This window comes from Rhinolophus hipposideros (assembly GCF_964194185.1).
Source record: "Rhinolophus hipposideros genome assembly, chromosome: 13".
In the NCBI taxonomy this organism is placed as follows: domain Eukaryota; kingdom Metazoa; phylum Chordata; class Mammalia; order Chiroptera; family Rhinolophidae; genus Rhinolophus; species Rhinolophus hipposideros.
In genome coordinates this window covers 72,389,555-72,461,643 of record NC_138059.1, presented here as the reverse complement: position 1 = coordinate 72,461,643, position 72,089 = coordinate 72,389,555, and positions in this window count along the sequence as shown.

Sequence of the window (72,089 nt, the reverse complement as noted above, 5' to 3'; positions counted from 1 at the left end):
ACGGGGCTAATTAGTTAATCCACACTATTTTATTTAATGTTAAAGCACATGTATCAAGTAAGAACTAGTATTATCCCCCTTTACACAAACAGGGGCACTGATTTTTCAAGATGATCACATGGGGTGAATACTGCTGAAAGTAGCATTCAAACCCAAGCACGTTGGACTTCCAACGTTTCAACCACTTTGCTTGTCTCACCAACTGGATGCAAATCCTTCACATTGTTGCACTAAAATTAGACCACCCAAATTTTTCAGACAGCATGTGAATAATGAGGGGTCGTGAATTCACAGAGATAGAAAATAGTCTGCCTGGGAGTCAGTCTTTGAATTGCAAACCAGCCAATTCTGGGTCCATCCCCCCACCTGCCTCCTTTATCAGGCTCCTGTGTAAGAGCAGTGAGCCCCTGCCCTGAGTCACCCCATTACTGTTTCTATTGCTGCACTTCAGTCACCCATCCTTGTCACATGGATTAATGTACCCTCTTCCTAACTGACCTTCCCACCACTGTAGACAGAAAAAATTTTAAGTTTACCCAGGATTTAAAAAATTGAGGAATAACCTCCACCATAATGTTTCATCTTCCCACATTAGTTTCTTATATGATAGGGGTTTATATTGGGTTTCATACGGGGAGAAAAAGGATTATGAATCCAAAGAGAAGAGGTTGATGGTGACTGTTTAACCTAACCCAGGCCTTTTGGCTTATGATTGCTTTTGGATGATGTTTTAGAATGTTCTTATCTGAAGAGAGTTGTGTACCACCATAGGTGAGTTTTAGGCACCAACAGGGGAAAATATTCAGTCCTAAAAAATTATGCATTTGAAGAACATTTGGTGAAACTAAAATAATAATAATGAAAAAACTGCAGTTGGAAGAGTAGGAAGGATAGGTATACAAATACATACATACATACATACACATATATATGTGTGTGTATGTGAGCATATGTGTGTGTTACATCAAATTTTAAAAGTCAGTAAAAGTATTGACTGAGCCTGAATATTATAGGTACAAAAATAATCATTTGTTCAAGAAAATGAATGGATAACTAAACCATATCAGGGCCATTCACCAGGAATTTATATAACTAACTTACACTGCGCACCTATGTTTAGAAACCTAACTGTACCAGTCAAGTATTTTTCACTAATCTCTACCCTGTCTCTGAGTAGAGAAAACTCACACATGGAGATAAAAAGCACAGACTGTCACTGACCGAGGGCCCCCTGTGCAGCAAGCATCACACGAATGCCCAGTCAGATCTAGGCTTGAATGCTTCTTCTTACACGTTCCAGAAGCAAGAATGGAACCATTCTACTTATTTCTGTTTAAATATCCAGATATATTTTGAGGATTTAACTATTACTGGAGTTAGGAAAATTCAAAAGAAATAACCACTATTTTTAACGACCTACTTCCTACCTAAGGGGCTTAGGAAAATCTAAGGGGTTCACATTTCAAACAAATATAAAATTTCATAAATTGTTGTTATTTGAATAATGGATCATTAATATTCATCACATTTTTATAAAGAATGCAATGACAATCATGAGTTTTACTTTATTTTAAAATTGATGGAAAGCAGAGAAGTATTTTTAATAAAATTAAAAATTGAAACAATTATGCACCTGTCACGTAATTGTTTAAACCATGTGTCTACTTCTATAATTGCTACATATCTGCATTTGGAAATAATCCTTTATAAAGGTTGAGAAAATTATTTTTTTTCCACAGCAGGAATGGAGTGTCACTTCCACTCTGAAGATTAAACAAACACATCGTACTCCTTGTCACATGAAGAGAAATAACTCAGATTCAGTGATTTCATCATCGCCAGTAGATTATTGTACAAAAACATTATGGGTCCAAACATGTCTTTCCTTGCATTGAAAGGATTTAGATAGAAAACTGTGACAATTATACCAGCGTTCAGCATTTCGTCCTTATGTTATTCGAACACTCAGTGTGAACAGGATCGAAAAATGACACTGGAGCTTTCCTCCAAAGCCATGAAAGATAGTGTAAAACAACCCTTATCCAATACTCTGTCACTGTAATTAATGAGGTCATCCCAATATCAATACATGCCGTTGAATAGCACATGAGAATCAGAATATTGCAATGAATTCTAGCAAAATCATGTTTGAAAAGTGCAATTGCTTTAGTTGTATTACATAGTTATGTGGATCTCTATCTCAGTGATGGAGAATAAGGTGTCTGTGTGCACTTAAATGTGTCGTAAGTGGAGTACTGAGTAATTTCTACAAGCTTATTATTACTGAGAGTTGGATAATCTAAAGGTCTTGCACTGTTATATAGGGGATTACAAGGTATTAATTAGATTGACCGATGAAGTCTTCGGCAGTGAAAATGTCTGCTCCCAGAGTAATAACAGTCATCCACTTCAGTGAAATAACATGTGTTTTATTACAGCCTAAAATTCTTTTAAAAATCAATGTGGAATCTTCCAGTCTTTCTGTTTCATGACAAGGGAGAAAATAATGTCTAACGAAAACGTAATAATTCCCATTTAGTCCCAAAGAAGTCTCCAAGTTATTTACTGTTTGATAATCTTCTACTAAAGAATATTGTGTCTCTAAATTTCTAGCTCTCTCTTTGACCCCTCATTAAAAGTCGCGATTCATTCCACAAAGCATAGTTTCAGAAGTTTGGATCAAAGAAATAATGACACACTTCTTTGCAGAAACGAAGTTTGAAAGAGTCCGAACATGATTTAGAATGTATTCAAAACTCTTTTGATTAAAAACTCCTATGAAAAAATTCAAACTTTCAAGTTATACATTGAATTTCCAAGTTTCTCCTATTGAATCTCAACAAAAAATGTTAAAATAGAAACGACTGTAAAGTTTTCTGTACTTCAACTTCTATTTAGTAGAGATATAGACCAATAATGGAGATTAGAATATTCAATTAAATTTTGGGAAGCCAAATGTAAGCTAAATTTGGGAAGCCAGACTTGAATTAAATAGCAGAAACAGCTTGAATATTTTTCTAAATAGCTTTCAGAATCAAGATGGTTATTCACTTTATTCTGTTTAAAAAAAAAAAAAAAAAGAAAGAAACAAAGAAAAAGAAAGAAAATACTTTATGCTGATCTTTAACCCAGCAATAAAAACAATGAATGTTCTTTAGATTTTTGTCACCATCAAGAAACCTATATTAAGTAACCGTTATGCAAGTAAAATGAGCATTTACAAATGAGGAGTCTTTGTGAGGAAAATATTAATATATATTAGTTTTTCAAAGTATCTTTAAAAACTATTTGAAATATCATTTAGCCAACAAGCAGTAACTATAATTTTATCTCAGAAAACAATAAAGCAAAATACAACTGATACATTTTAAAAAAATATATGGGATAAAATTATACCTGTAGAATTTTTTTAAAGCCTCCTCGTTATGAGATACTCACTTATTTTTAAAAGTATCTGTAAGTCAAATAAATGTAAATATTTTTGTAATTATTTTCACTTATATTTTTTAAACTTTAACATTTGTACACATGATATTTGAAAGAGAAAAGTATGGAATCAAATTTTTATGTTCGTTATACCGCACTACAATGCCCATTTCATTTCAAATTGATTTGAGTCAAATTATATTGTATCTGCATTTGGTCACTATATTTTCTTACTTTCTGAGTAATTGTGAGATCCCGTCATCCTGGATCATACAAATTCCAACACTTATCCCCAAACACATACCTGTACCAATATAAATTCCCTGTTTAGCTGCATTAGAATTATTGATAATTTATGAAATGAAATGATAGCTTCTTGCCAGAAAAAATGCATATATACACAACTGTGTGTATTTTATAGGGATTTACTGACACAAAGTTAATAGCCCTTGTCCAAGAAAATTGATATGAACTGTTATTGGTTTTTATATGAATGGCAAGGACCTATTAGGAGCTACGGAAAACAAAATATGCTTAAACCTAAGGAGACAGGGCTTTTGCAATCAATGTGTGGAAGGAGTTAGACACAAAATTTGTATTTGACCCTGAAAATGTTCTAAAATCTCCTGCTCCTTCAGACAAAAACCAATACAACCTTTGGTTAATACATCAGTCCTTTCCAGATGAGCTCCTAGAGCCAATCAATTATCAATTTTTATCTCAAAGATTTAAAAAAAGTATCATAAAAATGTTCATTATAGCTTTCAAGTTACATTTATTTAAGCAGGAACTAAATATATCTGTCCAACAAACAAAGACGTTAACACAAGTATTTAAAAGCTATCAAACATGTTCTTTTAATGACTGATTAGGACTACCCTTTTATTGTATTAAAATTTCTTATTTTGTCAATTGACTTACTGAAGCATTTGTTTTTGTTTTACTGAACTTTCACATCCCTGTGTGTAGTTCACTTCCTTTTTTTTTAACATTAGGGATTTATATTAAAAATGGATTTATGTGATTGCAGAAGTTAGAATCCTAAGTATCAAAGCCTTTCAAGAAACCCACCATGTTGAATCTTAAAAATATGAAGGAACTTCTAACATTTCAATAGAGACTGGAAGGCTACTTGATAGCTAAAGAATGAAATGGAAAATGAAGGTTGGCAATTATTACACTTGATCTTAGCCCAAAGGCCGAGAAGCAATGGCAATTGATTATTGATGGAATGCTTCATGGTATTCTTTACCAAGTCCATTCTCTCTTATTTTTACTATTTATTATTTATATTATGGGTGTGTGGTCAAAAGCCTTAACTACTGAGAAATATAAATCTCTTGTTTACACAAGAAAATCCATCTCTAGATTAACTTTTATCCATTCTTCCAATAAATTATTCACAATAAATATTTGTGTAACTAAATTTATTTTAGATTTAGAACTTGGCATCCTCTTCACCCATGCTGTTTTACTAATTCCTTCAAAAATAAAGAAACCTGTTTGTCAATAACCAGATCCCATTGTTACAAGTAAGTAATATTTGAGGCAAATTCAATCTAAAACAAGACAAATTATGCGGTTGTATTTGCTGTCTTAAGTTATAAAATACCATAATTTAATGGTGGTTTGATCACTGCATATATAAACTGTATCTAATAAGGGCTGGTGGGGTAATTATTATCAAAGAAGAGAAAAAATATAGCTTTGTATTTTCTTGTGAATTAGCAATATATCAATCAAAGAACAATTTCTGTCCTTCATTTAGGAAGAAAAAGGTATCGGACAGAATCCTTGTTTTCCGTGAACTTTGTTTGCACCCCACAACTAAATATCCCTAAGCAATTCGTAAAATTTTCTTTTCATACTATATAAACAAAGATTTATTCAGTTAAAAATATTTTTTTCTAGTAATTTTTAGTTTGATCAATCTTCTCAAATTTGATGGACTTTCTAAATACCTACTCTGTGTTTTTTTCATTTTTCTTAGCTGTGAGAAAGTGCTTTGTTATAAATAGGTTGATGCATTTATTTATTTTCTTCGTTTTTTGGCTACAAGTAACTCCTTGTATTTCCCAGACTGTGAGGTATCAAATTTTAGTTAGAAGGGCCAACATTTTATAAGCCACATCAAGAGAAGCCACCCTCTGTGTCTACTAACAATGAGCCAATGATGGGTTTTCATTTTTGTACAAGTGCAGATGCAGAGCAACACCCATTCTTCAACACTTCCTGGTGAAGAGAGAATTATCCACAATGCATCACTAAGTATAAACCTCCTGCAAACCACCTCTGATGTCACTGAGACTCAAGTACTATTTTACTGTCACAGTGTCAAGTGACATTTCACACACACAGCACAAATTGTCTGCAAATCTTTACAGATGTTAAGGGATACTAAATAGTGAAGTTAATTTAATCATAAGAAACAGTGCATATATCCTGTCAGCAGAGCATACACAACTTTAGACCAGGTTCTTTGACTATCAGTAATTATTTAACAAGAGAAGGTATAGTATAACTTGCTTATATTGAAACTGGCTTCACCAAAATTCAAAATATAATGAAATGATTACATTTGAGCTTGTGAACTCCCATCTGACCAACACATCGTTATTAAACGATCATCAATAAGATAAACTTTCAAATTCTGTAATGGCTTTTAACAGTGAACTGAGTAGGGGAAATGTTTCCAATATATGTGAGTGTTCCTATTCCTCCATTTTCTCCTGTTTCCCTAACTATGGCAAGCTCTCTGAATGTACTATTTTTATAAGCTAATAGTTGATTGAAATGTTCATGAGCAAGCACATGGAGTGAGGTGACATAAAAAGGGAATAGTACCTTTTCATTGAAATCTTTTCATTGCCCGTGCCTTGTCTCCACACTTTTCTGAGTTGTCCCTTGTAGTCCTCACTCTTACCAAGCCTTCCTGGAGTCGCTCAATACAAGCAGCCTTGCTTAGTGTGAAGCATTGCACAGCCACTGAGAAATGCTGAGCAGAAAGAAAAATCAATCTAAGGAAGTCAACTAGCTCTAATGAAGCCAAGAACATGGGTCATCAGTAGTGAAAAGAATTAAACGAGGTAAAAGCAAAATCCTTAAAAAAAGAACCTTAGCTACTCTGGTTTCTTTCTGTTTTATGCCACGGTGATGTGGACCACAGATTCTCTTCAGATCTTTAAACTAAATATATGTTATTTTTACATCGATGATTTCAACTTGTGCCTCTGTCACAAAAGTTTACCTGCACACCAGCAGAATGAGCTCGGGTGGCAGGAGGCCCTATATCATGTTTACTGGAAATAAATTATTAACAAGGTAACAATGAATAATGTTCGATTGTAAAATATCCAAAAATGGATTGCCAGATACTATCATACTAAAAGTAGATAATAAAATTGAAAATATAAATAATGTCAGAAAAAGGTTAGGCTGATCATTGCTAAAACTAGGAACCATCATGACAAATGTGTAAAAAATAATAGTAAAACAAAGTGTGCTACATTTTGTGTGCTAGTATCCCAATTTGTTCATAAAACCTCAATAGAGAAAATATATATGAAATTCATTTTTGTATTTTGTATTTTGCTAAATACATAGAAATAACACACAAGACAATAGATAAGAAAACAGGATATTTGAATAATAAAAAGCTCACGAAAAAGTGAAGTTAACAATTTTATTCTAAATCCCCTGGTGGTGAAAGTAATGGTAAAAAAAATGTGTGCATTTCAAAAATCATTGCCTTTAAAAGATTCAAAGTATCGCCTCAGTTCATGAGAATAATCCCCCCACTCCCATCCCTATAGCATTATTTTTTTTAAGACGCTATGTGATTTGGGAGATAGTATCTTTCAAAATTTTACTGCAACAAATGGAATCATAAATTTAAGTTTTATATTAATTCTGACGTGTGTGGCCTCAATGCAATCTCAGGGTTGTGAGAAATAATATACACGGAGCCACTTCAAAGTGGAGCTGGAACTGCCATCCCAGAGAACTGCCCTGCAGGAGGTCTTACTCCTCAAAACGTTGGAATGTGCAAACTGAGCAAAATAACCTTTGCATTGGGCCTAAAATTGGTGTTTATGACTACCTTCCCTGAAAAGTAAAGACATTCTTTAGAATCAGAATCTCTCTGTTACCTTATCTGCACCCACAGAAATTCCTTCCTCCTAGTCACACAATTATCCCCCTTCCCTTTCTTATGAATACCCCTTGACTTCACCTCTTAATCAGAATGCTATTTGAGTTTTGGCCTGAATCAGTGCTTCCCAAATAGCTATTCTTTGGGATCTTAAATCAAGGTGTGTTGCCTCTCACTTTGGCATCTTATTTTAAGTGTAGCAGGGTAAAATGACAAAACTTCAATTTAGTAGATGCAAATCCACGAAGGTCCATATAAATATTCACTTCTATACGTATACACTCATTCACATACTCATTTATATTATACATATAGATATATGCAGATATATACATTTGGGTGATATCCATCACTATCACTACAAGCAGAAAGTATACACTTCCTCCAAGGATATGCTCAAGACAAAGGTTTGCACAAATAAGACTGGGTGTGGATTGATGCTTAGATTATGGTAATATGAAATAAAGGCGTGTATAAATGGGTTAATACCTCGCCTACCTGCCCTCATTGCTTTTAGTACTTCCTCTGTCATATTGTACCCTTACTGTCCATTTTAATTCTTTACATAGTGAAATAAAGAACTTTGTTGAACTTTCATTTCAACCCTCAGAAATCAAAACATTTGCTGGCTCATAATGGACGCTCATAAAATATTTGTGGATCACTTAATTAATGTGTGCTTCGTGAGTATAAAACCAGATAAAACTTGCTGGAAAATGAAAATTCATAGACAAAAATCACATTAGCAATGAAATAAACAAAAATATTTCCTTTGTATCACCACATGAATCATACGATGAAGTTCTCAAAATATTTTAACGTACTTATAGAATATTAGCAAATGCTATCTTTAAATTTTAGAAGTTCAACACAAATCTGGTTTGTATTTACACAGATTTTTTTTTTTTTTTATAAGTGAAAATCTTTTAGGAGCAGATGCCAGGAGAAAAACAAAACTCAATAATATTTGGGAACCATTGTAAATGGTGACTTTGGTAAATATAAGCTTAGAATTAGGTCAACATGGGATCTCTGTATGATTGTCACAGGAGAGAATTCAAAATTAAACTTCCACATTTTCTAGCCTTGGGACTCACTTTATATCTTCATATTATTATAAGACAATGTTGCCTTAATGGCTTAATTATGAATTATTATCATTTATCATTTAGTTTCCTGAGTTGTGATGAGAAAAATCAAGAAGAGAATCATAAAAATGCAATGAACGCAAGCAATAAAAAATAACATGATAGATTACCTTGGTCCCACCCAGTCTTATCTTAGAACTATTAATGAGCTATGCTAGTAAATAGTCTTTTTCTCTGCATTTTTATCCAAGTAAAATGAAGTCAGGAATTCACATCATATTTTAGATGGATTCTGGCATATTGTTGGATGTTTGAATGAGATGACCTACCTACTGTTCATATTATTGCTCATTTCTATTTACATTTGCCACTTTGAACTTCTTAGTTCACTTGCAATACCCTTGAATACATTTGTATATACAGAGGCTTAGGACCTGAACACAAATCAATAGGCCACTTGAGAAATTAAAGTAGGCAGGGAGTATGTATGAATTTAATGCGAATAGAAAAATGAGTTTGGCTATGGATTTTCCCTGACAAGGAGTCTCCATGAGAACAGAAATGGTAGTCAGTTTTATCTCTGCATTCCCGGTGCCAACCACTGAATGTGGCACTTAACTCAGTAAATACGTATTGAATTAGTTTTGAGAGCTGTCAGCACAGTAGAAGGAGCTGGATTAGTCATGGGCTGGGAAAGCCATCTGTGAGCTATCTTCTGATACAAATCAAAGAGAATGTATTAGATACTTTCACAATATATGCGCTATAGAAATCTCTGGAATGTAGAGAAGAAGTGCATTCATTGTGTTATGGGAAAGGGAACACTTTCTTTTTAAATCAAAAGAAAATCAAAGGAATGTGACGTGAAAACAAGAATGTAGGGTGGAAGACCACACAGACCCACCTGGTCTTCCATTGCCTCCACTCCCCTTTTCCTATTCATTCATGAGCCTTGTCAAATTTTACTGGTCGGAAAATATCTTCCTTCTATTTCTATCAGGGACCAGGCTCTTGAGTGTCCATTTCTGGAGTATTGCATTTAATTCCCAACTTTCTCAAGTGTCTCTTGCCCTTCTCTAATTTATGTCACCACCAGGTTATTTTCATCAATCACTGTAGTCACCAGTTTCTGTCCCTAATGAAAACTCTTCAGAACTTTCCCACTGCCTTCTGTACAGCATTTTTCATTTGTAGTACCTATTAAATAATGATCTAATTTTGTTGTATTTAAATTTCCCATACTTAAATGGTTGTTACTACACCTTAATTTGAGCTCCTTAAAAACAGGAACTACTATTTGTTAGATGTTTTTATTGGCCCACTATACTGATTAATGTGCTCATCACTTATCATAAAACTGCTATTCCATGATTATTTTGCCCAAAGAATAACATGGGTAAATTATCCTAATGCATTTATTTATAATATTTGAAGATAAGCTAAATGGAAATTGTCTGAGATAGTCTGCATTGCATTTTTATTTCTCAGAGAGAAGGAAAAAAGTGAAACACATTTCTCTGGGCTATAACAATTGGAAAGGAACCCTTGTTAAACATACATACTTCAAAACTCACTTTCGAATTATCTACGTCTTCTCTAGCTCATCTATGTCTTAACCTAATCAATGTCTTGTTACCTATTATCTTCAAAAGTGACTCTAGTCCTTCACACAAAGCTCCTGGACTGTTACTGTTTTCGTCACTGGATGCCGAAATCATCCAATCTGTACTCATGTTATCCAAGACAAGCCACTTCTTTCTCCTTGGGACCCCCCACCCCACACGTAGGCCGTGGTTGTTCTCAATGCCGACCGTATCCTTCCTAGTCCCAGCACTGAGACCACTTGCTTGGACCAGGGACATATCCTTGCAACTGCACAGAGATCAGTCCTCCTGGCTCCTGACGCTACCCCTGTGATCTCTTAATCATGGCCTGTAACACTGGCTCTCCCTGGAACCTGCTCCCTCCGCCTTTCTCCAATGCCTCTATCTTTGGCCTCTGTTGACTCTAACTTGTTCTCCACAGAGCTGCTCAGGGCAGTTTTCCTAGATCTTTAATGAATTTGTCTAGGAAACTATCAAAAATGGAAAGTCCTGAAATCTACCAAGACAATTCTGATATAGGTACTTCACATAGCAAATCTAAAGAGAAAAAGCAGTAAGAGCTTAGCATGACTGGCCTGGTTAATTGACTTTATGACATAAATCACAGGTAAACACATCTTCAAGTAGCCCAATAGACACGGAATCACATTAGATTGTGTAGACCTCATCTCACTCTCGGTTAATGGAGCTGCATAATCTACTTATGTTCTAAGAAAACACAATTGTCTAACATGAATAACTGAAGAGCCAAGGCAAAACTATACTTTTCAAGGATCAGTGACATTAAAACTTTCGACACTATGAAAATTTCAAAAGAAATATGTAAATAAAAACTTTCATGAATTCTTACAGCACGGGCAACACAGAACACCGCTTTCTTCTAATGTCATAATAGCATTCCTCAGTGTCAACCGGTATAGTTTAAAAGTACTTTAACTGTGGTAGTTTAGGAGGGAAAGCATATGGTTTCTTATTTAACACTGACACAATTACTAACCAGAATATTTTTTTAGAAAAAAAAAATGCATCGATTACTTTACCAAGATGGAAGAAACTGCAGCTGCAAGAAATATAATTAAAATTTGATAAATAGAGTTATTGATAGCAGCTGAAATTTGTTATACTTTTCACTATGAATCATTAGAGTCTAATACTCACATTCCTCATATCACAATCCCAGTAGTTCCATTTTTCAAAAAGCCAATATTTAATTTTTTGTTGCTTAATAAGTCATTAGATAGAACTTAGTCTGTGTTAATTAACAACTACTAATTCTAAGCAACACTGTTCAAATATCTGAGAAGCATCCTTACTCTCAAATATATTTAAAATATTAATTGAGCATTCTACACATAGCAGAAAGCAACTGTTCTCCCCTCCAAAAAAAAACATGCATTTTAGAGGACATTTTAGATGGGCTCTTCTAGATATTTCTCTAGATTTAGCTCCTTCAGAGTACTACCCAACTTCAGTATTTTTTCTGTCGAGTACCTTTTCCTTCCCCCCCCCGCCCCTTTTTATATATAAAACCACATTATCTTGTTCATCTGTAGTTACGGACATTTTGAGTTAAAAATGGATATTTTAAATAACATAATGTGGAGACTCTGGAAAAATAATGCACCTCCCTGGCTTTGCTATTGTTGCTGCTTTTGTTGGCGCGGCTTGTTATTGGTTTGATGACAGTTAAAGCAGTTCTGTGAAATCAGTATTTATTGTATGAGGCCACAGAAGTCGAGGCAGTGAGCTTGGGGTCACTTAACAATTGGATACATGGTATTTCCTTAAATGCCTTGAAACAATGCCTGCCACCCTTTGCTGAGCGGTGTCCTGTGGCCCGGGCAGCTCATTGCTGTGGCTTAGCCTTCTGCTTGCACAGACCCGGTGTCAGCCAGGAGTCAGATCTCAGGGCCTGCAGGGGTCTTTCCTGGTCACGCACACAGCCCTGCACACATGCATGGTCTGCTCAATCTCCACAAGTATTCTGGAGCTTTTCCAAGCCTATGTGGACATTTTTCTCCTAGATTTTCCTCTTTAGTTTTGTGGCAATCCTCTTATTTGTTCCAAGTGGTAGCACTGCCACAGGCAGCATGTTAAACACAGAGCCTTGGAGAAAAATCTTTCCTCACTGAGTACGATTTCAGTCAAGCAAAATAAAGACGAGCCCTGGGAATGGGTTTTTCCTGAGACTCATCAGATAGGTCAGTCTGTGACGAGTCCCTGGGAAGGGGGCATTTTGTGTTGCCCCAAACCCATCTGACCCCTCCCGAGGCTGCCAGGTGCTGGTGATTGCATTGCAGAACTGTTGCCTGCCAAGAGTAAGGCGATTTAAACATCACAAGCTCACAGTGCTTACTGAGATTCAGCCATTTGTATTGCATAATCTCTCCTCCGACTTTTGCAAGCCATTGTTTAATTTCAAAACCAATTTTCAAAACTTTCTGGTGTCCGTTTTGACTTTATGGAAGAGACAGGATTTTAGGAGGTCATGCCAACTCCTTCCTAAAGTGCTTCTCCCTCTAATACTCTTCCTGACTTAGGAGATCCCTATTTACTGAAGAGTAAATGTAGTAGATTTTAATCCCTATTAGGAAATCCTGAACAATATAGAATTTCGTGGAGCTCGCTCGCAGGTTGTGAAAGGATTCACGAGGCACAGAGGAATAGAAGTTAGAAAGTTTATTTAAGAAGAGAAACACCAGCAGGAGAATTGCCAGGGGAAGAGTCTAAACAGCTGCTGAGGGTTTCTGTTTAGCTGGGTTTAACATTCTCTAACTAGGATGTAACGGCTTCAGCCTGCAGTGGAATCTTCTCTTGAAGATTAAGCTCTGTCCCTTGGCGTGGGGAAAGGTGTGGCTAAATTGGTTACACTTGTTATAAACCTTTGTATGTTATGCACATTTAAGTTTAAATTAAAATTTACTGGGTGACAATGGTTAGTAAAGTTACACAGATTTCAGGTGTACAATTCTGTAATACATCATCTATATATCACACTGTGTGTTCACCACCCAGAGTCAGTTCTCCTTCTGTCACCAAATATTTGACCCCGTTTATTCTCATCTTCCATCTTCTCCCTCCTTACCCTCTGGTAACCACTAAACTATTGTCTGTGTCTATGAGTTTTTGTTTCTTTATTTGTTTTGTTCTTTTTTTGCTTTCCATTTTATATCCCACATATTAGTGAAATCATATGGTTCTTGACTTTTTCTGTCTGACTTATTTCGCTTAGCCTAATAATCTCAAGATCCACCCATGTTGTCACAAATGGCACTATTTCATATTTTCTTATGCACAGTGTTCCATTGTGCATACGATGTATGTACCACAACTTCTTTATCCATTCATCTATCGAAGGACATTTTGGTTGTTTCCAAGTCTTGGCCACTGTAAACAAAGCTGCAGTGAACATCAGAGCACATATGTCTTTATGGATAAATGCTTTCAGATTTTTTTGGGTAGATACCCAGGAGAGGGATTACTGGGTCATCTGGTAATTCTATTCTTAATTTTTTGAGGAACCTCTACACTGCCTTCCATAGCGGCTGCACCAGTCTGCATTCCCACCAACAGTGTATGAGGGTTCTTTTTTCTCCACAGCCTCTCCAACACTTGTTGCTATTTGTCTTGTTGATGATAGCCATTCTGACTGGGGTGAGGTGATATCTCATTGTGGTTTTTATTTGCTTTTCTCTGATGATTAGTGATGTTGAGCATTTTTTCTTATGTCTATTGGCCATTTGTATGTCCTCTTTGGAGAAATGTCTCTTCAGGTCCTCTGCTCATTTGTAATTAGATTGTTCGTCTTTTTGTCATTGAGTTGTACAAGTTCCTTATATATTTTGGATATTATCCCCTTACTGGAGGCATTGTTTACAAATATCTTTTCCATTAGGTAGGTATTGATATTCACGTTTTTCTATATCTAGCTCCATTTGTTCAAAAAGTTTCTTTCTCCATTGAACTTCTTTGTAGTATGAGTATTAGCTAAAAATCATTTGAATATACCACATTTTGCCATATGTAATACACATTTTGCCCAAATTCTTGAGGGAAAAATAAGGACGCACATTACACAGGGGTAGTACTAATTCCATATCTGCATAAATGTTTTTAATTCTTTTATTTATGAGTTAAAAGTGTATCTCTAGAAATCAATAATGATATCCATATACAAAATAATACCCTGCAATAGGATACTCGGTTTTGTTGAACTTACTATGAAGTTGCAATAATGAAGAGTTCTTGGCCTTCCTTGATGTGTAAATAATGTAAATTTGTTACCGGTACATAACATTTCTTGTACCTTGTATTTGTTCTTGTGTTTTGTAATTATTTGTTACATAAAATTTCTTGTACTGCAATATGCTAAAAAAATAAATGCTAAAGTTCCTTTATAATACAAAAAACAAGTATCTAAACGTAAACAAATAAAATTTTGATTTAAAAAATTAAAACGAAAGATTTGTTTCCCCTGAAAGTTTGGGCCAAAAACGTGGGTGCATGTTATACACAGGAGCACAGTATACACAGCAAAATACAGTATATATTTGAGGTGTGTCAGCATTTTCTCCTCTGGTTAAGTGATCTATTGATAATCCCTAACCCTCAGATTCCTCCCTAAAGGTATTTTAGCTCTAAAGTTACTAAGCAGGAGAAAAGAAAAGTTATGCAAGAAATACAGTATTGAGACACCTCCTGTGCTATGTTTATAAAAACCCAAAACGTTGAAGTAATGGTTTCTCTCTAGATTTGTGTTCTATGTTCCACCAAGAAGATGTAACATCTGTTTTGCTTTTACTTCAGTTAGGTATTTGTTTGAAAATTTTCTAGATTTTCCTATAACAGACCCCTAATTCTTACTCAGTAGCATTCTGAAATATTCTTCTACAGATACTTTGTTTAATTAAATATACCACGTATCCACTGTGTTTCCTATATGCTTTAACATCTTCTATACACACATGGTTATGCGTTACACACTTGGATTGACAGTGGTATTGGGGCTTTTATAGTATTAACTGAATCTCAGGATAATATTCTCTGCCTATGCCTTTTTACCCATTGTACCATTATTGTTTTTATTTCACCCTCTCCCTTTCTTTCCTTTTCTTTCTTTTGTTTCTTTTTCTTTTTTTTTTTTTTTTTTTTTTTGAGACTAGCTTTTCTACCTAAATTACTAGTCCTCCCAGCACAAAATTACTTTGCAGCCTGATTACTGAGTCACTGGAGTAGAAATCTGAAGCCTAAGATTATTAAGGAGTATGAGACAGTACTTCCTCAGAAGTCAGGAGACCTAATGGACATCAGAATTGCAATAGGCTTTTGTTACATGATTTCTGAAAAATTAACTGGAACTTATTGAATCTCAGCTTCTTTCGGGTATAAAATGGGGCCAGTCTGGGAAATAAGTGCTCTACCTACTCAGTGATACATGGACCATCAGATGGTATGATATGAGTGAGAACAATTTGCTAAACTAAATATCACTTGAATTGCTTCTCTCTATGAAAGCACTTATCACAATGTCTGGTAATTATCTGTTAACTTGTCTGCCACTGCCCTCCCCGCAAAAAATTATTTCCTCCTGGAAGGAAAGATGAATGAATGGAAATGAAAATTACAAGTTCCAGAGCCAATTAGAATATTATTGCACTAGAAATTAGAAAAATTTTTACCACTTACTAGGCTTTTACAATCTTGGTGTTTCTTGCGGAAATTTAGAACCAATTTATATAAACTTGACTCCTACTGTGTTTTCCTTGTTTTCTTATTTTCTTAAATATAAAATGGGAAAGAGTTAATGAGAGAGTATGGGGTTATAAAAAACTTTGCTGTGTAGACTACGGCACCGTATCTAAGAGAACATGTTGTAGGTATTGAGGAATGGAAAGCAAAGTTTGCTTTTCATTTAATTACAACTATGATTTTTTATATTCAACGCATCTTATAAATATTAACTAATTTGCCCCTGTAGAATTTTGGAGGATATATGAATACAATAATTCTCATCATTACAATTAAAGACAATAGGGCAAAAAAAGGGCAATTCTGTGATTTACAATGGCAGAGACAGACTCATCTCTGTAATCTTGGTTAAAAATCTTATTTCTGTGGTCACGTTTTAAAAGTGTGTTGAAATCACTTATCACATAATGTATAGAATATACGTTATTTTTAACTGCTGATGCTAATGAACATGTCATTACCTAATTTATTTTTAGACTGAGTAGCGATTTATTCCAGAACCTGGTACGAAAATTCATTCACATTGTCATGAATAAAGTTAATAAAAATATAATTACTCTAATTCTTCCTTTTTGCTTCGGGCCAGGACGAAGAAGAAAGAACCCTGGAAGGAGGTGCTGTCATTGAAACTATTTCAGGTTTTTTGTGTGGCATAAACTAGATATCCTATTTCACTGAAAATTGTAACTTTAACAAAAGTGACTACTGTGTGTCCACAGAGACCTTAGTTGGCAGAAGTGAATAAACAAGGAAACAGATAATTACAGGGACACATAGCAAGTAAATCAGCTTCCTGGCCTTTCGTTCATCACATATGCTTTGAATATACCTACCGTGTTTCCCCGAAAACAAGACCATCAGCTCTAATGTGTCTTTTGGAGCAAAAATTAATATAGCAATTTTTATAGGAAATATATTACTAAAAAATATAGTAATATATTATAGCAACAATTAATATAGTAAAATAAGACTGGGTCTTATATAATGTAAGACCAGGTCTGGCTAAGTCTTATTTTGGGGGAAACACGTTATTTTGTACCAAACACTGTGTTAGAGTTCTAAGGTGAGCATGACTATTCTGAGGGCGTCTCACGGATGCTGAGAATTGAATGAAGTTGCAAGTCGGGGTGAGACAAACACGGCTGGATCCCGTGGAGAAGCAGTTTGCAGCTTGCACACCAGAGCTCTGATTAAAAGCTGCACATCTTTTACTGGCAAGTCTTCTGATGTGAGCGAAGTCATTTTACCTCTCTGAATTTTCCTTATCAGCAAATTACAGACAAAAACATTATCTTCCTCATGAGGGTACTGGTGACATCATTTGAAATAAGGTAGGTGAAAACTAAGAACTACGAGAGCTTAATACTGTGTTTCCCTAAAAATCAGACCTAGCCAGACCATCAGCTCTAATGCATCTTTTGGAGCAAAAATGAATATAAGATTCGGTCTTATTTTAATATAAGATTGGATTTGATATGATATAATATGATATAGTAAATATAATATATTATTTTTATATTAATATTAATAAACTATTAATATTATATTAATTTTTGCTCCAAAATACGCATTAGATCTGTTGGTCCGGCTAGGTCTCATTTTTGGGGAAACATGGTACTACCACAGAAAAGGAATTTGGTATCGTACATTCTAGGTCACAGAATCTGAGTCATCAACACATCAAAAATTCAGTCCTGGAAAAACCAATCCTTTTACTTATAAAAAGTATATTTCAAAGTACAGTCCATCACTTTTCACATACATGGAATTCTATTTTTTAGGGTGAGCAGATAGGTCATTGAAAACATCAGTTAATTTTAAATTAATTTTAAATTTTTAAATTAATTTTAAATTTTAAATCCACTCTGTCCACATGTTGGTCAGAAACAGAGTCAGGGAGAGTACTATGCTACAGTCCCGAAGCCTGGGTTACAGAATGACATGGATTTTTGGATCCCACACTTTGAATTGAATACCCTCTCATCTCAGTTTTCTCATCCACCAAACAAGTTTAATATTGTGCCTGACTTCACAGCAGTTTTCGTTTTCTTGTGTGTTTGGTGGTTTTATTCAATGAGACGTGGTTGCACACGCATCTCCCCGCAGAGTGTCTGAATGGAGTAGACACTCCAGGAATATGAACCGCCAGTCGACTCCGGCTGCTGCTATGAATATTATTACTCAGGGCACCAGCGGACTGGCGGCCTCATCCTCCAGCCTGGATCTGTCCTCCCACTCTCACCACAGGAAGGTAAGTAAGAAGCGGAGTCAGCAGGAAACCCACGGAAGACCGTGTCCGTGCACAGGTAATTGGAGTGGGTACATGAACAAACAACCCTCGCTCATGTGGCTGCCTAAGAACATCAGCTGGCACTCTACCAACCGAGCAGGCACCGTGTCTGCACAGCGTACTTTCCAGAATCCTCCCCACCAGGTGCCTTTGAATTGGATGCTCGTCGTTGACATTGCACTGAGACCATGAGCGTAAAGAGAAGGAAACCCAGGCTGTTTCAAGTTGGGCACAGAATCTGGTGAAATGACTCATAAGCAGCGCAATTTAATGTTCTAGCAATAATATTTGAGATTTCCCGTTAGAATTCAGCTGGTGAGTTTTTCCCCTACACTCAGACAGACTATGTCCCTTATCAGACTGCTCCTACTTTCACAACTCCAAGCAAAGACAGAGACAATTTGCAAATCAGAAGTGGCCACAAGTCCTTTCCCAGGTCCTCCTGGAAGTACTGGGAGCAGAACTGACTTCCTCAGGCAGCAGGCAGGTACGTTTCTAATGTTTCATGGCAACGCAGAGATGGTAGAACTTGAAATAGAAATGAACGTAGGGGCTGTGTACTCGGAGACTCAACACTGATAAAAGTCAGCATTTTTTCCCCCAAAGAAACACTCAGTTCTCCTCAGCGGTGGCGACCATCAGGAGGCCAGCTGGAATGGACAGAGAGCAAGCTCTCTGGGAGACAGCACAGGTGGTAGGGGTAGAAGCAGGACAAAGGGGTCATCGAGGTATAATTTCCATACAGGAAAAGTCACTGATCTTAAAGGAACTGCTCCACGATGTACCCCGGTATGTCCTAGCGACACCACTGCTCGGTTCCAGAGGTGAAATATACCCTTCACCCCAGAAGCTTTACCACTCACATTTGCATGCTACATCCTCCAGAGGTAAGCACCGTTCTAATTGCTTCCTTCAGAGCTGGACTGTGCTTGAACTCCATAAAATTGTACGGACATATCATTAAGTGGAGATTTTACATCATGGCACATTTGCACATTAGATGTACGATTTGCTTCTTTCCAAGCATTTGCTCATATAATGGTATGGTTTCAGTTCCTTCCCATGAACACATCTTTTCGGCCGGAATTGGAAACACTGTGCTCACTGTGGATTTGTGCTTCGCTAACCCATACCGTGTGGATCCAGCAACAACCGCAGGTGGGAACGTGCTGTGTCCTTGAGGGACAAGGTATGTAGTGGTCTTCACACCACGGAGGCCTGCTCCTTGAATAAAGTTTGTACGTGCGCCATGCTACCTTTCAGTTCCCAGAGTTCCTTTGTATGATTGTCTCATGGGATACTTGATGCAACCATGTAAAGTAAGATGAGGACATGGAAAGTTTTCTGCACTTTATTGGCAACAATGAGTGGTAAGCTTCAAAGAGATAGATCTGGCCTCCAGAAGGAGTCTGATTGCTCTCTGTTGGACTACCCTCTTCCTCCGTGCTTGTCACGATTGTGATCATACTATTTAAGTGGTTTATTATAGTCCTTGTACGTGAAATGCCCGTGCTTTAGCTGAAATGCCAGGTTGCACACTGGCACAGTTTTTGTTTCGTTTTTTCTCTCCTTAAAGGTACTGTTATGGGTGGGTAAGCAAAGCTAAGGAATCTGTTCTTCCCAGAGGAAAATGAAGTCATCATAGCATTAGAAGAAAACGAAAAGGGGAAGAAAGAAGGTGAGGCTTAGAAACCTGAGCACGTGATCTCATTCAACTCCAGGGTTTGAGTCCTAATTGCCGAGGATCACCTAAGGATGAGCGTCCGTGGACCTGTCATGGAGTCCTTTTCCACGCTGGCTGGACTCTCAGAGTTTAGAGCCTTGGGTTTAGGACACGTGTGGGTTAGACTCATCTCTTACAGGAGTTTTATGTTCCGCCAGTCTTCATAGGAGTTGAGAACGGACTGTATTACATTTTACAATTTCTTCTAGCTCAGGGTTTTACGATCCTTTAGAGATTCATAATTTCCAGTATCTGTGACATTCCTTGGTATTAAGCTGAGTTTTTCTAATTTACTGCCCCACGCTGAATGGTGCCCTAGTGGTCTGAGGAACGAACATGTGCGCCCAACCCTAACGACGGTGTTTAGTGTGCTTGGCAACACTCCTCTCCCTTTGCATAATTCCATCTAGGATCGGACCTGCGCACAGGAAAAAAAACCGTGCTCAAAACGCGGTACCACCTGAAGCCTGTGTGCACCGCATATTAACTACAGAAGCTGAGACCTCAGCTTCTTCATTACAGAAAGAGGGAGGAGTCATATATATCCCGCAGGTGCAAAATGACCTGAGGTAAATAAAACTTCTGACAAAATGTCTTGAATATATGACAGAATTTTCAAGTACTAATGTTATATTTTATAAAATATGCATTATATAAGTAACATATAATTAAATGTATTAATTACATTATAATTATTAATTCAAAAAATTAATTTAATTATTTTAACTTTAATTTTTAATTAACTATTAATTTAATTTTAATTATATCATTTAGTAATTTTATATTACATTCATTATAATTATACACACACACCGGGGGTGCCAAAAATGTGTAACAGTAGACATTCTGGCCAACGTTGCTCAAGCAATAGTTTGCTGTGATCAGAAGTGTCTGGACGCTGTTGGGAACCACTTTGAGCACCTCTTGTCATTGCAAACCTCAAACGTGACTTGTACTCATCTTTTGTTATTGATATATATTGAGTATTACAATTTTAACACAGTTTGTTTTCCTTTCTTAAAATGTGTACACATTTTTGGCACCCTCTGTGTGTGTGCGTGTGTGTGTACATATATATATATATATATATATATATATATATATATATATATATATGTGGTTTTTCTTGTCAAATGAATTTCAGTTCAGAACTGCCTTCACACTAGTGTCCCTGTTTTATATCCCTTCCTCATTTTCCTCCCCTGGCATAATATAATCCCCTCCTAATTGGATTTTTCTGTAATCTGTGAGTCGCACTACCAGTGCAGAGTAAAAAGACAATTGTCCTGTTTCAGTACCTTTGATCCCTCCCCAAAAAGCCTACAAGGTTAAATCCAACTTGCTTTAGCACCACAATCTCACCCATCAGCCTGCCCCTGCTCACGGCCTGGGTCATCCCACATCACCACTCATACTCTCTCCTGCACACGTCTTTGATGGTCTTGACAAGAGCAGGGCACCATGATTTCCTATGTATGAGATGCTCCAACCACTTTCCCACATCAGCAACATGAGACGTTCTTCAAGTTCAGATAAACTATTACCCTCTGGAAACCCTCAGGCAGGCATTCTCTCTGGGTTTCTATGGAGTGCTGCTAATTTTGCAGGTGTTATCGAATTATATAACAATTCATCGTTTGTGGTGCACAGCTCATTAGTGAGAGACAGATGATACCTTCCTCAGAAAACAGCACGTAGGGTCAGCCGTGTGTCAGATGTCAGTCTGTCCTCTGTGCACACAAGACACCCTGAATATACTTTTCCTGTAACACTGAACTAATTTCATTCCTGGTTGGCTCTTTTGTCCCTTAATTTCCTTCCTAGTTCCAGGTCTTCCTACCCATCCACAAACCTAGTGATTGACACAGAGGAAACACACCATTAGTGTTTGGTATTTTTCGGTTTCATCTGCAAATTACAGATATGATTTTGTGTACCTCTAACTGAGCTCATGGCAATACCCATTCCAGTTGGTCTGGCACAAAAAAGAACGAGAACGGGGAGAAATAACACCTCAGCACCGCCCTACAGAAGTCCAAACAAGGTAGCTGGCACTTTTATTTCACTCACTGCCTTACGTGTGGAACATCTGCCCATCAATGGCACATGTACACTGCGGGACTCTGTACTCACACACGTGGTCCTCATGACCTATTTGACATTCAATATGACTTATTCAGCTTGCCTGACGTTGTGGCTATGTTTGTCTCATTGTTATCGCCAGCTTATCATTATCATCTCCTGTGAGGCATTCTGAGGGGGGCAGGGGATGGAATCAGTACATTTCTACTTCGGCCTATACTTTTATCCCTTTCAAACTCTTGAATGGCGCGTGGCTTCTTATCTGTGTCATTCCATACATTACACGGGTCCCATGTCCTCACTTCATCTTTGGTTGCTGTCTATGGCTCTTACGCTGTTCTCACTCAGAGACAGTGAACTAAAATGCTAAAGCAGTCATTGTATTATTTCAATTTGTACCATGTGTGGAGGCTAAAGTACAATGGATTATCTACACCTGCTCCTCTTGGCTAGTCAATGGGGATCCAGAAAGAAAGTGTAGCATTTTGAACAGAAATAGTGACACTGGAACCACGGCATGGAATTAATAAACCTCGTTGTCATTCTCACTCTTGCTATCACTCTCACATTGTGAGGGAGCGCCAAATAGATTCCATCTGTTTTCATAGAAATAATGGAGATTGTATTTTAAATTTACATAACGTAATGTATATTCCAGAGTCAGTGAAGTAACAGGATAGTCATTGTTCCTCAAAAACAGGCCATGCATTCCTGTTTTCCTTCTTTTCTTTCTTCTTTCCTTTCTCCCTTCCTCCATTCTTTTGTCCTCCTCTTTATTTTTATTTGTGTCCTTTCATTTTCTGCCTTTCATTTCTATATCAAGTATTTAATAATACCCTTTTTGGTGAATAATATCAGACTATTATTACCTGTAGGAAATACTGATGTAAACAAACTTAACCAACAAACAGAAAAGCTTTGTCTTTCAAGAATAGCTACCCCGTCCATGTTCATATGAGCATATATGGCTCCAAGGTGGTTTTCATGGGAGGATGTGAGAGACCAAACAGAAAATAGAGCTATTTCAAGAATTTTAACAGGTAACATCCAACAGAGGCTTACGAGGCAGCAGGAAGCGTTCGGAGCACTGCACACGTACTGTATATTTAATCATCTCAGTAAAAGGTTTGTGTTAGACCCATTAAAGAGACACATAGTGTTGCATGGCCTTAGATAGGAAGGAATGACATTTATTTAGGGAGAAGGTTGTGAGATGTTTCAGCAAACATATCACACCTGAATCCAGAAATAAGGGGTGGACAATTTTGTGCTGGTAGAGAAGGGTAGGCTAGGAACTTGTTCCCACACTAGAGAGTCCATATTTACCACTTGGGAATTTCTTATAGAGATTCAGATACTTCGGAAACAGAATCTTAGGATGATTCAGTAGTGAGGAGAAATGAATAGATCTCTATAAAACACATTACTAAGGGTTGATACTGTATTTAGATGATTACTTCTGGGATGATACTAATACTGTAGAGTGTAGGGAAGGTACTGGAAAAGTCTGGCTGAAATTACTTTGCTGCAGCTAACGTAATAACGTCCTTTCCCCAAGCAAATGATCCTAGGATTGGACAAAAGATTGACAGCATTTGGGGAGATATTCTGGAGATGGCCCTGACAGAACTTGACAAAAGAGTAACGTTGAGTTATCAAGGTGTAAAGAGAAAGGTCAAAACTGGATTCAAAATGGTAAGTAGGTGTGATGCTATGTAAGGGTGCTACCATGTTCACAGATAAGGATATTTGGAAAGGTAAGCCTAACGGAGAGGCAGTCACAATCACTGTTCTCGTTATGCTAAGCTCGCCCTGTGAGCATGGAAAGGATGCCTTCTACTGTTTAGGTGAGTTATTGACAACTTGCTTTAGTTCAGAGAAATTATTTAATACACAAGCCTGATTAGGTAAATCATCATTCATTTTGCCTGGATAACATCTTCATTTGGCTTTGCTTTTATTTGACTGAAAAATGTACTGACATGGAAGGTTTGAAGCCCTACATTCTTGATATGTTTCTAGCTCTAACTGTGCAATCTTGCGCAAGTCTTTTTTCAGACATTCAATTTTCTGATTAAAAGGGAAGGGATGAACAATAAGTCTCAGTTTATTCCAGCTTTAAACATTTACAATTTTATTGTTGCTTTGATATTTTAGTTAAACTACACAAAGGGGTTTTTTATAATGTTCTTCACATAAGTATAAATTAATTACTTTTGCTAAAGCATGCATTTATTCTCTATTCTTAGTGATTAAATACTCTCAACAATGTCCAAAGACATAAAACTAAAAATTAGTACTAATGACCAGGGAAGAGATACTCACGTGGTGATTCATAGACATTTTGAATATTAAAAAAAAAACATTTTGATTAATATGTAATACACTTTCATCACAGGCAATCAGTGGTGGAGTTAAAATGTATAATCAAGATCAGTGTTATATGTAAATGCTTTATACAAGCTGCTTGTACCATTCCTCACATATTTAAATCAATACTCATTCCTTCTGGTTCTATATATTCAATGCTTGTGTTTCCCCAACATTCATGTTAAACCTAATCCCCAATGTGACGGAATTAGGAGGTGGGGCCGTTGGAGGTAATTAGGGCGTGAGGGTGGGGACTTTATGAATGAGATTAGTGCCCATAGTTATAAGAGAGACTCCAGAGAACTCCCTCTCTGTTCCCTGAGGAGGTCACAGAGAGAAGACAGTGTTCTAGGAACCAAGAAGTGGGCCCTCACCAGACACTGAACCTATCAGCCTTAAACTTGAACTTCCCAGCCTCCAGAACTATGAGAAATAAACTTCTGTTGTTTGTCAGACACGCTGATTGCGGTATTCTGTTACAGCAGCTCGAACAGACTAAGACATCTGGTTATATGCTTCTTTCAGGTATCATTAGATTGAGGTAACACTATTTTAAAAATTGATTCATACCTTGAAAATATTGGAAGAAACTATTATGTAATAGTCTGAGATCAAGACAGGATGTCAAAAACACTTTGTTTGCTTTTAACTTGAGACTCCAAGGAGCAAAATGTGTGTATGCTGACACAAGACAAAGAATGACTTCTGTGAGTTAGACAGTTGAGGTTAACTCTAAACTCTGCCAAATACCTTGGGCAAAGCATTCATGTGAAAGCATTTCATTTTCCTTATGGGTAAAGTAGGGATCGTTGTACCTGTCCCCTACCAACTGCACAGTAAAATTAAGCAGATTCACAAGTCAGGCTAGTGCTTTGAGGTCCTCAGAGCATGGCTGGCTGTGGTAAGGAGAATGTGCTGTCATTAATTGGGGCCTGTGGAATGTATCTTGACCTACCTGACCTTTGCGCCCTCATCTGTAAAATGGGGATTAGTAACCCTCCGCTTATCTAATTACTTTCTATGTGGATTACTTAGTAAATGATGGCTTTATACAGCCTGATGGGGGAACCCCAGTACTAACTGAAGGAGCCACAGTAGGCTACAGTTTTGTGAGTAAAGGCACAGCTCACTCATTTCATAAAGTAGGTGTGCCCTATATTTCCACAGTTTACGACTATACTGCACAGAGCCATGTAATCACTATGCACTTAACATGTCCAATTCTTAGAAGAAACCTCTTGAAAACATGTCTCTAACTCTTTATTCTGTATGAATGACGCAGTCCTTCCTTAGCTTCAACATATCTTTCAACAGGAAAACTACAAGTTATACACTTCTTAAATGTTCTTATCACAAGAAAAAACAATTATGTGGAGTGATGGATTTTAAACTAGACTTATTATGGTGATCATTGTACAATATATACAAATATTGAATCATTGTGTTGTATACCTGAAACTAATATAATGTTAAATGTCAATTATACCTCAACTAAAAAAAAAAATGATTTTCTGCATTTTATAGTATGAATAATATTTTTAAAATTTTTGCTTGTTACCCTGATTCAGAAACTATATTACTAAACTGCATTTTCTAAAACATTAGTAAATTGCATTGCATGCTTATATTCATTAATATAAACCCAAGAGTAATAATACTAAAAATAATAATAAACGTGTGGAAGCTATATGGATTAACACAACATGTTATTACTGAACAACATATTTTAATTTTAATTATGAAACATCAAGCAAACAAAAGCAGAGAACCAATAGTCACTCTGGATGTAACTAGCTACTCACATGAAGTAAAAGTTTAGTTGGCCATGGTCAAGGAATAGTTTTTCTCCTACATCTTTAAATACATCAGGTTTAAATGAACACTTCTTTCACACATTAAAATGACAAAAGCAAAACCTCCCTCATTTCCCAATCTTATTGCAAGGTAAATAGACATGTGCATTCTTGAAAAGGTCATTGTAATTTAATACTATTATTTAGTATACAGGCTACCTGTTTCTCTGTTTTCCTGAGACTATAAACCTACAGGAATGTGAATTTACACTAAATTACCTAGTATAATATCCAGAAAGAAGGTTTTATAATTGGATTCATCTTAAGTAGCATTTAACCTTGCATTTTTTTTTTCCTTTCTGCCTATAAAGAAAACAGCTTACTTTTGTTTTCTTTCACATTCTCATTGTATAGTAACAATCAGTTACATTTCATAGATATTATGTTGTGAATCTTTTGTTTGGCTAGAGCATGAAATTGCTGGTTTCTGTTAAAGGTTTTAGTTATACATCATAAGGCGAGATTCACCTGGGAGGAAATTTGGTTCTGCAAGTGTCCTGTTGTGTTTCGACACTCACGATTAAACCATTCCACAATACCCTAATGACATTACATTGGCTACAGAGAGTAAGATTCCCCCCTCCCCATTTTCAGAGTCCAACTGGCACAGTAATTAGACAAACTTGCTAGGCAGGGAGGCCTCCATGTTACATATGTCCTTCAATTATTCTTACAACAGTTTTCCGCTGATTCTACAAGAATGTTTACCCGAGGTAAAGAACTATAGTTCCAGTTTTCTACCTGCTCTGTATCCCACAGAGCTCATCAAGACAACTTTCCCTGAGTCAGTCCAACAGATTTGGAATCAGGTAAGAAACAGTCCCTAGGAAGGCAAACAGTACACAGTGCAGACATTTCCTTTTGAATTTTGTATTTCATCCAATAAGTACTAGAACAATACTGCTATATAAAAGAAGAAGACAAAATCAACATTGCTGTCTAGGTCAGAGATATACTTCTATTTAATATTCAACAAATATTGTTAATGATGATATTTCATTCAATTTTAAGATTGCTTTTTGCTTCCAAGAACTAGTCAGTCTAAAGTTTTTTTTTTTTGTTTTTTTTTTTGTTTTGTTTTTTTTTAATAAAGTCAGGATACTAAGATAATTTGGTTACAAGAAACAGAAAATGATTCTGGTTAGCTTTGTCAGCGTGTGTGTGTGTGTGTGTGTGTGTGTGTGTGTGTGTGTGTGTGTGTGTGTCCCATACCAGGTGGAGAGTTACAGACTCCAGGAATCGTTGAACAATGAAGTATTGGCAAAAGCTTAGCAGCAACTCAAAAAACATTATGTTACAGAATAAGAGCATGTGAATGGGGGGGAGTGCTACCCAATGAGCACAATTTCAGATGTCTACTCAGTATCTACTTGCTTATGTGAAGGGGTTATTGTTTCTTCACGTCTTAAATGGAAGACTACATTTTTGCCCAAGTTTATTTGTTCAGTTGAAATCTGCAGAGGTCAAGCTCAGTGTCAAATAGCCAAAGTGAACTGGTTTTCAACATCGGATCCCATTGATTTGATTTTGTCACCCAACTCCAAAATTCGATGGGCTGTGCCCAACTACATCAGAGCTCAGCAATGGAAAGTGAACCCCACTCAGGTGATCTATAATGCGGATATAGTTAGATATAGCTGCTGTTTTCTGTTTTATTACTAACATGAGCTCCAACTGATCAATACCATATTTTTAATGCTAAGTGGAGATTCTCTTTGGAAAATGGTATTACTCTTCTTTGTTATTTTTGGAGGTATATTTTATTAGAAGCATAGACATCAGAATCAGAATGACACAGCCTCTCTTAAAGCAATGCTCCAGGCAATCCCTCTTGTGTTTGCTTGTGGGTTCCTGTTACAGCTTGTTTAGTCCATCAGAAACAGGAGATGCCCTGTAATCTTTCACACATTGCTACGTTTCTCCTGCAGATTTGACACTAGTTTCCACTGGAATTTTTATTTGTGTATCTAATGCTGTCTTCCATCCAACTCCAGAAAGTCCGAATAATTTCTTGTAGCAGGCTTTCTAGCATTGCTAAAATTCTCTCTCTCTTTCTCACACACATGCACCTCACACTTATGTATTTACCCCCGGGATTTGGGCTGGAAGTACACATAGGAGTGATCAGGAAGATGCATATTTAGTCTCTCGTGTTATTCAACTTTCTGTTGATGATTTTTTTGTGTCATCGTGAAAACTTGACTTTCATACTTTCAGGTATTTGAAAGTCATGGAGAAATGAAGTGTCAAATAGCATGCTCTCGTGTATAATTGAAAGATAAATCTGGCAAACTTAGAAGGTTAGTATAAAAAGCTTCAAGACTGGAGGAAGAGAAATAGATGGAAGCTCTTTAAATAACTGAAATGAAAATTATTAGGGCAAAATTAAGGTAATGTCTTTTATCGAGAAGAGACATACAGAAGAGATGGCAGGTGGTTTGAAGGTACAGGGCTCCTTAACTGGATGTAGCAATGGAGGGAGAGGTGGGTGTTTGGGATCCTTCTGAGCTTCTGTTTATGTGGGGCAGTGGTTAGAGCTGCCATTCACTAAGGTAGTAAATATTTTTTTTTAAAAAAGGATCAGTTTGGGGGGAAATTAAACTTTACTTTGGCCCTTGAGTAATTCGTGCAGAGCTCAGAACCAATCATTGGGATGGAGCTTTAGATTGAAGGGTCATCAGGATGTAGGTGGGAATTGATATCAGAGGAAGCTATGAAGCAGCAGGGAATTCAGGTGGCGTAAAAAGAGACGCGAGGGCAAAATGAGGGAGGAAAAGCAGTAACAGGGAGATAAAGAAGAGAAGGACAGGGAACAGACAGTCATAAAGGTGAAAGGAAACAAAGAGAATGTGAGGGAATGAAGTCATGGAATGAAAAGACAAGAAAATTCCCCCAGGGAGTGGAAAGCTCTGTCCAGTCATGTAGAAAACAACAACAAAATAGCCAACCATAATGAATGCTCTGGATTTGGGAATTAGAAGGGTGACGTTTTTAGGAGAACATTTGAATTTCATGGAAGAGTCAGGTAAGAGAATGAGTAGGAGAGAGTACATAGAGATATAATCAAAATTAATTTGAGGAGTTTGAAACATGAAACAAAAATAGAGAGGCATAGAAAACACCAAATTAATGTATACATATTTCTATGATATTATATATATATATATAGAATCATCATTATCACTACTTATAAATATATAGATTTATCACCTCAAAAATAAATACCAAGTAGAGATATAAATCAATATAAAATAAAATTGAAAAAATAAAAAGCAGAATTTCTAATGGGCATTTCTGAAAAGAGCGCTCCAAATTTAAAAATCAAATGTTAATAATATTTTTACTGGATTTTGAATTATTTCCCAGAATAGAGTTTGTTTTTGAGTTGTTTTTTTTTTTTTTTTTTTTTTTTTTTTTAGAATTGAAATCTACAGAGAAATGCTGTATCCAGTATTACTAGGCGTACAGAAAGAACACCACCCTGTACTATACGAGATGAGGGATTTGGGGAGAAATATAGAATGTCTATTAAAACGAAACCACAGTGTACTTTGACTGGCTTTGTCTATTCTTAATTTGACTAGTGTATCAGTTACGTATTAATAGTAACAAACAACCACATCTGCATAACAAACAACCACAGATTTAATGGATCATGGGATAAACTTTCCTCTCTGCATATGAGTCTATAGATTCTGCTGATATGGGCTTGCCTTGACTGATCTTAGCAGGGCTGCTCAAATCGCCCACCTTTCATCAACAGGTGAGTCACATGGGTACTGGCTGGTCTAGAAGGGCCTCGAATGTGTCATTACAATCTCCCCCCTGCATCCATCATATTATTCAACAGACTAATGCAGACATTTCCCGTGACAGTCACATGAAGGCAAGCAAAGTCAAAATATATGAGTTTTACAAATCTCTATTTCAGTCAACCTTGTGAACTGTAATATCGACCAATGCATGTGTTAGGTTAAGAGTCAGTGTGAGAGGACACGAGCAAATGTCATGGAAACCAGGGGGTGTGAAAAACTGGGGGAGTTAGTATAATAAATCTACCATCTACACAGGACCTTGCATATACAAGCCATAATACAAATAAAGTGTGTAGATGATCAAATAATCTGTTTTAACAAACATAATATGCAAGAATGAAGCTGTTACCGCCATCTGTACAAGAAAAAAGAAGTTGCACATATTGCATTAAAAAATGGTATATACCTGTTTGACATGGGCCCCCTTCTCATAAATACTTATTTTGATTAAAAAAGCCTAATAAAATCTGTAGAGGGTACAAAGACTTACTTGAAAAACTCATCTACACCTTGGTTTTAAGTCCTTAAATGAGAAAAGTAATATCCGCAGTAGTGGCTTGGTTTCTGTTTTGCTGTTTTGATTCAATACATTATGGTATGTACATTGTAAAATACCCTGAAAGACTAGAATTCTTCCACTCTGATCCTTGAAAGACCTCACTCCCCAAATGTTCTTCCCAACACTCTTGTTACATCCCAATTGACCAACCAACAGCTGATACCCTATGAGCCCTGGACCGGTCCCACATCCTGTCCCATAATTAATGCCACTTTGCGGTTCATCAGTGTGTCTTACAAAATCTTTCAACTCCTCATTTCTCCACAACACTCACCTCACAGCTCTTCTCAAATTGTCCCACTTCACTAATGGCATGAAATAATGTTCTGGCTTGTTTGAGTCTTCTATCATACAATGAAAAATATTTATCTATCTTAAATGTTATCATAGAAGATAAATAATATCTCAGAAGACTTTGTATAAGACATTATTTGAGAAATAAAGATTACAAACAGACCGAATAATACAAAATGAAATATACAAAGTATGATCTCATTGCATTTTGAAATTGGTTTGTAAGAATACTTAAATATATAAAAATATATATTGGCACATGTGTATATATGACAAATATCTGTAAGACCATATATCAAATAGGTAGCAGTAATTATCTGAAGGATAACAGGTGATTTTTTTCATTGGTGGAATTTCTGTTTCCTCAAGAACATATAATGCTTTCTATGGTTCCTCTCTCTCTCTCTCTCTCTCTCTCTCTCTCTCTCTCTCTCTCTCTCTTTCAAACATATACACACACACACACACACACACAGAGAGAGAGAGAGAGAGAGAGAGAGAGAGAGAGACTGACTGCATAAGGGTTTTAAATTAAAAACTATACTCACTCCAGACTGCCAGGTTTTTGTTGATCAGATATTAACACTTACATAGATATTTAAAACATAACTTATAAATGAATGATTGAAAGTATTAAAAATCAAACAAAAATTAATAGTCTGAAATACTTAAGATATAAGTATTATATTATAATAACTAATTGCACGACTTGATATCCCTAAGCTTGATATTAAATCATGTCTTTTTTTTTTTATGGTAGGGACCAAGCTCCAAATGCCTTTTGCATGATGTTGCATGATACCACATTTGATATCAAACATATGTTTTTCCTTTTAGACTTAAGCAAGTATGTTAAAACACTGTATTCTATTTTATTGAACTAGTGGAAGAAAATACTGTTTTTGTATTTCTCAAGACAACCAATCTCAGCACTGGTTACAATTTTTACAATGAGAAAAACTATTATCAACAATTGTTGACTGAGACACTTAATGAGCAGTCATGCCTCCAAACTCATAAACTTCTAATATAACCTATTACAGACTCCTGCAATCGTATCTAATCTGATGTAAAATGATGCATTAATAAAATTTTTATGACCAACAGATCACTAATTGGCAGTATTCTACAAGACCACACTTGCCCAAATTTCTAGTCAAAATGAATACGTGGAGATAAAAGCTAAGTCTTTCATTTCAGGCTTACGAAGACATAATATAAACACATAGTCAAATTAATGGAATAAAATAATTTAACCATCTATAAGTATATGCTGTATGCCCAATAAGATGGTCTTAATTTGATGGACATGGTCTGTAACTGCACTGCTTAATAGGGGGACCACTAGTTACACGTGGCGATGGAAAGCTTGAAATATGCTTATAAGATGGAGGATCAGAATTTTCAATTAAAAAAAAATAGCTAAATTTCAGTAGTCATGTGGGCTAGTAGCTTCCAGAGAGAGCCGTCCTATATTACACTTCAATCTATTGGGTGAGAGTCTACACTCCCAACTCAACCTATTTCTTTGACTTGGCAATCAAGTTGGTTAAAAGGAAATCAGTGATGATGAGTTTTCTGCTGTTCTTCCATTGTTTACTCATGGAGTGATGTAACAGAGTGTCAGCCACTTTTTTAAACTGCCTTGGAGTCACGCAGATCAAAGCAAACCTGGGGAGCGCAAGAAGCTGGAGAAATAGCAAAGTCGGCTCAGCTGGATGAAAAGTATCGCACCCGTGAGTGATGCCCTTACTCCCTTCCACTCAGTGGCTGGTGCGTTGTTAATGAAGTCTGATACTCTTTGGGTATGTTTATGAGGATATCCCTATTTAAATACTGCATTTTAAACAGTTTCAATTGAAGACAGAAATTATGTTGTCTTGTTTACTCTTAAATTATTATCCCGTAGCTCTTGGACTGGGACAACCTGGGTTCAGAGCTCTGCCCCAAGAAATGTGTCTTTATTGGACAGCACACAGAGCAGGTCTTGGTGACAGAAAGCTGGATACAAGGTCGACTGACATCACTGCTGTGTTTGGATTTACAAATTCAAACAGCATTTCAAATGTTTCCCAAACAAGCCGTCTCCATGTTTTCAGGGCCCTTGTTGTATCTTGCAGGAGACAGATGAGCAAAGTTGAGCTGGGTGATTCTCCCTCATTCACACCTTGGACACTTTGGCACTGACTAGCTGATCTAAGGGGGGGAATAATTAGATTACGCTAAATATTTAGTTAACTTTTTATTTCCTTTGACAGTTTATTTTTTCTCAACCTGCTATCTCATTCACTAATATCCGAAGATAGTTTAAAATGACACTGAAGTCCAACCTTTGGTCAAGTTGCTGAGAAATCTCTTAGGCTTTTTTCATGGAATACAATGTATGGGCTGTATTTCCATTAAGCCATGACATACTTTGATTATAAATGCATTTAGTTCTGTTGTGAGCCTTTCCAATTCATTCTTTACTCTGGACATGAAAATAGCCCCTCCAAAGAATCATGGCTTAATGTCCGAACAGTTATCGCCTGGTTAACATTTTCCTTTCTCTCAAAACCATCTCCAAACCTGAGAAATGCACACTCGTCCGCTTTATTTCCTACCTTTCCATTCATTTCTGGGTTTTCTTTTTGTTGTTATTATTCTACGTTCAGGTTTCATTTACTATTGTCATCATACTATGGTTATGTCACTGTACTCTCTAAAGGTCAGCTGATGGCTAAATCTCATCAGCTGTGACTTGATATCTTCACACTTAAGAAAACTATTGCGCAAAAAACAGAATCATGACAAATATTACAATTTCAAAATAAATGGAAATACAATTATGTGAATTTGTATACATAGTAGATATTAGGTTATATGCATTATGATATCATATTGAGGGTATTGATTCAGTTATTTATGATAAAGGAATTAGTATAGAAGGTACAGCCTTAGTTACCTATGAAATTTACACATTAACAACATGTGGACTACTGTATTAAATGCATTAAAACTTGCATCAGCAAAATGTATGAAATGTGTTTATCAATTAGATAAAATGCTAAGCCCTGGCATACAATATATGATAAACACATTATTAATGGAAAAGAGAACTGAGTAGCTGCATAAATGAATCACAAACAGCTTCCTGCAGGGGCTGAGGTTCATATCTGGACTGATGTGTGAAAGAATCGCTTTCGTTCAATTGCTAGTGTAAACAATGCTGAAATGGATTACATGATGTCAGCACTGAGCTGTGTGCCTATCAGTCTTACCCCCATGTAATAAGTGGTCCCTATTTAGATGACAAGTTTAGGTGAACCCGAGGACAGAACAATGAATGGTTGTGTCCAGAACGCCCTCTTAACACTGTCAAACAGCTTAGAGAGGTTTATATAGGCTGACTTCAAATACCTTCTTTGGGAATGCTTTGGGTATAAAGTGAGAGACCAAACAGTGACATTTGTATCTTGCGTAGTCATTCAGACCAGATAGTCTACCTTCCTTGTAGCTCAGGAAAAACTGGAGGTCGTTTCAATTGGAAAGCCTAGAACGCTGTTCTTGAGTGTTTAAATATGGGTATTTCTATTGTAGACATGTGTACATCAGCCAACAGGGGCTAATCTTAGATAAAATATTTTCTGTTACAAGAACAAAAGATAGAATGACAAATACCCTAAATGGTTCAGATACAGGGACCTATCCATCAATTTAAAAATACAGCTTAATCTGAGAAAAAGACCCTGAAAAGTACTGAACACATTTGTTTGCTCAGCAATGGTGCAAAAGCCAGACAGGTCCCTCTCTATCTGGAATGGCATCTGTGTTCCTATGGCCACATGGGGAGTTATCTCCAGTAATTAGCCTGTCATTACAGCACTCAGAGAATTAGTCTAAGAATCAGCCATCCTGCTACTTTCTAGCCTTACACCCTCCTCCTAACACAAGTCTGGGTATTTAGTCACTCAACCATAACCCTGTTTCTCTATTTATAAATGGGAAATAGCCCAACTGTCTCCCTAGCCCTTCATCCAAAGCACATTTCTGGTAACGTTTCATAGTACTCTCCATTCCTACAACCACGGAGCTCTTCTACACTCTGTCTCACCTTATTTCATAAAAACCCACTTGTTAGTAGGGGTAACCCCACATCCCCGTTTGCCCAGCACAGGCTTGATTACACCTGCTAACTAAGTGTAATTATTATCAGTATCACATTTCAATTTCTAAAAGTGTCCTGATCAGAATGATGAACTATATAGTCTAGTCCCCTTACTATAGGGTGAAACCAAAAAGATGGAGATTTTTCTCCCATTTTACAGTGATGAAATTTAAACTCAAAGTTATTAAATCAAATACTTTTAGTAACATTTCAACATAGTCAATGCTCTTTCTACCTCAACTTTTTGTTCACGGCCACATACACCTGTTCTTTGGGGATACTCGGGCACAATGACATGTCTACTATCGAGTGTAAAGAAATAACATGGCTCTCTGTCTCCACTCCAAAGCCAGGAACTGGGACATGGGCTGGAGAAACAGTGATAGGTCTGACAGTAGCAAAGGCCTACTTAGCATCTGTGTCGTGGAGGAAAAGCTTGGTGAGAGGTACATCTTACAAGCAAAGAAGGATGTGCTGGTCGTTCAGGGTAGTCAAAACTTTCTTAATTTTACCAGAATTAAAAAAATTGCAATCTACATGGTTTGTTTGAAAAATGGAGTTTACCAGAGAAAAATAAACTGTCCATCCTTAGCATGGCAGCATGAGTTTATCATAATGATGTGTAATATAAAAGCATATAATCATAGAATATCTGTGATTCCAGGGACATAGAAATCTGAAGATGCATCTCCCCAAGCTCCTAATTTTAGAAATGAGGAAACTAGGCTCCAAAAGTCACATAGCCATATTTAAGAGCAGAGAAAAGCACTATGATAATACATACTTTAAAATATGAGATTGTGAAATAATAGGTTTCCACATTTGACAACCATTGTCTTCCAAAGCCAGTCTGACAAAAGGCTTTATGTAGAATGGTCCTTTGGTCAAGTAGATTTGTAGAATGTTTCATACATAGAACATAAGTAGGTTAAGAGCTCACACTTTAGCAGTTAAGAGTCCAATTTTCAATCATGTCACTGAGCATTTCTAGAAGTGACTGTCTATGTTTTCTTATTTTGTTTCTGCGCATTTATGAAGAAGACCTAGCAGGAAACGCTGACCCACAGAAATAGCTATCGATCTTTCAAATATGAAGACCTTCCTTTCATTCAATAATATCATGTAGTTTTAGGATTCTACATGTAACTTTAATAATTTACATGTAATCTCATGTAGGTTCATCAAGAGATAAACAGCTAAAAAAGTTATTAAGAATTTGGTGACAAGTAACATGTTTATATAAAAATTATTATTAATATTTACATGCTTTTGTTAAAATTACAAACATAACTGGGGATGATAAATGGGATAGATAGATGGATGGATGGATGGATGGATGGATGGATGGATGGATGGATGGATAGATGATGGATGGGTAGATAGATGACATTCCCATTCCCTTAGATCACATGTTCCACAAAGAAATAAATGTAGAACAATCTTCAAACTAAACATACATACGCAAAGCACTAGATGGGAAAAAAATACATGAATAGGGAATTGAAAACCTAAGAGAAAATTAATCAAGACAAGGATTCTTAAAGTGTAGTGAGTTCTGAGTGGCACAAAACACATCATGTGCAGCTACCTGAGTTCTCAATGTCAAATGCCACAGTCTTGGGAGCCTGAGAAAAATTCCTACCCGCCAAGCTCTGCATTGAGAGAACACCGAGGCTGAGAAGCACAGCTAAACCCACCGCTTTCCAATGGATCCACCATTGCTTGCTCGGTCATTCATGATCAGAGAAGGGAGCCACGGAGCCGGCCAGCCATCTAAGACCCCTCCCTGCTGGTATAAATACCTAAGATATTTTTGCCAACACTTTAATTCCCCCTTCGGCAAAATGAGAAAGGACCTGTGTTAGCAGACCTCCTGGCTATCAAGATGAGTTGCAAAACCAATCTGAAAGTCTATGTTAGGAAGGAAAATATTCTGTTTTAACTTCAACCTTAAAACTAGAAATTTAATCTTTCATCAGACTAAATTGAGAAAGAAATTAAGATTATTTGAGTGTCTACATGTGCAAAAAAAACACCATTAGGTGTTTTGCATCTTATCATTTCATTTAGTACTCAGTTTAAAACCTTGACAGTGATGTGGTTACCTAAAATTTAAGATGAAAAAACTGGGGCTCGGAGAGATTGGGTGATTTACCAGGGTTCACATAACTAGCTAAATTGCAGTGTTGGCAATGCAGTGAAATTGCAGTGAAAGCAACTACATGGATCCAATGTCCCGGTCTTCCCACTCTACAGATATTCTTCCATAAATCCAACATCTAAACTCAGGGACATAAGCAAGACAAACTGAAAACAAAAACCACCTCTAAACATTTTCCCTATGTTTCCCCAGGCTCCTTCATGCTGAAGATTTAAACAGAGGGTCAGAATAATTAGAACAAGCACTCTTTCTCTGATTCTGCTCCTAATTATGTTTTGGATCCCACAGTTCCAGAATGTCAGGAACTTTACATTCTTAATTATCTCTTCCTTCTCTTAAATGCTTCATCTGACTTAACTCATTTTTTAAAAGCTTCATGTTTGCTTAAGTTCCTTGCATCAAAACAAGATAAAACAAATGAAAAGTTTCTTCCTTCCATGCCCTTCATCTTCTTTCTCTAGCTATCATTTTGTTTTCTTTTTTGGCAACAGTATTCTTTTGAGTCCATGCTCTTGAAAAAGCTGTCATCTTTGCAATTATGTCTTCATATTTCACTCATTCTACAACTACTACTGCTCTGGCACGTGCCTCCATCACTCCACAAGAGCAGACTTTGACAAAGTCATCACAGTCTTATGTATTATTAAATACCAAGGACATTTTTTTTCTGTCTTGCTCATAAACACTCAGTAGCTTCTTACAGTATTTCTGATCTCCTTGTTCACAAACCTTCTGTCCATGGTTTCTGTGAACATACCTCTTTTTGATTATGGTCTTACTGAGTCTCTCATCCTGCTCTTCCTTCCACCTACCAGACATTAATTACGGAAGTTCTTCAAGGCTCAGCACTACTAATGCAGTATCTTTTCTCAGCTAACTCTAGCCCTCGAGGACCCTAAAGTTTTATCCCATCTCAGGACAGCCATCAAGCCTCAGAGCTACGTCTCCAAATGCCTTTTGATATTGTTTATTGCATAATCTTATAGATCATGCAAATTCAGCATGCCCAAATTTGAACTGATGTTCTTTCTTTCCCTCCTCCCAAATCAGCTGTCTTTCTGTGTCTTTTACCTAAAAATGTAGTGGCACTCTGTATCCTATTGTGTAAGGACAAAAGCTAAGACATCCTTCTTGCCAGCTACTTCTTCATCTCCAATATCCATTTTGTCACTACAACTTGATTTTCTAAACACCTTAACACACAGACACACACACAAAACTCTGTGTTAAACTATCCACTGATGCCCTGCATTGATCAATGTCTCTCAGACATCTTTATGAAAAAAATAAAAATATCTGTAAAATTTTCCTGTAGTAGCTTACTCCATGGGTGGAGAAAAATCATTTTGTTTCAGTGTCTCTAGTTCTGCCTCTCAGGCCATTAAAAGAAAAAAAAAAAAAAAAAAGGCTGTCACAAAAATGAACTTAAAAATATATTGTTCAAAACTGGTGCCCTGTATTTTTTAAATCTTGTGTTTTGGCTCAAATTAGGAGAATTCAAACATAGGTATAACAAACAACATAGGTATAACTTCCAAAATACCAGTTTAAAGGTAGAATAGTGAAGGTGTTGATGAATAGAAAAGGGTATTTTGCACCTGGACTTCCCATATTCTTTTTCTCTGGTTCAAAAATGTAGAGACATTACTGGGCTCTAGAACATTCAGTGACTGATCTGCTTTTGCATACCTGCATGAATCTTGTCACAAGACCTGCCCCAGCCCACCCCCCATGGGAGTGTGAAATGCACTTCTTGTGTCTTCAAAACGAAGGCATTTGACTCCCTGATGTATCTATGTGAGTGCTTTTAAATAGGCACCTCTGCAAAATCATTGACACTCAGGTCATTTTATCCTGGGGCTTCTTTCCTCCCTGGCAGAATGGAAAAGCATTGGCTAAAAGTGTTTTTTTGTTTGTTTTTCTTCTCTTCTTGGTGGAATCTTGTTTGTATCACAGTTGAAAAAGTCCAGCATAGCATGTTTAACATCGAGTTCAGCTCTCTTTTCTCTGGATGGCAGGGTCAATTCGGAGGTTTGTGATTGCCTGGGGCAAATGCACACACAATTCATACAAATCACTGCTTTCTTCTCATTAGAGTTATATTTGTGCGACAAAGGACAGGAGGAATAATTTTATGTTTCCGACCTCATTCTCGTACTGAATAATTGGAGGTAATTCTCATTGATCTGTGAACATCTATTTATTTATATAACAAAATCAAACCACTGTCATATCTCAAACTTTTTCCTGTGTTTATAGAGAGGAAAGAGTTTAGCAGTCATCCACAGAAAAGCAAATGTAGACAACTGACCTAGATATTGTGTTTTTTGTTCGTTCGTTTGCTTGTTTGCTTTTAGTTTACACTGTCAAAATTAACCTAGCCTCATGTTCAACCCGTAATTCATTTTGACTGCAGAAGTCAGACTCACTGCTCCAGGCCCGAGCCCCACACCTAACAGGTACTCCATCCAGGTGAAATGACTACACTTGTGGCGGGCTTTGGTGCAGAGTTCACGTTCACCTCCACCAAAGCAGAACTTTCCCCCATCACTGGGAAGAGTGCCATTCGATATATCTATCAGCTACCCTCCGATACGTCCTGGCAGCAGTTCAGGCTGCTGGATTTGCAAAGGTACGATGGCCTGCGTGAGGCCCAGCAAATCAGTCTTTACCGTAATGATCACATCTAGCCTTGGCTCTCAGTCCCAGCTCATTCTTCCCAGGTGAACAAATCAAACAATTGGGGGAAAGTGATTCTTGGCAACAGCTTGAACTTCAATGGTGACAACAGCTGGCAGAGCAGATGTTCTTCAGGTGATATAACACCTGTGTTCTGGAGATAAGGTATGGACCAAACACATGCCTCCAGATGTCTTAATAACCATGTTAACAGAATTTTGCAAGCCAAAATAGGAAACAATAAATAAAACCTAGAACACTGACATAAAAGTAATATTAATTTATGTACCTTTGTAGCCATTTATCTCCAAATTTTACAGCCTTTCTGTATAATAACCTAGAAGTCCCATTCAGAAGGACAACTGGTTACATCCTACAGTCTTGCTGATGTAGAAATGGCTTCTATAAAATGAGGGCTACATAACTAAATGAGTGCTTAATTTTAAACCATGATGACTTTAGTGTTTGGATCTGCTTCAAGTAGCTTTTTAAATTGTGATATCATTCTCTTCTGAAACTAGTTTTTATCCTAGAAAATCAAATGACTCAACAAATACCAGTGATGGCAAGTTGTTCCCATCCTCACCCAAACGAGGCATTGTAGGTGAGATCTCAGGAAGAAGGGAATTAGAGGGAGGGAGTCTTTCAACCTAATAGGAAGTCCTGTGCAGATCTGTCGTGTGGGAGACCCTGCTCGCTGCGCCATTTGTCATGCGGGGTGGCCTGCGGGGTCTCAGCTCCCACTCCCCACATATGAACGCAGGATATTCTGAGGCCAAACAGGAACACCCACGGAGCCATAGGTAGAGGAGTCATACCACTATGTTCTCGCTGGCGGTTGGGGTGGAGACACAGGAAACAGGAGCCACACTATCCACAACCTGCCATCCACTTCTCTCTGCCAACCAACCCCACTTACTAACTGCAATCCGCACTTGCTAGCTCAGCCACCACCTTCTTACTAGCCCCCATCTTCTGCTAGCGTAGCCACAGCAGTTATATTAGTGGCCAATGGCTCACTGGTTACAGCTGACGGCCAACTAGCCACAGCTGATGGCCATTCACTACCTGAGCCAGCACCTTTCCATGTGAGGCCAAGAGCCTGGAAACTGCACTCCTGGCTCTGTCCCCACAAGACCCCACACTGACTACAGTGACAGTCTACAGTAAACACACAAAGGTTTGAGAACTGAACCCCAGTGACAAGTGGCACCCAGATTCGCTGTGTCACATCCCATCACCACACAACTGAGGCAGACCAGAACGGCCCTGCAAGGGCTCCGGGAACTAAATTGTTAGAAGCACAGCCCACAACACCAGGCCAGGTGCTGAGCATGAAACCTAAACAAAGGGACTGTTGGCTAAGATCAAGGATTTAAAGAAAATATACTCTCATAATATTATACCCAAAATAGAATGCAACTGAAATCACTCACTGATCATACAAAGAACCAGGAAAATCAAATTTGAATAAGGGAAGATAATCAATAGATATAGTACTGATATAACTCTGACGTTGGAGTTATCTTCCAAAGAGTTTGATACAGCAATCACAAAAGTGCTTCAGTGAAACAAACAGAAACAAATAAGAAAGACAGGAAATAATCCCTAGTTAAGATAATCAATAATTATCTTAAGTGAAAATGGTCCAAATAAACCAACTAAAATGTTTACAGTATAGATTTTTGAAATGATCCAACTATATGTTGTCTTTAAGAAACTCATATCAAACATAAAGATATAGCACAGGTAGGTTAAATGTGCAAAATGAAAAAAAGACATACTATGCAAACATTAATTTTATAAAGAAGTTAATAACAGATAAATTAGAATTCAATGCAAAGAAAATGAGCAGGGACAAGTATTATATTACATGATAATATTTCAATCCTCCAAGAACATTTAATGGTCCTAAATGTGTATGCATTAAAATGAATAAATAAAGTCTTAAACATGTGAAGTGAAAACTGATAAAACTGCAAGGAGAAAGAAAAATCTACCAATGTAGTGGGTAACTACACTGTCGACTGACAGAACTATGTGATAAAAAATCTACAAGCATAAAGAGGAACCAACACTGTCATCAACATCAGAATCAAATAGATATATACAGAACAATCCATTAAACAACAACAGAATGAATCTTAAACTCACGTGGAATACTCACAAAGATAGATGACACTCTGGGTCATAAAATGAAATTTAACAAATTAAAAAAAATTAAAATCATACAAAATATGTTCTCAAAAGTGGATAATGCCAGATTAGATAAAAAAAACAAAAAAACAAACAAACAAAGCAAAACAAAACAAAACTAAGAACAGCTGAATGATATCTGATAAGACTGAGAATTACTAGCCATACTAATCAGGCAAAAAAATGAAAAATACACCAATTACCAAAATAAAGAATGGGAGAGGTGATATGATCACAGATTCTGAACAATATAAAAGGATAATAAAGGAATCTTTTGAACGAGTTGCGGTGATGAAATGGATACAACCTTGAAAAACACAAATTACCCAAATAATAGCTCTATATGTATTAAATGAATTAACTTTGCAATTAAAACTGTTTTCACAATGAAAATTCCAGCCCCAAATGTTTTCACTGAGGAATTCTACTAAACATTTCCAGAAAATTGATGAGGATATAATAATGCCCAACTAATTATATGAGACTAGTATTGCTCTAATACCAAAACCAGACAAAAACATACAGCCCGACATACTTCTATGAATTAATGAAAAAATTCTTAACGAAACTTCACCAACTCAAGTACTATACAAAAAAAAAAAAAAATAGCAAGTACATCATGGCAAATTGGAATTTACTAAAATGTGGGAGGTTGTTTTACAATTCAAAACTCAACAAAATTAATTTGCTATATTAACAAACCCTCCAAAAATATGGTCACCTCAATAGATGCAAAAAAAAAAAAAAAAGACAAAATCCAACATCTATTCCTTAAAAAACAATTATTAGATATGAGAAAAGTAGGGAATTTCCTCCACCTGAAAAAGGCCATCAATGAAAGAGCCTATAGTTAATATCATGCCTCCTTGTTATTTCCTCCTAAAATCAAAAAAGATCACAGATGTCCGTTCTCATCACTTCTAGTCAACATTGTGTTGGCCATTCTAGGTGGTCCACCTGGGTATGAAATTAAAAAGGATGAAGTAAAATGTTCTTATTTGCTGAACTCATGATTATCTATAAAGAATATTCAACAAAATCTTCAAAACAGCTCTTAGGACTAGTAATTTAATTTAGTGAGGCTGAAAGATATAAGACTAATGCATTTTTACATACTACTAATAGTCAATCAGAAATTGAAATAAAGACAGCAATGTCATTTAAAATGACATTAAAAATATTCAACCATGTGGAAAGTATGACTTGTCTGTGAAGTATAAGGACTGCAACTGTTTTTCATTGAAAGAAACTAGGGAATATTGTTACTATGAGTCCTTCTAGAGAAAGCTTACAGAGGACACACTCAGCCAACTGGAAGATGGTGAGGAAAACCACAGGCAAAGGACCGACGGGTGAGTGCTGAATGTATTTAATTATAAAATAAGAGAAGAACAAATGTATGGACTAGGGTCACAGGGCACAAGTGAATGCTACATGCCAGGACAATGTAGAAAGGACATAAAAACAAAACTTGGGGGAAGAGAGGGTGAGAAGGTTAAAGACAGAGCAAGTTTGCCGATTGTCGCATGTGTATGAATGAAAAAGACAACAGAAGTCATTGCAGCTGAGAGATGGAGAGGTGAAAGTGAAAACATCTACCTTACAAGGATAAATACTAAGACACATGGGTATATCACTGACTTAAACTGAGAGGTAGGGGAGGGAGAAAATAAACAAACATATAAGCCACTAACAGAAAGAAGATATCTGCAAATTACAAATCCAATAAAGATGTATCCTGAATATTTAAAGAATGGTTAGAACTCAGTAATAAGAAAGCAAACAACCTAAATTGTAAACTTATCAAAATATTGGAATAGATACTTCATTCTTAATCAATATAGATGGCAAATGAGCACAGGAAAAAGATGTTCAGCATCACTAGTCATTAGGCAAATGCAAATGAAAACCACAGGAAGATCCTACAGCACACCTATCAGAATGGGTAACAGAAAGACTGAACAGAGCAGCCCTGGTGAAGAAAGAGAGCAAGTGACACTCTCACACACAACTGATGGGAATGTAAAATGCCTATCACTTTGGAACACAGTCTGAGTCTGGCAAGTCATTAAAATGTTGAACAAATACCTACTGTATCGCCCAGAAATTCTACTCCTAGATATTTACCCAGGAAAAATGGTCATATATGTCCTTACAAAGTTTGAACATGAATGTTCATAGCAGCTTTCTATGTAATAACAAAAAACGTGGAAGCCATTCAAATCTCCATCAAAACTAAATGGATAAGCAAAATGTGATCTGAAACTCATAGGATGGAATTCTACCCAGAAATACCTTGTTCCCCTGAAAATAAGACCTAGCCGGATAATTAGCTCTAATGCGTCTTTGGGAGCAAAAATTAGTGCAAGACCGGTCTTATGTTACATTATTATTATTATTATTATTATTATTATTATTATTATTATATAAGAGGGTATTATATTATACTATACTATACTATATTATATTATATAGACCTGGTCTTACAGTAAAATAAGACTAGGTCTTATATTAACTTTTGCTCCAAAAGACACATTAGAGCTGATTGTCCGGTTAGGTCTTATTTTCAAGGAATCATTGTATAAAAGAATGTGTGCTTGATATACTTATCAATACAAGCGAATCTCAAAAATTTTCTGCATGAAATAATTGAGACAAGAAAGAGGAAATAGTTCTGATTACGCTTGTGTAAAATTCTAAACAATGCAAACAAACATATAGAGACAGAAAGCAGATTAGTGATGTAACAGGAAGGCATGGAGCCCGCGGTTTCCAAGGGGCAGAAGGGGCCTCATGGAGGCTATAGATTCTGTCCACGTTGACGGTGCTGTTGATTTCACAGGTGTACATATGTAGAAACGTATCAAAGGTTACACTCTAAATAGGTGTAGTTTATTATATGTTAATTATACTTCAATCAAATGTTAAGAAACAGTAAGTTAAAAGGTAAAAATTCATGTCTGTGTAGATCAAATGAAGGCAGAGTAATTTGATATGTAATAGATGGTACACATCTTTCCACACAGATCTAAAATTCCCTGTCAATGGATCGATGGGAAGATATTAAACTAGAAGTGTTGTGGATGCTTGGGCAGATCACAACAGTGGGTCCCGGCGAGATCAGCTGAGGCCCGGAGGCTGGTAAGGCCAGGGTGTCGAGTCCACTGAAAAGCTTGAGTTCGATCATCAGTGTTTTCATTACCAAGCTTGAAAGACCTCAGATCTTGTCCCCACCCACCGCTTATCACCGTTGTCTAATTATTAAGTCTCTACTAGGAAGGGTTTACTTTTATAGCTCCTGAGTTGAATAGTTTTTTTTTAAGTTATGCCCTTTAATGAATGTGGTTACTATTTTTGAAAATAAATGTTGTATTTTAATTGATAAATATTCATTCCAAGCTCAACAAAATGTGTATATATCAAACTGGTTTTCAAGAAAAGAAATAAGGTGGTTTGTTTTTTAGCGATGGTACTCTTGGCGCTGATGCGGAGAAAGAACTGCACACATGAGAAATGACATAACAGTTTTAGGAAAAGTTACAGACCGGTCAAATGCTTTTAAAATGATAAGGCCTTAACCCTATTCAAAATTGATTCTTTGAAAGACAGGTGCTTTGAGAATCTATAAGCACCTTCGGGTGACAGAACTGCTGTCTTAGACACTTGCCTTCCATCTGAGCATAATGGAGATGTATTGATTGCCCTTTGCCATCTATATTTCTGATGACCTCTCTGCCACCAACAGGATGGTACAGTGTCACTTTCAACACTGCTCTCACCAGCATCATTAAATCAGCTCGCAAAACAGGCATGGCTCCTGGGAGAGAGGCTGACTGCATCGGAAAAGACAAGGTAACTCGGAGACACGAGTTCAATATGCTGGAATGTGTGCTTCAAAGACAGGACAGCAAGTATCCTAAGGAAATATCCTCTTTCATACCTTATGAAACCAACCAACTTGCTTGGAAATCGTAATTATGCATTTCGACTTACCTTCCTGGAGTCTGAGAATTTTCGGGTAAAACTGAAAAACTCAACCTAGGTCAAAGGTATGATGGAGGAAAAAAAATGTAATAAAAATTAAAACGAGAAATGAAGAATAAGGACCAAACTAAGTGGAAGAAAGTGGGATGGTGAATTAGAGAAGAAAGGTGACCCTCAGCTCAGTGTGGGGACAGCATTCCCAGACTCCAGACTGACCTGCATCCAGCTATATCCCGTAAGTATTCTGACCCCTACGCTTCTCATTTGTGAAATGGAAAATGTGTGTGCATAATGCATTATGCTTTTATGCAGATCAAAATAAGATAAATGTGAAATGTGTAAGTACTGCTGAGTTTTATAGATACAAGGTATTGCTGTGTGACAAATACTGACCATTTATAACGGTGCATATCACCAATCTTGATAAAGCATGATGCAACGTGTCTCTATAAATCTCTAGTTTATTAGTAATGAAAAGTTCAAATATTATCTTTCCACGGAAAGAATATAAGATGACAAACTCCTCTTTGCCTGGAAATCAGTGAGGACCAGTAGTTGCTTTCAGATTTCCATATAACAGAATGGAGGCACAAGGCAGGGGCCAGATGACTTGTCTTGTTCCGAAATCTGCATAGTGCAAAGTACATTGATCTTAATTAAGCTGTGTGTTTATTTTGAGTGGATAACCTCAGACATGGCTTTATGATGCCCAAAGCAGGCCGATGGGCATCGTGGTCACGTGTGCGCTGACCTCTCCCAGTGGCCCTGTGTCCTCCCCCCACACAGACCCCACAGACTCCCTGGCGAGACTACTGCACAAAAGTCCCGTTTCCACACGGGGCGCAGATACAAAAGCCACAGTGTCCCAGCCTTCGGGATGCTATTTTTTTGTTCTTTCACACCAGTATGCCTTTCAAAAATCCTAGATTTTATGTCTCCACTCTCCATTCTTCTAACAACATCGCTTTAGTTTGACTTTAGTGAGGATGGAAAACTCCGATTAATAACAAGCTCTGCTTCAGATCCTGCACCAAGTCCTCACGAGGCGTGTCGTCTGTCAGTCAAATACAATTAGAATTATTACTCACAGTCAGTTTTTCCAAAGACTTCAATTATCCCATAGATTATCATCTAAAAAAATAACAAAAAAAACGCTCCTCATTTGACTGGCAGCTTGCCTTAAGTGATTCAATCGATGGAACAAATCATTAGTGGTGATTACGATAACCCACAATTTAGAACACCAAGTTGAGGAACAACTTTCTAAAAGTTCCCAGACAAAAGAATGTGATACAATACAACTGTATGACATTTAAATGTGTCATTTTATTTGTCCGCTAATTATATACAATGTGGGGGGTGGGGGGCGAAGCATGGCACGCAGCATAAAGAATAATGGTTCAGTTATGTGGAGCTGTAATTTGAAGTAAATTATATAATCTGTTGATGGTGGCAAGTATATCTTGATGTTTAGGTTTTGATAGTATGATGACAAACAGGTTTTTATTCCGTGAGTCTATTCTATGCAATGCTTAGAAACAAATATGCAAATTGCATTTCTTTTGGGACCAAGTATGGCAGAATGACCCAATCATTGTCATCCCTTGCCTGTCTGGGCATGAGTTCAGGGAGTAGGCGACCTCTGGGGACTGCTGGCATTTGGGAATGCCCCCTTAGAGATTCAAACTAGTACTTAAAACCAATATTCTCTGTGGCAAACACCTAACTTCATCTTTGGAAAACCTAGATCTTAATCTGCTAAATGTCTGACTTGATACAACTATGAGCTGACCTACACCCCTCTGGTCAACTCGGATTTCCGCTCTTTTCTTATGTAGGGGTTAAGATTCCTGTGACTTAAGCTTCAGGAACCTTCACTCTCCGGGGCCTTTCCCCAGGAGGAGGGCTGCCTACTACGAGCGAGGAGGCAGCTGAGGTCCCAGCCCTGCTGGTGGTTCCAGGCTGCGAGCCGGCATTCATCCACTGCCCGCGACAACCCACCCCTTATACTCCTCCTGGAGTCTCAGGTGTTTGGACCCCAGGAGAAGTTGGCTGCAGACCTCACTGTGCGCCCTGCTTTGAGCAGAAAGGAGGCCCTGGTCCTGGTTCCCTAGCATCTCACACTGCATCCACTCTCCCTCCAGCCATGGCAGCTGGGAGCCCAGAGGACCTGGGAAATGAAGCGCCCAGTGGCAGGGCCCAAGAGAGCTTGCAGGAGGGCGTTTCTGTGATGTGCAAATCCCAGGGTTTATTGGTCCCAAAGGCCATTGGGCCGAGTACCAGAGCTTCGCCCACAGTCTCCTGAATGCGTTCTTTCCTGAACTCCTTCCATGCTGTTCCCTCCCCTACACACTTCCTCTTTCTTGAGTGATACTTACCACAGCATCTTGCTGCTCTTCTGGGGTTCCGCTCTTTTTCTCGCATACTCTTCTCCTGCTTTACTTACACGCTCATCCTCTGACCCTGCTCTCCCCTCCCAAGCTCTGTTGTGCTTTCATTTTTGCCCCTCCCCTCAAATGTGTAGTCTAAATCCGTATTTTTCAGGTTCTTTGTCCCCTAAGATGAGAATGAGGATATTGAGTTCCTGGAATACCTTTATGAAAATCACTTAGTTCCTTTCAGAGACATAAGAAACTAGGGTGTCTGAAGGTACGGGGCCAAGTCTGCATTTTAACAAGCCTCCCAAGAGACCCCTGCGCACACTTCCATTCTAGACACACAGGATTGAACTTCACCTCCCCATCACCAGGCCGTTCCCCACTCGCCACAGGAGAGTTAGTAGAGTGGGGTTTCCTCCTTTTTCTCTTCCCTCATGCCAGGCTCCTCAAAGAGAAGGAAGCAGCCCAGAGGTCTCCCTTCCCACTAATGTTAATGAGATGATCCTTCAAATTTGGATCTTCGGAGGCTACAAAAACTAAAATTAACTTTGGTTTCAAATGCATAAACATGTTCACATACCTAAATTTCTAAAAACTGGTCTCAATCACTACCCCCCCCCTAAAAAAAAAAGCAAATAAGGTAACTTTACATAATATGTTCCTTTAAAAAAAAAAAAAGCAATTCAGGCTACGTTGCATATTGAAAAGAGATGTATGCAAACATACATGTTCCCAAATTGCATCTATTTCCTCCTAATGGATCTGGCTCCCATGTACCCACCTCTGTAATTGCAGCCTCATCTGTACAAAGTGTTGCCATTTCCCAAACATGCCACACACTTGCCAGTTTTGCTCAAAGCTACTTCTCATTTCTTCCTTGTTTTTATTACTGCAACTGCTCTTACGTTTGTATCACAGTTTATAGGTTACTGAATTCATCCACATTTATTTAATCCTTACAACAATCACATTTAGATAGGAAGAAGTGAGGGATCAGAGACATTACATAAATTTCTCAGAATTCCAGTGTTGGCAAGAATCAGTCCTACTAACACACAACTTCATTGCTTGGGTTTTAATTCCAATCCAGTAAATAGGAAGTCAGTACATCCATTTTCCAAGAACTACTCCCATAGCCTGCCATGGGAATGGGTCTCCTTTGACTTTTCAATGCATAAGGATAGGTCAAGGAAGTTGACTTGGTTTACTTGTAAGGGCTAGAGAGAGAATTAAAATACATAATTGCAAAAACAGAGAAAGCTAACTTGTGGTTAGAAATTAAGATAATGGACACCCTTGGTGGGGGGTGAGGGTTCATGACAGGGTGACAGGAAGGGGTCACGTAAGAGCTTCTGGTTTTCCAGTAATAACTAGTTCCTTGATCTTGGTGCATGTTACACTGATGTTCTCAATCTGCAAATTTCATTCGAGTTGCACAATTAGAATTCACATTTCTCTATATGGATGATCGACATCATTTTTTAAAAAGGCATGGAGACCGAAAAGCTCTCAACAGAGAGCTTGACAATAAAAAAAAAAAAAAAAAATCCATTCCTGTAAGTTGATAATAAGAGAAATGCTATTGTTATCATTGTGAAAATCCTTGTTGGGTAGGGATGGGCATTTTAATACACAGATAAGGAAAGGGATACTTTGAGAGGGTAAATACATTTCACTCCACTAGTGACTTACAGAGCAGAGACCGAGTCCAAGGAGAATCCCTTGGCACTTGTCTTCTACTGTAAATAAGCCTGCGAGCAGGGTGTGCTGGCCATGGGCCACGTACGTGAGTGTTCTCTAGAAACCTATTTTGTGCCTTTGCTAAGACTTGGACCCTTGAACCAGGCTGTTTTAGTCATCTTTCTGCTCCCAATAGCTTTCAAGTTTTGTATATTGTACTGTCCTCAGAAAAACATGTGTGAGCACATGCATGTACTCTCTGCCCCTCTTCCTCTTAAAACAATGTAGATTTCTGAAGTGAAACAACATAGATATCTTGAATTGAGGCCAGGCATGTTGCCACACCATCAATGCATTTTTATATTATCAAGCAAATAGTTACTTTAAAAATTAAATTTAAATTTTAAAATAAACTCTTCAGTAGCTGACTGCCAATGCCTGCAAAGTATCTAACCTACCTAATCATCCATTCTCTTTGAATTAAAATATCTGTCTATATGATATTTTAATAAAATGCCCTTTTCAATATGCAGTTGGAAAGAAGTATGGCATTAGTCACTGAACATCCAGCTTTAGAAAGATGGTGAGGCAAAAATCATGAATAAATTATTGTTCTACGTGTTAGATCAAGTTAAGAAGCAGAGAAATTTACAAGAGCTTGGAAATCTTTCCAAAAAGCTGTGTGCTTTTTTTTCATAAGGATAAGTAGGTTAAAAATATTTCATTGTTCTTACTAGAACAATAAAGATTCATATAGGTTCTTTACTGGTGTTTTCCATGTACTGGTTTAATTGAGTCAAGTTGTTGAAAAATGTTCTCTGTTTAAATTCGAAATATCTTATTCTAGAGGTATGAAAGAATAGGGAAATAAGATTTATCCTCTTTTATTACCGCAAGCACAATGAAGCCATATCATTCAGTTTAACTAGAGATACTAAGCTGATTTACAAAGAATTTGTTACCAAGGCCAGTGAAGTCTTGATATTATTGTCATAATATCCAGAATGCTTAATACTCTGCGAGGCCTCGACATTTCTATGTAGCAAATTGTACAGCTCTTACAAGAAATAAGCTATCTGTTCTCCAAATCTTTATCTCTGTCAGCCATAAAAAGCAAGATTTAGAATGATTAAACACACACACACACACACACACACACACACACACACACACACACACCCCAATCCAATGTGCTCCTGGATTGTATCTCTGACTTCATAAAAATATATTTTAAAAAGGTATTATAGATTTATTTAAGAATACTTTTGTATGACTATTGGAACAAGAATGAGAGAGTAAGTCACAGAAAAGATTTGAGAGATGGGAAGAAGGTTTCCAGGGACGTAGACAAGTATTTAAAATGGCAGGTCCTATAACATCAGTTCACCAAAAAAAAATGTCCAAGAAGCCTACAGAATAATGACAGCTAATACTTATTTTTAAGTCACTTTTTACTATTTCCTTGGCCATCTGCATCTACTTCCCAAGACCAAACTTTGTATTTTTCGTCAAGAAGCTTAGAACAATTTGTTTCAAAAGGAATAAAATGTGTGAATCATGTAAGGATGAAAGAGTAGCTAATAGACTGTGAGATGATGAAAGGAAATTGAAAATGAAAAAGTAAATATATTCCAGTAAGAATTTAGAGTGGCCAAAGGAATGCAAAACTCCCCACCCCTTCTCAATCTTCTCAGGTGGATTCAGAACAGTTCTGAATTCCCCAAAAACCTGCAATGAAGTTTGAGTATTTCCATTAAAATAGACCAAAGTGGCCTGAGAGACAGGGAGAGACCTGGAAGACACTTAAATTATGGGAATGGAGCGTGGGTTTCAGAAGCTCATAGATCAGCGTTTAATTCCTCGCTCTCATAGTTACTGGCTCAAACTCTATATGATCTCATAGCAATAATTATTCCCACCATTCAGTAAGAATAATATCTACCATATCCGTAAAATGTCCCAGTTACTGTTTTAAATATTTTACGTGATTTACTCATTTAATCTTTACAACAACCTGAGGACACAGGGAACATTTTTTCTCCATCAGATAGATGAGAAAATCTAAGTCACAGAGAGTCGAGAAACAAGATCACAGAGCTAGCAGTGGAAAGCCTGTGTTTAAACTTGTTCATCTGAACGCATGTACTTAAGTAGTTTACCACTACTAATGTACTAATAATGGATGAATAATTTAAAAATAGTAGAAGCTAAATAAATCATGGCTACTTTTATTACATGCCAGGCAATATCTTAATTTTGATCACTTAGAAAAGTGACTGACGTGTGATAGGCCCTCCTACGTATTCAATGTACAGAGGAATGAACGTGTTATGAATTTGTTTCAACTTAATGCTGAAACTAATACCTTAATTTTGATAATCTTAGAAGAATTTTTAGTGAAAAAGAATATTAGTGGCTTATAATTAAAATGTGAATTCTGTATAATGAAAAAAGCATTTTACAATATTTTAGGGCTCTGGAATTTTTTGAAGTAAATTGGAACATTTCTGTTGCAATATCATAAACATTAACATACATGGGCAATACCCATCTTCACGTATTGCACAAAAATCAGCATCAGCCAACTTTCAAGAAAATGATCATAAATTGGACCTGATGGCCTCAAAATGAAAGAATTCCACTTATAATTGCAAGTTATGCATTTGTGGTATACATAGAGACACAACATGTATGCATATATACACAAAGAGCACATGAGCATTTTGTAAAACATCAGCAGTTCACGTCAATTTCACTTCTTCCCCTAATACCCCAAGGGACTGCTTGGCTGAAAGTGCAATTAGTTTGAAGAAAACATTTTGCTTTTGGAGTTTCCTTTTTTGCTCTTGGAGCTTGCAGCCGTTACTCTGGAATTAGAGATAAACACTAGCCTTATCATACACAAGCCATAACAAGAGAAAGGAAGAAATGTTATTTCTTCCATCTTCCTCATCTGAGCTCTAACTTGCTTGTTATGCTATTTTAATTAACTAAAAACGAATGGCCTTTTTCAAGTAATTAAAGCTAAAAACTTTATGATTGCCTTTAAGAAATCTTGTACTTAAAATATTTGGATATGCCCAAGTTTACTGGATTGAAACAAAACTTAATGTGTGTGTGTGTGTGTGTACATATATATTACATATATAACATACATTATATAATATGCATAATATATATAACCTAATCTCTCATCGTATATTTATTTTAACTGCATGCATTATTACAACATAGTTGCAGTAATAAAAACTAAATGCACAACTTGTCAATTTGCAACTTTTTAGTGAAAATGTAAAAATCATTCATTTCAGCACCCCCCCCCCAATTTGAAAGAACATTTTAGTAAATTGTGACAGTAAATGAACAGACATCTGTATGCTGCGTGATGCTAGGCTGATCTGCTAAATCACAAGTGAGGGTAATGCATATGTTGGAAACACGCTGGTCTGAACCACTCTAGTCGGTCTCATCACTGTCTCAGGGAGCCCCAACAGCTCCCCCGTGAAAACTCTTAGCCGTCGCCGACTAACACATCATAATCAACTGCCCATCTGTGAGTGCCGCCCAAGAAAGCCCAAGTCCACTTCCGCAGACTTATTCTCAGCTCATGAAAATCACTGGGAGTGTTTATGAACAACCATCCATTACTTTCCCTGGGGCCCATATAATTAAAATTGTCTGTCTCACTGATTTGCCGTTGAGTGAGATTTAGAAGAAGAATGATATTACCATAAAATGCCACAGTTACAGATTTCATTACTGTCGTCACAGGGAACCATTCGTCTTTCTCCAGTATCCTCTTATGGTCCCTCATCTGTAACTGATCTGGTGTTGAGTTCCAGAAAGTAGGCTTAATCGCTACAGATCCACGTCACACTGATCATAATTATCATTACTTGCAGCATGCCTTTGATGCACCAGCCACTATGGTAAAGGAATTGCAATGACTGTCAGTAGGGCATTCTACACAGCTACCTGGATATGTGGATTGAACAGTGGCTGAAGCAGATTTTAAAGACATTATGTGAATAGGTCATGGTCAACTAGTGACTCTGTAGAGCTGGGAACTCAAGACTCTGTAGAACCATAGGCTCTGACATTTTCCTGCTTTTTGTGCCAGGCCGAAGGGTCCGTGATCTTTCTAGAAAGAATCGATTGTTACCCTTTCCAACTTTCAAAGCTAATGACACACTTTAACTAGATCACATGGTCACTTAATAAAATACTGCAGAAATAATGTTGACCAAAACAATCCTGGATGAACACATGTATGTAACTTGTAATAAGATGATAAGCCAAAATGAGGCAGAGATGAGTATGTTCTCTGTGCAGCTCACAGGCAACTCATTCTCAGAAAAAGAGCCAGTGTTCGATGATGCAAGTCATGTTTGCACAGATAAGACCAGGGGCACATGCTTAACCTATTTTTGGCCACTGGTTACAAACACACGCACACAGAGAAATACAGCATCTGGTGTGATCTTTGAATCCAAGACTAAAAACAAATTCTGCATAATATGGTGCAAACACCTGTGATAACCATATTAGAACAGAGTCCCTGGAATAGTGGATGTACGGTATGATTACAACATGGAATATTAGGCAGTCATTTCGGTATATTTTAGAAATAGTCAATGACTTTAAAAAATACTCATGGCATGTAATCCTAAATCTAAAACTTCTGGATATAAAACTAAATATATCCAGAATTTACACTTAGATAAAACATGAATAAATATACTCACATGTTCATTTACTAAAATAATTATCTTGAAGAAAACAGAAAAATACATTTAATGACTGTCAGAGGTTTAAAGAATTAGAGATAACGTTTGTTTTATTTTTATGCATTCTATATTTTTTCAAGTTGTATATGTTGTTAACTATAAAATTCACTGTAAAAATTTCTCATAACATTTTCAAGATCCTAAAATTCACATGGTATATGTATTTCAACTATCAGTGTTTGTTCTTAATACTTTTCCTCAAATCATCAGAGTCTAATAACTTCAGTATTTGTTTTACATTTTTGTCATGAGTATTTCAAACCCAGATATAACTTGCTTTTCTTTTCTACTTTATGAACATGGCAATGGTTCACCTAAGTAATATTGTGATTTATTTTACCTTCTTCTTAGACAATGATAGGAATTAAATGAACAGCTTGCACCAAGGCAAAATGTGGTCGTTTAAATGATCAAATTTTAACCACTTGCAGGCGATAAAATTTGAATCAAATATGAGCTCAATTAAAAACCTTCATGGTAAAATAAGACAGAATAAAAAATAAATTATAGAAATCCGGTCTCCAAAACTAGCCTGATTCTTCCTCTTGTTTTAAAACCACAAAACAGTATATGTTTGTTTTATATGTAAGATTCAAGAGGACAGAGATTGTCTCCACATCTCAATTTATTCCCACTGCCTAATACAGTAGATGTTCAAAAAACATGTTTTCAAGGAATAATTGAATAAATTAGCAGCAAAATGACTGGCAGGTATATTCAGATATCTTGAATTTAAGGAGCTCTAAAATAACTAGAACACATTTTCCTATTTTATTAACAAAATATTCTGCTTTGGAAATAATGTACTCATATTTCATGATTTTAGAATAAAATGTCATAAATCCAAAATAAGTATTAAATGAATACCTTTTCAATAACATTCTAAAGATCTTTCCAATAAAAATAAAAAATAAAGTTACTGTCCTTTAGATAACAGGGTAATATTCTAGAATATTTATTTTAGTTAGCATTTATGGCAGTCAAAATTCAAGTTCTGACTCCAAACAATTCTATTTTTTATCTCAGCCCCATTACTGGCTGCATTCCCATGAATTATAAAATATGATCATTATTGCATGGAGTCATCTTGGATTACTTATCGGGATATTATATGTGTCTCCTCATCTGTTTCCCTTTGTCTTGCATCTGCTTCTTCCAAGTAATTATTACCACTTTGCCCACCAAATACGTATATAGATGTTCTTTAGGGTTATGGCAGTCCTTGTATAAAAATTCAGAGAGGACACCATAAAACCACAGCTAATTCTGTAGTTCTACAGAAACTTTTTTGAAATCTTGCCCAATTCTATCTCTATATATGATTCATCTCTTCAAAAGTAATTTTCTAAATTCTTCTCACCCGCTTGGTATAATGCAAAGACCTTTGGAGTCCAGTAAGAAAATACACAGCTGGAATTGATATTCCCAACACAAATGGTGTTGATAACAGGAAACGTACATTGTAGTTGAAAAGGGTGACAAAAGGCAGAATTATGAGACTTACGCTTCCCTGGACGGGACGGAATTACACATGAAGCCTCAGGGCACAGCTGCCCCCTCAGCACCATAAAATCACGCCCATATTTCCGTGATTAGGTACCTCACAAAATACCGAAGGAAACATTGCATGTCACCACAATAAATGTTTGCTCACCCTTCCCTAAAACTGTCAGAACTGTCGCTCAGAGTGTAGTGTACCTCTATCGCTACTCCGAGCTCCAGGCTCACCAAATCATCTCTTACCATTTCAACACACATCTCCATGATTTGGCCACATTCCCTAATCTCACCCAATCCTCCACCTCCTTTTCTTCCACTCAAGCTTTCCAAGGTGTCCCCATGAGTTCCCTTCACCTCCTTGTGTTAAATAAAAATGTGTCCCTTGTAGAGAAAACTCCTCTGTAGTTTTCTCAAATGGAGCCTCTTTGGCTCTTTTTGTCTTGCTTTGTCACCCCCCCCCCCCAAATTTCCCCTTATCTCAACACCAGAGGGTCAGCTCCATCAAGATAAATCCATCTCATTTCAAGACCATCATTCCCCGCCCCTCCCACTTCCTGTCTTCCAACAACACCGGACATTCGTTCTTGCACTGACTCACTGTCCATGCTCCTCACCTCTCTGAAGTAGGAGCCTTGAGCATCAATCTTTCTATCTCTAACTTGCTTTTCACCTCTTTTACTTAAGTCACCCCGAGTCTACAAGCATTTATCCTCACTCTCCTTGAGCTCTGACTCCTCCTGATAGAGTCTCTAAATGTCTTAATTTGGCTACATGATCTGTTTGGATTTTTTTCTTTTAATTCCTGGAAGATTTCCTCTACTTTGTGTTCAGTATTTCTTGTGAATTTTTCATTTCTACTCTCATATTAAAGCTATTTTTAATTGCATTCCTGTATGATTTTCTTGGATGAACCATATGTCCTTATTTCTCCAGAGACACTACTAGGGATAGTTTATTTGTGTTTGTTTGTATTTGTTTGTGTGTTTGTTTTCGATTTAACCTTGCATGATCTTTGTTTTGTCTTGTTCAATTTTTCTCTGTGCATTCGGAGACACTCACTTGTCTGTGCACATTGAAGAATGTGTTAATAAAAAAAAACTAACAGGAAGTTCTGAACATGTGGGCTGAATGGTATGTGTTCACTTCTGCCTCCACCATTAGAGTAATTGGCTGGTTGGTGTTTAGAAAACCCATGCCTGCAGGTGTTTCCTTTGCATCCGGTCAGATCCCTGGAGGCCACACAACTGGTTAGTTCTCAGAGCTAAGTGACTGAAAAGCCTGGAGAGTACTGGACTTCGGTATGTGAATACTCACACAATGCTTTATTTTCAGCAAGTCTCCCTGACCTCAGCTATATCTGATCTGTCTTAGCCCAGAGGCCCTTTGCATTACCATCTCTACAGAACAAAGGCTCAGGCCTCCCAGCTGGTGTGAGACGGAATTCAAACACCTTTATTATTCACCCACCTACAGCACACAATCCAATGTTCTTAGCAGGTTCCCATGAATGTGCTGTCCACTACCACCATCTAAATTTAGAACATCTCTGTCTGCCTCACAAGAAACCCCAGATGGGTTAGCAATGCCTTCCCATCAGCCAGGTCTCCACCCTCAGCCCTGGCACATGCTAATCAGCTTCCTGTCTCTATACATGTGCCTGGTTCTGCACATTTCTCATCAGTGGACTTGTACAGCATGTGGTCTCCTGTGATTGGCTTCTTTCCGTTAAGGTAGCACTTCCGGGGCTCGTCCATGCTGGAGCTGGTATCATTACTCCACGCCAGTTCATCACCAAGTAATAATCTACTGTCTGAATATTTTGTTTATTCGTGAAAGTAGAATGGATAAAAGGCAGTTGCCCCAGAAGATAAAAAGGCTGTTCTGGTGTCCAGCTGTTCCTTATTCAGACGTCCAGACCTTAATCCCGATTCCGAAATAAGTAGGACTACCAACTGCTGAACCTTCCAAAGATTCTGTGGAATAATTGGGGTCACTTTTCAGCTTTCACCATACCATCTTAAGATACTGCTTTCTTTTTTTTTTAATTTATTGGGGTGACAACTGTTAGTGAAATTACATAGATTTCAGGTGTACAATTGTGTATTACATCATCTATAAATCCCATTGTGTGTTCACCACCCAGAGTCAGTTCTCCTTCCATCACCATATATTTGATCCCCCTTACCCTCATTTCCCACCCCCACCCCATTACCCTCTAGTAACCACTGAACTATTGTCTGTGTCTATGAGTTTTTGTTTCTCATTTGATACTGCTTTCTTACTTCTTATAACTCAGGGATCACTTTTCTTAGCTGAACTTAAGCTTCCATAATTTTATTGTTGTTATCTTCTACCTCCTTCATTTTGCCCTTATTGATTTATGTCTCTTTAAAATCCCTTTATCATCCTGTTAGTGGTTTTCCGGAGAAAGCGATAGATGTGTCCTTTTTCTGTACACGATCTTTTCTCACAAATCCTGCCTGGGTACATCTTACTGCACATTGTTCTCTATATATGCAATCACTGTATAAAGTGAATATGCATATACGCTCACACACAGTATAAAACATTATCTGTGCCTGTCTATCTATATATTCTATTGCTTGTATCTCTCTGATACCACCAAATCACTTCCTCAATGCAAAAATAAAGGTATTCTCTGCTACATAACTGGTCTTATCATTCATAGAAAAATTAAAACGACTTTTGGTAAAAGTGGCTGGCTATTTACCTGCCATCAACTGGAAACTGCACACACTTCAAACCATTGCATATTTTATTAATTATCAAAGGTATACTTTGTCACCAAGTTGAAAACAACAAATGGAGGACTCCCTGTTCTTAATATCTCTACTTTGGTAACCAATCACACGAAGCTCATATGACAAAAAGATACAGTATATTTCTTTAAGAAGATGTTTAGAGGTCACGACTCCGCAGATCCACTCTCTGCATAGCAATATCCTTTTGTAAATACATGACTCACCTCTAAGTTTCAATTTCATCCTCCATGGAATTTGTATTGATTTACAAATAAACTCATTGCAGAGCTTCCAAAAGAGGAAAATGTTGCTGGCCTGCACTCTGTATATGAAGGAAGGCTAACCATTAAGCCAACATTCCCAAGCGTGGTGCTGTGGGTATGGGCTCTGGCCCCAGAGCGGGTCACGTCAGGACTCGGCTCGCAGGTGATCTGGGCAATGCCAACTTCCTCTCTGCCAGTGCTTCTAGTTGCTGAGATTATTTGGGTGTTAATATTATCTACTCCGTAAGGTTTTGTGGAGGTTTAAATAAACACATTCATGTAAAGACATTAGACAATGCTTAGGTCAATATATATTAAGTATTAACATTAAGAATAATTGCACATGTCATAATTGCCATGTTCCTTAAGGGAACCTTAAGATAAAAGGCATCTAAATTTAAACCTCATGAAAGTATTGTGGGCTTGAAGAAAAGTGCTAGGATAAAGCATGCAATTATATCCCTTACTAGTTATATGATTACGACCAAGTTTCTTAACATTTCTGAACCAAAATACTGAAACTGGGTCATTCATTCATTAATTCATTCATTCATTCACCAATCATTGATTTGATAACTATGGTATTTGAGTGACTGCACTGGACAGACTAGAAAAGGGGCAGCAGACAAGTAAACTCTTACTAGGTTCAGGCATTGTTTTGAAAATTAAATAAATTGATGAAAAACCACATTAATAGCATCATTTCCCATTTTCCTCTCTCTCTCTCTCTCTCTCTCTCTCTCTCTCTCTCTCTCTCTCTCTCTCGTTCTCTCTCTCTCTGCACATTTGTATTATAGCAGGTCTCATAGCTTAAACCTGGTCCTAGTATTATAAAATCATATGAGCCCCAAAAGATATAAAAGAAGTAATCTAGTTCACCTCCCTGTTCTTTGAACAGCTAATATAAATAAATGAGAAATAATTTAGGTAATAGGATTTTTAAACAGCACCAGATATATCAAAGCACTGACAGCAAGAGCAATAAAAACTCAGAATATAAGTAGCCAAACATTTTTAAAAGCACATCAATTATCATTATTATTCTAGGGAACATTTACGAAGATGGCATATTACTTGTCTTTATAGAACAGGGGCCCATAAACCATTTCTGTAGAGTAGTAAATGCAGATAGCAAATACTTTAGGATTTGTGGGACACATAAAGTTGCACTGTATATTTATATATATACTTTTTTTTTTTTTTCCAACTCTTTAAACCTGTGAAATCCATTCTTAGCTCACAGGTCATATAAAAGTCAACCACATGCCAGACTGGCCTGAGGCTACCAACACATATTATTTAAAAAACAAAACAAAACAAAACAAAAAAAAACAAATTGAAACTGGTTCAATTTACATCTCAAACCTCAGGTAAGGCACTTGTCGAGTGGCTAAGCCCTCACTGCTCAACAAGCACAGTCATTCCACCAACCATCCTTCCATCCATCCCTGCAAGGCCCATATAACGGCCGTCAATGGAGGTACTGGAAATGCGAGGCAGTGTGCACACTCAGAAGTCCACTGCGCTTGTTTCTGTTGTTGCACGTTAGTGAAGGGTTTAAATATGAGTGCAAATGTGTAATTCAGGGTGCAAGTGCTAAGATGTGGATAAAAAGCAAGATGTCGCAAAGAGAAAAGCTGCAAATTTAGCCTTAATATTGATGGAAAAGGAAGGCTTCCAGAGGAAATTATGTCAAAATGAAGACGGAAGAATAAGAAAAGGACTGGGGGATTCAGAGAGAAGGAACAAAAGTCAAGTGCAACATTTGACAAGTGACAGAGACCTTGGCATGTCGGCAAAAAGGAGAGAAATCTCTTCTGGCTAAAGCATTCCTCGTGAAAGAGAGAGAGAGAGGCTTGGCACAGAGAGAGCTGAGGACAGAGCATTAAGGGAGAGACCACTCATAGGTCTTGAGTCACATTAGGGACAATACACTTTGTCCACAGGCAGTGCGGAGAGCATGAAAGGGCATCAAGAAAATGACAACTCCTGTCAGACACGCGCTTTCGAAAACCACTTCAGAAGACTTTGAGAGCTATTAGCAAACAGAATCGATCAGCCTTTCAGGTTATGTGACACCAAGACCAACATCCACTTATGTAAACCTGGCTGCACTCACATCCACATAGGGGTCACACACAAACTGTGTCCCTGTGACTCTTGCACGTTTACCCAGGGTGTTTCCCCATACAGAATGCTTGGCCATCACATTCACCTCTTCAAATGGATCATTCTGGGCTCAGTTCAACCCCTTCTCCTTAAACCTTAAACCATTCTTGCCCAAAATTGATTAGACTTTGTTTCTCAACTTTTAGATTATAGAAATCAGCAAAATACAGTCATTGACTTTCTTTCCTGCATATTCTTCTCTTTCCGTCAAGCAAACAGTGCTGGTGGCACAGTGTGGGTGTGACCTCACTGACGACGGACAGCTCTGCAGGGCCGTGTGCACTAGTCTGGCCAGCGGCTGTCCACACATTGTGGTTTGTCAAGCGCTCAACACAGAGGCGTTCCCAAACACCCCTATAGATGACACTACTATCTGACAAAACGTTCACTCAGAAATTTCTTCCTTAGCTGACTCAAAATCCTTCATGTATTTTTGATATAGCTAATTATTATGAACCTACAACACAGTTGGGGTACAATCTCCCCTCTCAGGGACAATGATAATACCAACCTCCCTAGTTCACATTTCCCACACTGACTTTTGTCCCAGCCCCATTTTTTTCTTCACATGAAGTCAGAATATTTATGGTAGATCATGTCACCCCCCACCCTCCTTCAAATCTCTCAGTGGGTTGGGTGTGTGGTCCGTGTCATAATTCACAAGTTTCTTCTATGCTGTGCCTTCTCATGCTAGTCAGTCTCACCTGGAATTTCTGTTGGCAACCAACCCTAGGAACGTCTGTGAGTCACTGCCCTTTCCACCTCAGGGACAGTGCCTACGCCACCGTTCCCAGTGAAGCATTAACTCCCATGAAAGTCTTCCCTGATGTCCTCAATTCTGAGACAGGTTCGGACATGTTTGAAATCTAGACTCATCATCCAAATGGCACGTACATGCAACGTAACATTATTCCATTTTCAAGACTTTTTGAATATCAGTTAATCAATGGTCCATCGGAGACTTTTTGACTACTTACAACTGAAGAAATATGGTGGGTCCTTAGAGAACCCTGCAGTTGGCCTCCTATGACAGCTATTGTCATTGTCTTTGCTCCCTGGTCACCCAAAAAGCTGGCCATGCCTGTCTCAGTCACTACCCCTCCTCTAGCACTTAGCACAATGCTGGGGCTTCACAGTGGAGAGTCAGTCAATAGCCGGTGCTTACAGAATGTCCCCACTGCTGTTCATTCTCTCTGGAGGCAAATAAATGGTGTCGGTGATACAAGAAACATATTGGAGGCTCCTGGGAGCTTTGATGACTCAGAGACTCTTGTTTCAAACCTACATTTTCAAACCCTAGGGGAGTCTAGCACATTCCAGTATCTTCACTCATACTGGAATTGCATACTGGAATTGCAACTGCATTGGCTCAGACGACTCAGACGGTTCTAGCCGTGTTAACATGTGCCCACAGCAACATGCTGTCCAACTCAACCAATCTAACGCTCCCAGTAGCAATTCATTCCTACCAAATGTGTCCTGGTTTGATCCTCTGGGTTTGGTTACAAGTCAATGTCGCCGAGGAGAAGAGTCGTCACATTATTCGCCACACCACTGCGCAATTAAAAAAGCTATGATACCAGGAGCCGGCTCAGACACTCTAGTCCTGCCTTGATTCTGGACCTGCAGAGAATGAATTTCCCCTCTGCTGGGAGATGGGAAAGTCTTAGGGGGATGGCGCAAAGGGCTTGGGCTGAGCAGTGAAACAGAGCCGGCAGACTTCAAGGTCTGCCATTTACTCATTTTGCAACCTTGGGGAAGTTACTAATGTGTTCACACATCAGCTTCTTCAAATGTCAAATGACATGGAAACTCTTATCACCTAAGTTTGTTGTAAGAATTAGAGCGGTGATATAGGGAGCCAGCTAAGTATGGTGGCAGCCACATCACCGCCCTTTAATCCTATTAAAGCTATGAATGTACATGCTGGGAAATGGTATGCTGAACTACCAAAAAAAACAAAGAAAAAAATAACAATTTCAGGATAAAAAGCATGGGTGGGAAAATGGTTAATCAGCAGAAAGAAGGCTCTCCCATTCTTCATACACCACTCCATCCACACCCCCTGACTACCTGTGAATACTGGTGTTTACCTTCAATAATAGTGGACAATTATAGCAAAGCATCATGATATTCAGCCATGTTTCAAAAATAAAAGTGGAGAATTACTGCTATAATTATAAGTCATTAGCTATTATGTTTAAATAATAGCTACTGGTTTTCTTATTGTGTTTCAATAATAACATGTGCCAGTAATCCTCTTATATATAAAAAATTATGGGTTTCCTTAACAAATTAGGCAATGCAAGAAAATGAAATCAGTCTTGCATTATCATTATATTTCACAGCACGGAGCTTGTGTTGCAAATAGTCTTGTGCGGGTATCTGGCCTCTAGTTTAAGAACTTGTCTAATAAGCCCACTCTGAACAGAATCAAGCTTTCAAAGCCTAAAGGATAAGTTTCTCCTGATATGGATTAAGATATAGTTTTTGAAATAATGGATAATAAAACTTACTTTAATTATAGAGGTTTTGCTTAATCATTTCAAGTGTTCTTAGTATTTCAAGACACCATAAACTGTAAAAGAGTGAGATTTGATAAAGAATTTAAAGCACCTTTGATTAATGAAACTCCTTGAGCAGAGACCGACTCAACTAGTCCAGAATGTCTGCTGAGTCCTTCCACGCCACACCTTTCCTGGGGATTTTAAATCAGCATTAGACACAATAGTCACCATCCCTATTATGACAGCTAAGGAGGGTAGAACCTGGGCAACCAAAGTCAAAGACACACAAAGACATGCAACCAGATGGCATAAAGGTAAAAAGTAACATCACATCTTACCTAAAATCTCTAGAATTCCATATTGCAAAAGATGCCATAAAAATGTAACAGACAAATATAAGACTTGGGGAAACAGAAAACACAGAGAGATGTGGAAAGTACACACCTAAAATGTAGGCCAGTGATAGCATTTTGTGTTGATTGGTATCTGTCGGAAGCCATAGAAATCCCCAGGCCTTGCCTAGGCAGAACTTCCTGGTCACAAAACCCAAAGCCCGCGCGCGCCAAACCCAGAGCCCGCGCGCGCCAAACCCAGAGCCCGCGCGCGCCAAACCCAGAGCCTGCCCATTTCCTTGTACCTCATATGGCATCGCCCTGTCCTAGCCTATCAGCCCGCGACAAGTACCTCGCCACCCTATGACATAGCATATCCCACCCCCATCTGACATAGCTATATATATAACCCGCCATCTTAATAAAATTTTGAGGCTTGATCAGATCCCTGTCTTGCCTCCATTCTTCGCGTCTCCTGTCTCCCCTTTTTTTTTCATCCTCAACAGGTTTCTTCCCCTCGTCCCACGTTGCATTGTCCTGCCGGTCGGGACATTTTGGCGCCCAACGTGGGGCCCGAGGTACGAAGATTCTATGAGGACACCTACTCTGGAAACCGCCGCGGCCCCCCCCCCTCCCTGAGCCTCCACGGGCTGGCTTCTTTCGAGCCCACGCAGTTTTCACTCGTGGGACAAGACTCGAGGGCCTCCCCGGCGCGAGTGTGGCTTGTTTCGAGCCCGTAAGGGACAAGACTCGACAGCCCCCTCGGCAGTAAAAAGGCTCGTTTGGAGTTCACGAGGTATTCACCCGCAAGAAAAGACTCCAAGTTTGCCCGACGTTGGAGTAGCCGCCCAGCGAAGGACGAGAGATTGGTGAGTAGGTGATTGACATGGGACAGGAGTTGAGTTCACATGAACTCTTCCTTAAGGGTATTAAGGAATCTCTCAAGATGCGGAGAGTTAAGGCTAGAAAAAAAGATTTACGTGAGTTTTTCAGTTTTGTCTCTGATATCTGCCCCTGGTTCCCCCAAGAAGGAACGATTGATCAAAAATATTGGAAGAGAGTTGGAGACTGTTTTAATGATTACTATCGGGTTTTTGGACCCAACAAGGTCCCTGTATCGGCATTCTCATATTGGAATCTGATTAATGATATCCTAAAAATACATTCCTCAGACCCAGATGTTAGAGAGATCTTACAGACAGGGGAAACAGTCCTAAAAGAGAGTTCCCGCCCCCCTTCTGTCTGCCGATCTGTTTCAATAGACATGCCAGAGGAACCTAAAAAACAAGCTGATAATCAGGAAGCCTCTGCCTTAGAGAATCACCCATTAAAAGACCCCCCTAAAATCTACCCTTCCCTTTTGGCCTTTAATAATCAGGACCAGCTCTCCCCAAGAGACCAGATAGATTTAGAGGAACAAGCTGCCCGCTATAATAAAAAAGAAGATCCCTGGGGCCTCGCCGCGCCAACCTTGCGCGCCCCTTCACAAAAAATACATACCCCTCCCCCTTATGTCCCCCCTCAGGAACTCCCAACATTCTATGACCCGGTCTTAAACCCAAACCCACCCCTATTCCCTCAAGACACCCTAGTTCAAAACACCCCATCCTTAACCGATCCCATTAGGCAGGCAAAAATATCTTTAACCCAAGAAATTTCTTCTCTTAGAGAGACACTCCAACAAAAACGCGAACATATGCAACTCCTAAAGGAGCTGCATGCCCTTGAAAAAGAACTTAAAACCTTAATGCCTAACCAAAACCCTGAAAAACCTCAAAAAGGCCCAATACTTAATAAAAAGACCCTAATGACCTTTCCAGTTACCCGCAGCCAAAACCGTGGCCCACCCTCTCAAGAGGATACAATGGAAGAGACTGACAATGAACCCCCCGACTCTCATAATCCCCCCTCGGCCGATGAGGCCTCTGACACAGAAGACCCAGAAGATAACACTCCCAACTCCAATGATCCCACTGGCCAAAAATATCACCGGCTAGGCATCAAACATATTAAAGATTTAAAAGGTGCAGTAAGCTCTTATGGCCCGACAGCGCCCTACACCTTGGCAATTCTTGAAGGTCTCAGTGACCGTTGGCTCACACCCAATGATTGGTTTAAATTAGCTCGTGCCACCCTTTCTGGGGGGGACCACGTCCTCTGGCACACAGAGTTTAAAGAAAACTGCCGAGAGATAGCACAGCGCAATAGTGAAAATAGAACAACAAGATCATGGACTCGGGATAAATTACTAGGAGAAAAACCCTATCATACCAATGAAATCCAGGCAACTTTTCCCCCGGGGCTGTTAGCTCAAATTCAGAACGCTGGTCTCAAGGCGTGGCGCCGCCTACCTCCAAGAGGCTCCGCTACCACCTCCCTGGCAAAGATTCGTCAGGGCCCCGAGGAGCCATATTGTGAGTTTATCAGCAGACTCACCGACGCTGCCGAACGGTTGGTCGGAGAAGGCGAGAACGACAGCGCCTTTGTTAAACATTTAGCCTATGAAAATGCTAACCCCACTTGCCAGGCAACCATTCGCCCCCACCGTGGAGGCAACCTTGCTGACTACATTAAACTATGCTCAGGGGTTGGAGCCTCCCATACCTTGGGACTCGCTATCGGAGCCGCCCTCCGAGACTTTGCCTCAAACAAGCCTCTTAATCAACAATCTAGATTATGTTTCTCCTGTAAACAACCTGGACACTTTAGTCGAGATTGCCCAATAAAAAATAGAGGTCCACAACCCCAAAATTCATCACAGCCCCCACCGACACCCTCCAGACCAATGCCTTCCACCGTGTGCCCAAGATGTCGACGGGGCAAACATTGGGCCTCTGATTGTTATTCTAAAACAGATATTGAAGGTATCCCCCTTTCCAGGAAACCGGGAAACCCCAGTCGGGGCCAGCCCCTGGCCCCTCCATCGGGACACAACCTAGGGGCTGTCAGGTTTGTTCCCCAACAACCAAGTCCTCAGATCCTCCCAGCTCAAGTGTCGGTTCCCTCCACCGGGCTACCCCCGGAAGCGCAGGACTGGACCTCTGTGCCGCCGCCGACTCGATACTAACCCCAGACCAAGGGGTCCAACTCGTTCCCACCACCACGACGGGACCTATGCCCCCGGAAACATTTGGACTTATATTGGGACGGGGCAGCTCTTCCCTCGCCGGCCTGAATATAATTCCAGGAGTCATAGATAATGATTATACAGGACTCATACAACTCTTAGCCTCGGCCCCTCTGGGCCCTGTATCCATAGTAAAAGGCCAAAGGATAGCACAGCTTGTGCTTCTCCCATTAGACACCTCTAATAAACAATATCTGACACCAAAGAGACGGGAGTCCGCCTTCGGCTCCTCAGATGCCTATTGGATACAACAGGTCACTTTAGAGAGGCCACTTTTAACCCTGTACTTAGATGGAAAAAAATTTCAAGGTTTAATAGACACGGGAGCGGACGCAACAGTCATCTCAGATAGATACTGGCCTTCAACATGGCCCTCTAAAGCCTCATATACCCATCTACAGGGCATAGGACAATCAGCCAATCCCAGACAAAGCTCTAAAATACTCTCATGGGAAGACGAAGAGGGCAATACTGGTAAGGTCCAGCCATATATTATTTCTGGAATTCCCATTAATCTGTGGGGCCGTGATATCCTATCACAACTCAAACTTATCATGTGCAGCCCCAACGAAATAGTTACTCAACAGATGCTTAACCAAGGCTATCTCCCTGGACAGGGACTGGGAAAAGCTGGTCAAGGGATAAAAAATCCCCTTTCTATAAAGCCCAACCCTAACCGACAAGGATTAGGCAGTCAGGATTTTTCCTAGCGGCCATTGATCCTCCTGCACCCCATGCGGAGAAGATAAAATGGAAAGATAATTCCCCCGTTTGGGTGGACCAATGGCCACTACCTGAGGAAAAGTTGTCCGCAGCTTCTCGGTTAGTGCAGGAACAATTAGCGGCAGGACATATAGAACCAACTACTTCGCCATGGAATACACCCATTTTTGTTATTAAAAAGAAGTCTGGGTCTTGGCGCCTCCTTCAGGATCTCAGAGAAATTAATAAAACCATGTTCTCCATGGGAGCCCTCCAACCAGGCCTCCCTTCCCCGACAGCTATCCCAGCTAACTATCACAAGATTATTATAGACCTTAAAGATTGTTTCTTTACCATTCCTTTACACCCCCTGGACAGAGAGCGTTTCGCATTTAGCCTGCCTGTAACCAACTTCAAGGGTCCTATGCAGCGCTTTCAGTGGAAAGTCCTCCCACAAGGCATGGCCAATAGTCCCACCCTATGCCAAAAATTTGTGGCACAAGCTGTGGATCCTGTTAGAACACAATGGCCCACTATTTATATTATTCATTATATGGACGATATCCTTCTAGCAGGAAAGACCACCACAGAGGTACTCCAATGCTGCCAACACTTAACTCACAATCTTACCACTTATGGACTCCAACTTGCCCCCAATAAGATCCAGCTCAAAGACCCCTACTACTATCTGGGATTTGAGCTACATAATCAGTCCATAACCACCCAAAAAGTCCAACTTAAAACTAGTCATTTATACACTTTACATGACTTTCAAAAATTTTTGGGAGATATTAACTGGCTTCGACCATACTTAAGGCTCACTACAGGAGACCTCAAGCCCCTCTTTGATATTCTTCAGGGAGACTCAGACCCTCTCTCCCCTCGAGAGCTGTCGCCTGAGGCAAAGGGCTCTCTTCAATTACTAGAAAAGGCAATTCAACAACAACAAGTCACCTTTCTATCATACAAACAGCCCTTCTCCCTCATTATTTGTGCAACCCCTCATACACCTACTGGGGTCTTATGGCAAGATAATCCCCTCTTCTGGGTTCATTTACCCTCCTCCCCGTCTAAGGTCCTAGTCACATACCCATCCCTGGTAGTCAAACTTATTAAGATAGGAAGAGAAAAAAGCCGACAACACTTTGGCAGGGACCCTGATCAGCTCATTCTCCCCTACACTAAAGAACAGCTTAATTGGCTAACCCAAAATAACGATGACTGGATCATTTCCCTTACATCATTTCAGGGCAAGATAGATAATCATTATCCCCCTAATAAACTCCTACAGTTCTCCAGACTACATCCCTTTGTTTTTCCAAAGATAACAGCCACTAAACCATTACAAAATGCCGCCTTGGTTTTCACGGATGGGTCTTCTTCTGGCGTAGCAGCATATGTCATTAACTCACAAAGATTTCAGGTGCAGTCTCCATTTCAGTCTGCCCAACTTGTTGAACTTTATGCCGTTATAAAAGTGTTTAAAAAACTACAGGAGTCACCCTTTAACTTGTACACTGATAGTGCCTATATCGCCCTGTCTGTGCCCCAACTAGAAACAGTGCCATATATCAAGCCCTCTACCAGCGCTGCCAAACTTTTTCAACAACTACAACATCTCATACTACAAAGACAGACCCCATTTTTCCTTAGTCATCTTCGGGCTCATACTGACCTCCCTGGACCCCTTTCACAGGGCAATGCTATAGCAGACAATCATACCCGCTTAGTATGTCCCTTAACCTTAGATCCTATAACGCGAGCCACTCAATTCCACAACTTACATCATGTCAATGCCCACACACTTCGCTTGTTATTCAAAATTACCCGAGATCAGGCTAGACACATTGTTAAAAGTTGCTCAGGGTGCATAACCTTTCTGCCTCTTCCTCACCTAGGAGTTAACCCAAGGGGCTTACTCCCTGGACAAATCTGGCAGATGGACATTACACATATTCCTGAATTCGGCCATTTAAAGTATGTACACGTAACTATAGATACCTTCAGCGGCTTCATGGTTGCCACCCTTCATGGGGGCGAGGCTACAAAAAACATCATAGCCCATACCCTCCAATGCCTTACCACACTAGGAAAACCTCAAACTATAAAAACAGACAATGGACCAGGGTATACCTCCCAGGCATTTCAAGCCTTTTGTGCTCAATTCCAAATCAAACACGTCACTGGCATCCCTTACAATCCCCAAGGCCAGGGCATTGTAGAGCGAGCCCACCAGACACTCAAAAACACCATCAACAAGTTAAAAACCACCACTGCCTATCCGACCAAAGGATCTCCTCGTAATGTTCTCAGCCATGCATTGTTTACCCTTAATTTCCTACAACTTGACGCTCAGGGAAAATCGGCTGCCGATCGCTTCTGGCACCAAGAAACAAAAAATCAATATGCTACAGTTATGTGGAAAGATCCATTAACCTCCAAATGGAACGGCCCCGATCCAGTCCTCATTTGGGGACGTGGGTCAGCCTGCATTTATGATTCTCAGGAAGGCGGCGCGCGATGGCTGCCAGAGCGTCTCGTTAAGCCTGTCAACACCCCAAATCCAAATAACACATAAAGACTCCAGGGATATCTTCCCTGAGAAAATCTCTCTCTCTTTTCACAGGACATAAAGTTCTTCATGGAGTCCTTCACTTTGACACTCTTCACATTCCTCATCATCCCCGTTTACGGAGGGTTTGGGCCCCCCGTAAGCCGCGAGCAGCTATACAGACAGCTCTATGGCAACCCATGTGACTGCCCGGGAGGCACAGTGCCCAGTGGATACCTCCGTGCCCACACCGAGGAGCCAGCCCCACAAGGACAGGTAGATTTAGCATACTTAGCATCCACTGATTGCGGTAATAAAGTAGCCTACCTCGCCTATAATCCTAATATAAAGGGGGGATTCGGACTAGGAATAGATGAAACACAATGGACCTGTACCAATAAGCCCCGCATTATTCCCCCCATTGCAGGACTACCACCGCCCTGCCCCAGCGAATGCAGCTATTTTGATCAAATGCATTCTTCCTGCTACACAACCACCCAAATTTGTACTGGCTCAGACAACCAAACTTATCTCACAGCCATGTTATTGAGACGTAGGTCCGCCACATTCGGAGGCGATTGGGACTCCACCTCCCTCTCTGACAATAACAAATATAGTCAGGCGGGCTGCAGTGGTACAATTGGAAATAAAGTCTGTTGGCCAACTAAAATGCCTGTCCACATTTCAGATGGCGGAGGGCCAAATGACATATTAAAAGAGACTCTTGTCACTGAGCACATTCAAAAAATACTCCACCACCTATTCCCCCCTTTAACTTACCACCCCTTGGCTCTCCCAAAATCCCGGGATATGGATTTAGACACACAAACCAACAACATTCTCGAATCCACCTTCTGGGCCTTAAATCATTCCAACCCTTCTCTTGCCCAGGACTGCTGGCTTTGCATGACTATGGGAACTCCCATACCTACTGCAATCCCCTCCAATATCACAGTAAACACACAAATCTCTAACTGTTCCCGTCTCTCCCTTCCTCTTAGAGTTCAACCTGTAGGATTTAATACCTCCCCCTGCTATCAGGGTCGATTTCAAAACAACACTTTTGATGTAGATCTAGGGTTTGTCACTTTTACTAACTGTTCTGACATCATTCAAGTTAACGGAACCTTGTGTTCTAGCCCTGGACAAGTTTTCATATGTG